This window comes from Mangifera indica, chromosome 18, assembly GCF_011075055.1.
Source record: "Mangifera indica cultivar Alphonso chromosome 18, CATAS_Mindica_2.1, whole genome shotgun sequence".
Classification (NCBI taxonomy): Eukaryota; Viridiplantae; Streptophyta; class Magnoliopsida; order Sapindales; family Anacardiaceae; genus Mangifera; species Mangifera indica.
In genome coordinates, this window is record NC_058154.1 from 3,006,067 (window position 1) to 3,078,155 (window position 72,089).

The following is a 72,089-nucleotide window of genomic DNA, read 5'->3' on the forward strand; positions in this document are numbered from 1 at the left end:
GCGAGGATTGATTGTTCTTCCTGAAAAATCAGTTTGGGATTACAAAATTCGAGATTCAAATGACTTGAATAAAAAAATTTATCTATTAAATTATTAGGCTCGAGATTGAATAAAGGTTATTCAACTCGTGGTCCAATAGGTTTAAAAAATGTAATGTATGTTAATTTATATTAATATTATATTTAGATAGAGTTTGTTAATTTGTTTCAAAATTGAATAAATTTAAAATAGGGCAAAGGACTGTTTCCCACCCATTTTTTACCCCATTCTGAAACCTATACCCGCGACAGATCAAAAACTACTTTTCTCACCTATGATCAAATTGTCATCCATTTTTTCAGTTAGGGATAGGGGTAAAATCGTTATTTTAATTATAAACCTTAAAACTTTAAAATTTCACCATTTCCCCCTTCAGGTTTTAAAAACTAACACCTTAACCCATCCTCAAAGTTTGAAAAGTTTAGATTTCATCCCTAGGGTTTGCTTCCTTCTCTGGCCACCACCGATGTTTGACGCATTACATCGATCAATCATCTCTGACTATAAAGGACAACAAAAGACAACCCTTCGTCGCCTAGATCTAGACGATGAAGCGTCGTCCAGATCTGGAAGAACAGACGAAGGACGATGCTTCTTCGTTGCGTCTAGACGATATAACGAGCGACGAAGGACAACAAAGCGTCGTCCTTAGTCTTCTGGGTGGATCTCTTCGTTGCACGGTGGTGAAGTTGAAGAACAAGGGTGAAACTGTTATTTTTGAAAGTTATGGGGGGCAGCTGCGTTTTGAAAAATATGGAAACCCTAGGTTTGAGAGTGAAAATGTTACTTTTCAAAGTTTAAAAACTTTAGGTAAAGGTGAAATGTTAGTTTCTAAAACTATGGGGGGTGAAAAGTAATAAACTTTATAACTTTTTAATATAAACAGTAAAATTACTATTTTACCCTTCTCTTTAACAGAAAAAATAGATGACAATTTGGTCATAAGTAGAAAAAGTGGTTTTTGATCTATCGTGAGTATAAGTTTGAGAATGGGATAAAAAATGGGTGGAAAATAGTCATTTTCCCTTTAAAATAAGTTTGATTGTTACATTAATAGGTGTAACTAAAAATAAATTTTTTAATTTTTTAAATTGAACCTTTTTTTTATATATATTTTCAATAGAATTATTAGATTTCTCTAATTACATATTTTTTGAAATTGTTTATGTTGCAAAATTCAATTATTTCACAAATTACTATTGTTTTTTTTTTTCGATTTTCGTGGCCTTAAGGGGATTAGATATAAATTACAATGGTAATTTATTGATGTTTGAATTTGTTATTTTTCATTTACTAAGATGTTTTTGTAAGTTTATAAAATTATATGGGTATTTTTATAGTTTTTTTAAGTTAAATAGGTAGGCCCAAATGAATTAGGGCTAATAAAAATTCTAAGACCTGAATGGGTAGACTTGAAGCTTGATTTTAAAAGTTTTTTAGACTCAAATTTAAATAAACTAAACCCAGTTCAACAGACCCAATTAATAAGCCTTGTTGATATAAATCGAGTTAAGACAAAACATCTTTAAACTCAAGTTTGACTAGAATATAGAAAATATAATAGTTCAAGTTCATTGAGTTAAAGTTAAGAGTGACTCGAGTTTGACTTGGTCTTTAAGTTTAAAATTCAAAACTTGACTCAAGTTTATTATTTGAATTCATATATTAAATTTGTGATTCGATTTCACAACTTATTAACAAAATAATATTAGTTTTGAAATTGCTAAACACGACTTGGATTGAGTCATGAGCAAAACTTGAACCAAATCGAGCTATTGCCTAACTTACGAGCCAAATTGAACTAAGTTTTATCTAACTTAAGTTCATTTTGGTTTGAAAAACGAGTTAATTTTCTCAGCTTAAGCTTGACTTGACTTTGACCTATATAAATTTAAACCGAGCAAACTTTTGAAATTGATCCAATTTGAATATTGGGTAACCTTACTATCAAGCTCCTTTTCTTTTTCTTTTTTTTTTTAAGCAAATATTTCAAGTCAAACTATGTTTATACATGTTAAAAAATATAATATAAATAAAAAACGATATGTATTTTAGGTTATATTTAAAATTGTTATAATAAAATATCTATCGGTTTTCAATTTTTTAAAATAATGATAATGTAATATAAAGTATTTGAAAAGTTTCGAAATTTTAAAGATATTTATAATATTTTTTAAGAGCACACTTACTTATAACAATAAAAATATTTTATTATTTCATAGAAAAATTAAATTTTCCATATGCAATTCAACCTCATCAAATCAACACTCAAATAAATTCAAGAAAACATAATTTTTTATGGATTTACACATTTGTACTCGAAAACTATACAATTTTTTTTATATTTTTCCTAGACTTCCGATGCTTTATCAGGGCTTCCATTTTCATTGCTTGGCTGGTCCAATAAGCCATTATCCTTTGCATTTTTTTTAGACCTCAAGAGGCTTTCTCCCCAATCCCAAATATGCAGAACTATGTACGTTCCAATTCCTCCTATCAACCCATAAGCTATTGAATATGTCATCGGCATTAAAATCAATGTCACAAATGCCGGAATGGCTTGCCTCATATCGTCCCACTCGATCTCCACCACAGATCTCATCATCATAACACCAACAAGGATCAACGGTGGCCCCACTGCCCACGGAGGAATTGATGCTAATAACGGCGTAAAGAAAAACGCCAGAAAAAAATACCCTGCTACTGTTAAGGCCGTCAGACCCGTCCTTCCTCCTTCTCTTATCCCTGTTGATGATTCCAGGAAAGTCGTCACCGGAGATGTGCCGAGAAGCGAACCTACCACGATCGATGCGGCGTCTGACATAAAAGCAAAATATTGACCCTCGAAATCACCATTAACGTCTGTGAAACCGGCAAATCTGGCCATTGAATATAAGGTTCCAGTTGTATCGAGGATGTCAACGTATAAAAATGTCACCAGAGCTTCCCAGAAACTGGATTTGCCCAGACCTTTGAAACTGAGAGCTCCGGCGGTGCTCTTGATCACATGAACATCGACAACTTTTTTGAAATATTGAAACGCAGAATTTCCAGTTGGGGTATCAGGAAAGGCCGTCACTGCTGTGTTGCGGAACCAGGAGATCATTGTCACAAATACTGTACCATAAATCATGGCGCCTTTTATATTTTTCACCAAGCAATACGCAATTATAACGAAGCCAACAATGGCAAGCCAGAATGTAGGACTTTCCATTCGATGATTTGTGCACATGATACCCTCAGAAACTGAACCTCCGGGTAACAAACTGATGGTTCCATTTGCAGCTGTTACAACGGGAGCTAAGGCCTTCCTGGAAGATCTTGGACAAGCAGCCAGACTGACTAGAGTTGAAGCATTGTACCCAATGAGGCCGATGCCTTGATTGTTTTGTAACCCGATGAAAGCGAGGAACAAGCCGATTCCGGCGGCGGAGGAGATTCGGACGGGTTTGGGAACGAGTTTAGCGAGTTTGGCTCGGAACCCAACTGCTGATATGAAGAGAAAGATTAAACCTTCAATGAAAATGGCTGTCAAGGCACTTCTGTATGGAACGTTACCGGAGCCATGAAACCCTACGACCGTGTAAGTGAAATAAGCGTTTGTGCCCATTCCAGGAGCTAAAGCTAAAGGCAAATTAGCGAATATTCCCATAATGAAACAACCGATAAGTGAAGAAACTACAGTGGCTACAATGAGGTCTTTGCGGGTTTTTTCAAGGCAGTCGTAGTAGCCTTTGTTAATTGGAGGGAACTTACACGAGTTATCAGGTTGGATGATCCGGTGAGTTGGTCCAGTGCAACTAGAGAGAGGGATATTAGCGTCTGAACAAAGGGGGACACAATCAGAAACGCTACATGTACCACCAGAATCGGTGAGGATGCTAGCGTTAACGGCTAGGATGTACGCCATGGTGAGAAACGTGGCCGTTCCAGCTCGTAACTCGGTAGTGAAAGTGGTGTTCCTCTCAGCGAGTTTGAATCGCTTCCCAACTCGTGTGTTGGCCACGTATGAGTTTAACCTTGTTGAAAGAGAGAGGTCCTCCTGGGGTTCCGGTGGAGTCGCCGCCATAAACAAAAGTGTTGGGTTTGGGAAAGAGGGCACTTCTTCTTCAAGAATAAAAAGAGGATTTCGACCAATGGGTTTTCAAGATACCAAATTGATTAGGGTTAGAACTCCTTAATAAGAGATGACGGATAAGACTGAGACACATTATAAGCGAACAATTCGGAGCATGCAATGGAGGAAAAAGCCAAAAATATAGCTGTCCATTCAAATTATTCAATTTCAGATTAGGAGTCAAAGTGATGGAAAATGTCTACATACTGTTGAAACACTTTTCTTTTTCGTGTATAATTTCAAGGATAGATCCATCCGAGTGGGTTTTTTCTCCTTTCGATATTTCCTTCGGTTTTGTACATGTTATACTTTCGACTTTGAGCAGGCTTTTTTGGCTGTACTGTACTTGGAAGAGTTGTGGGAATAAGGTTTTGCTATTAATCTACGTGTATTTGTAATGCTTCAAAGTACTAAGGAAGGTATACCAATGGCTACTAACAGACTTAGATATTACTGTATGATTTTCAGGCTCTTATTCAGTTAAAAATCTTCTCCAAAGTCTACTCTTACAGATAATTATACTTAATAATCAATAGACATTGACTAAAGAAGAACGGGTAAATAAAAAGTTCAACTTATAAGTTGAGAGATCAAGAGACGAGAAGGACAACAACCTTTTATAAACTTCAAAGCGAGATATTATGACCATGTGCATCAAGAATTCAACAATAACAAGATATTTTTCATTATTAAGGAATCAACTATCTAAGATAAACAATAATTGATAGACACATTTATACTATCTTTCGTTTCGAAAACTACTACGACATTATTATTTTTAACCATTGTATTTACTTAAATGCCACCCCCTCACAATAAATATAAACAATGAATAAAAGGTTGATCAATATTAAAAAACACATAGATAAACACAATCATTTTAGTAGTATATTATCTTATAATATTTTTTGATCAACTCAATAATAACATCTTGAATGTATACCCTTATAGTTGTTTTGGTCAAATCATATAAAAATTACGTCTTTTTTTTTAAGATTTTGTCCTTTTATATTCTTGTATCCAAATCTAAATGTTTCAATGTACTTTCTGGAAAATGCTTTCAATCAATGCCATTTCGGCATTGTGAAGATTAAAGAACACCAAGAGGGAGACGACAGGAAGAAGTTAAAACTTGCAGGCAACAAAAAATTACAATTGGATTAATTACAGTTCCTTAATCTTTATTAAAGGTTTTTGAAGACCAATTTGGGTGCATGAGAAGAATAAAATGCACTAAAAAGTTTGTAAAGTTGACAGAGACATATATGGAATACTGGGTCCAGCCTGCATTAAAATGGCTTCACTTTGAAAGGTCTCCAGGAAATGAGGTTCTGATTGATGTGTTGCTCTATGATGTGTACATTGAACTTGCAGTGGGCTTAATACAACTTATGCCCATAGCTTTATCTGATATGTGGAATATTCCTTGTGGATGAGGTGAATGTGAATTTCACGTCTCTTTTCTTTTAGCTAGCTTTCTTCCAATCAAAAAACCTACAAAATTTGTGAATGATTGATCAATAACCACGGCTCAAAAGTTTAGGTAGTTCAAAGCTACGTATACTACACGTTCTAATGTAGGATTCAAATTTCATATATTATATTTCTTGACAATTATGTGGGATGATTATGTTCTAACTCTCTGATCGTCTAAAAAAAAACTAAAATATTGATATCTCTATTAAGATATATGATAATTATTAAAATTAGAGTGTTTAAAATAATATAAATACAGTATCAGAACCCATAATTTGTCATGGAACTGAGATGGGATGATTCATTGGCCTTCTATCTAGGAATAATGTCAACATCATGAAAAACGTCAAAACTTCAGGTTATTTGATTCAGACTGGTAAATGACAACAGGACCATTAAAGGTACTGTCCCAAAATACATCCGGGGAAGCAAAAATTCCTTAATTTAATGAGACCAGAGTTTTAGAATAACTTCGAACATGCGACCAATCATACTGCGCATCAGAGCTCTGATAATTGTAGAATCAATGGTGGAATTTGGCATCATGAGTGTCTTTTTAAAAAAGAAAGAAAATACTTTAAAGGACCCTTTATAATGGATTACAGAGAGTTGCAACAAATATAGGTTCCCTTCCACAACTTTATCTTCAAATGGGTCTGAAAAGAAAAAGAGTTTTCCAATCCCCTCTCCCTCTTTCTCTTGCTCCTTATTTGACTTTTGTTTTCTTTTGAGATTGAGAGAGTAATTAGGATAATGTAACACATATCTTACATTGGCTAAACAAGAAATGTTAGATATGTATGAGCATCTTACATTGTTTGAAAATAATTAAAGAATATTCTCATAACATGAGAAGAGAAGATTGTTAAGACCCTAAGGGAGATGTTCGGTATGTATATTACATCACTTCATAATGATAAAAAAATTTATCAAAACGCATTTTTAGTTGCAAAACTTAAAACAAAAACAGTGATAGACTGCGTATTCAAAATAAATAATATCTTCACAATATGTCAAACTATTGGACTTTATATGCTATTTAACCAATCTTCTCTTCTGATTCTTAAATATGTTCAAACATAACCAATAGGCCAAAAGACTTATTCTCACCCAAGGTTTAGTATATAGTCAAACTCTTATCTAGTAACTTTTAAAAACTCAAATATCCACTTGTCATCCATTTTTTATTGAAATTCTCAGTTAGAGTTAACGGTATAACATCATTTATTAAAAAAATTAAAATTTTATCTCTTTTTTTACCTTAGTTTTAAAAATTGACAATTGCACCCCTAGCCTTATAATTTTCAAGTTTGAAAAATAATATTCCCCCCTCTAGGGTTTCATAATTTTCAAAATCTTATTCTCCAGCCACCCCCTCTCCAAATTCTCTGAAATTTTTTTCACCCCCTGTACACTTTTTAGTTTATTGTGTTTCTTCTAGTGTCACATCCATTCATCCTGACTGCCTCTCCCCCCAAGATATGAGTGGTTGTCAGCCCAATATTTGTCTCCATTGCGAAAACTATGTTGAAATTGACTAAGAAATCTAGGCACACGATTTAGGGTTTTAGCTCAGATGATTCATGTTCGATTCAATGAATCGACGCTCCCTCCTTCTTCCATTCGACGAATAGGAGGAAGGATATGGTCCCGCCATTGTTGACCAAAGGAGAGGTCGACGACAACAAGAAATCGACTAAAACTAAGTGAATCTATCGTTTGATTTGTCAAAATTGATTGAATATTTCTCTCAATTTTGATCGATTACGACATGGTTTTCATATCAGAGACCACCAGAGAGGGAGAGGCTAACATGATGGCTTAGATCTTGGGGAGAGAGGCGATTGAAGATGGTCAAATGTGACGTCAAAAGAAAGACAATAAACTAGAAAGTGTATGGGGGTGAAAGAAATTTAAGAGAATCCAAGAGGTGGTTAGAAAAGAAAATTTTGAAAATTATGAAATCAAGAGCTAGGGGGGTGGGATTGTCAATTTTGAAAATTTATGTTCACAAAGTTGGTTGATCAGCTGCCTACTCAGACGAATACATAATTACAATTGGTTCCAAAAATTTCCATTACCCTTGCATGGGATTGGCTAGGTCAACTATCCCTCATTTTGTCATTTTCCTTCTGGGTTCTTTACACGTGTCCTTAGAGTTACTTGCTCAGAGTATTTATTATGAAAATAATCTTATATAGAAAGTTTACTATAGTACAAACAAAATCTCACAATGTTTACTTTTCAAAAGACAAAAATTTGGTTTTGACTATCAAAAAAATAATTATTATTCGATATTAATCAAGTTAATAAACAATATTAAAAAATTTTAAATCATAACAATACATCAATCTAAACCTACCTTATGAATTATTCTAATATTATTTTATTTGTTTTAAAGTTGATTTAAGTGGAAAGTTCAGGCATCTGAAAAGGAATATACATTATGTTCTTTCCTAACCTAACCATAATTTTATTAAATTAAATATTATTTAAATATTTATTTAAACAATTCACTAATTGAATTGATTGATTAGAGTGATCTTGACCAAAAACCACGTTTATTCGATATGCTTTTGTGAGATTGATTAATACAGTACAAACCCATTTTAATATTTATAAAAAAAAAAAAAAACTTGCTGCAGCACTACTCAAATCATTGGCACTTTGTGATTTTGTGAGACAATGTGATAAAGGTTTTATTCTGTTTGAGTTTAAAATTAGGCCAAAGGACTTATCCCCACCGAAAGTATTTTCCAATTTCAAGTTTTTACTTCTTAATTATGAAATAGTAAAATTATTATTTTATCTGTAATATTAAAAATAAATTAAAATTTAATCTTTTTTTTCCCTCAAAACCCTAAAAATTAATTATTTCTCTCATAAACAAGTTTTAAAAAATGACATTCCCCTTTAGGGTTTAGTTTTCAAACTTCGACGTTATTATCGGCGGCCTCTCCCTCCTGAAGCTCTTTATCCCTCTAGCGATCCCTCTTGTCTCAGTTAAACATCCAATTGACATTGAATCAAGTCGAAGAGATGAAGAGCTTCGTCAGGAAGATGAAGACAAAAACGAAGATCTCATCTTCGTCTAGGAATCTCCCTGACTTGATTCGATGTCGATCGAACGTCTTATTGAGAGGAGAGAGATCGTCAGAGGGAGAGAAAACTTCAGGAAGGAGACGCTACCAGCAATAGTGCTAGAGTTTGAAAACTAAACCCTAAGGGGGAAATGTCATTTTTAAAACTTGGCTTATAGGGGAAATTGTTAGTTTTTAAGGTTTGGGGAGAGAGAAATAAAATTTTAAGGGGTTAAAGTTCTATTAATTTTAATCGCTCATAAGTGAGTAAATGAGATTTTCAAAGTTAAGGGGTAGAAACTTGAGATTAAAAGATATTTTGGGTGGGAAATAGTCCTTTGGCCTTAAAATTAATTGAATTCGCGTAAAAGAATTGAGATTATTTGTGTAAATAAATTGAGTTTAAACTAATTTAAATATTGAATTTGTGTTAATTTAAAATTAAACTAATTTTAATCTGGATTTAAATTTTAACTCATTTATAACATATATATATATATATATCTTCTATTGGAGATGAAGACATATCTTCGTTAGCCACTTTCTTGAGTCAATGATGACCAATCATGGAATGGGAGGGGAAGAAAATATGACCGTCGTTGTTATCGTTTGTTGGCAATGGTGGCTAAAAAAACTTTAAGAAAAAATATAATAAAATTTTAGTTTTTTAAATATTTTATTAAATAATAATTTTATTTTTAATAATAACAACAAAATTTAATGATATATGAGTATTTAAAATTTTGATAATTACCAAATAAAAAATTAGAATTATACAAAACTTGAGGTGAAAAATAACTATTTAACTAATTAAATATTTATTTAAAGGGAAAAGGACAATTTCCCACCCAAATTTTAGCCTAATTTCAAAAGTATACCCTCGGTAGATAAAAAATCTAAGTGCCCACTCAAAGTTTAATCAATTAGGACACACCCACATACTTTATGTTAGGGTTAAGGGGCAAATTCATTATTTTATCAATAATATTAAAATAATTAAAATTTTATGTAATTTTCCCCCTTTAATTTGAAAAAATAATATTTTTCCTCTGAATTAAGTTTTAAAAAATTCATTTTTTCTCTCTAAAATCCAGTCACTTTCTCCGATGACAACAAAAGAGTTTTTGTCTAGAGGTTGACCTCTGAATGAAGATCGTCGTCCAAATCGGACGAGTGTCGTCCAAATCGGACAAGTGTCGTCCAAATCTAAAGAAACGGAGAGTCGTCTATTCTTGATGATGTTTCGTCGTCTATTCTGGATGGCAAACGTCGTCCTCACTAGACGACGGAGCATCATCCAGAGACGACACTCATCACTCTCCCTCAAGCCACATCGTCATTGGTGGTCGGAGGGAGAGTGAAAAAAAAAATAGGATTTGGGGGGTGAAAGTCACTTTTTAAAGTTTAAGTATGAGGATAAAATATTAATTTTTAAAATTAGAGAAAAAATACGATAAAATTATATAATTTTAATGTAAATAATAAAATGATGATTTTATCCTTATATTTAACAAAAAACTTAATAACTGTTTAGAGATTGATAAGTATTTGAATTTCTAATATCCCATAAATATATTTTTAAAATTAAGTTAAAACTTGGATGAAAAACATTTCTTTTCCCTTATTTAAACAATTCACTTACATGAACGTGGATTGGAGTGATTGGAGTGATACTGACCCAAAATCACGTTTATTTGATGTACTTTTGTGAGGTTGATTAATATAGTACACACCCACTTTAAAATTTAAAATAAAATTAAAAGGCCAAAAAAAGGCCAGCTGCAGGACAAGTCAAATCGTTGGCACTTAGTGATTTGGTGAGACATTGTGATGAAGGATTTGTTCAATTCAGACTGATTGGGTTTGAGTTTAACTTCAGATTAAATTAATTGAATTCGAAAAAATAAAAAGATGTTATTTTTTTATAAATAAATCAAATTTAAATATTTAATTTTTAATTAATTTAAATAATATTTAAAATTAAATGATTTAAGAATTTAAATTTTAACCTATTTATTAATTAAAAAAACCATAATATTGGCATAATCCTGTTAATATTATAATCAAATCTTTGGCATTATGTGATTTTTTGAGATAATGTAATTAAGATTTGATTTAATGTAAATCGTCAAAGTTAAAGTTTGAAGTTTGATCTCGAAATGAATTAGTTGAATTCAAGTCTAAGGATTATGATTATTTTCATATATATATCGAGTTTTGAATTGATTTAAATGTTTAAATTTAAATTAATTTAAATTATATTTAAAATTAAATTATTTTAGAATCAAAATTTTATTTTAAATCATTAATTTTAACATGATCTCAAATTAATTTTTTTAAATCCAAATAATCTGAGTTTTATTTGGATTTCGGCTGGATCAAATCCAGCTGTAGACGTAATTATAATTTATAAGGATTTCACCTAAAACATTTTTCTATATATTGGTTGGCATTTGTTCTGGCTTATTTTGGGCTATGATGCCCTACTGACTGGGCCTCGATGGGCTTCAGTAGCCATAGAGGGCTCAACGTGCAATTCCCATCACAGCAATCAAATTCTAGTTCAGCACCAAGCCCATTTCTCGAACTAAATCATTTTAAATTTTAAAGTAAATCAAGCTAAATTGAAAAAATACGATTTGGTCTAATTTAGATTATAGTTTGAATAATGATAGACCTTCAAGAAAAAGTAACCTTGGGTAGTTTGTGCTTTTCTCTTCCTGGTAACCTAGGGTATTGTCCTTTGGTACGAAAGCTTGTTATTATTTCCCTTTGCCTCTTGCCAGGTTTTGTACAGTCGTTGCTATCTTGATGCTTTTGTAAAGGCAAGATAAACTTAGGTTATTTCTCGTTGTTTCGTGTCTAAAGCCTTGGTTTTCTTGTTTATAATACTCTTACATACAAATAATAATAATAATTCAATTTTAATTATATATTATTTAATAAAATTAATTAGATTTGGTTTGAAAATCACCCAAACAAGGAGATCAACCTTGTCTGAATAGTTGTCATCATCTAGACGAAACCAACTTTGTCTAAACTTTATTTGGATTCCATCAAATCCAAACATCGTCAATCCGATATTGAGCATCGGAGAGAGAGATGACACCATGAGGGAGAGAGATCAACCATCGTTGGTTGAAAATTTGCTGACGAAATTGGAAACCCTAGGTAGGGGGAAAATGTCACTTTTCAAAACTTAATTTTGGGAAAATTGTTAGTTTTTTAAATTATGGGGGTAAAATAATATACACTTTAAATATTATTGTTAAATGATGATTTTACCTTTAACTATAACTGAAAATTTTAACAGATTTTAGTTCATGAGTGAGTATTTGAGTTTTTAAAAGTTAGAGGGTGGAAGTTTGAGATTTCAATATACTTTATGTGGGAATAAGTCTTTTGGCCTTACAAAAAATCAAAGATTATCTAAAAAATAGATTAAATTGAAGATTATTAGGGCAAAATTATGATTGATAAAAAATTTTAAGTATAAATCATTATTATATTTGATTGAATGTGATTAAAAAAATTAAAATATTATTATTTTACTTAAATATCTTAAATATTATCGAGAATAATTATTTTAGAATATTTTTTATATTATATATTATATTAACTAAAAATGAGACATTTTTATTTAAAAAATAATAAAGAAAAATAAAATGATAAAAAATAAGATTATCTGAATAGTTTTTTAATATTTAAAATGAAATTAGTAACCATATTATTACTATAAAAATTAATGAATTTTTTATTATCTGATAAACTGAAAAATGTAACACCAATAATTAAATATAGATTATAACTGAATGACTACACTAGCATAGAAAGGTAACTAGAAGGAGGTGGATTTCTTTACGTTCTATGTACTATATAATATAATATAGTTTAAAAGTAGATTTGATAGTTCGTGTTAACAGATTATGTTTGTATTGTATCAATTATAATTTCGTATCGAAAACCTTCAACTTTAATTTGATCCAAATTAGAATCATATTGATTTTTTTAACAATAACCCAACTTTTTAATATTCAAATTGACCTAACTCAACCCAAATTAATCCAAAATTATATATTATTTTCACTTTTCAAGATATTTTTATTCTTTTAATTTTTTTTACTAAATTATCTCAATATACTATTAATAAAACACATAATATAATTTTTTGTTTTATTGACAAATAGTCTAAAAATTTATATATTAAGAGTTTTAAAATATGCCAATAATCTTACTAATCAAATTAAATTTTTACTACTTAGTATTAAAATGAAATATTTAAATAAAAATAAAAATAATATGAATAATTAAAATTATAAGAATAAGAGCTTTAAAAAATGTTATTTGACTAATAAAATGAAATTCTTACCACTTAATAATAAAAAAAATATTTAAATAAAAATAAACGATAATAATAATTATTATAATTATATAAATTTTTATAAAAATTTAATTATATACAATTTTATAAAAATTTTAATTGTTGTTGATATTGTTTTTTAACATTTCTATAATTTATTTTTAATAAATTCTATTAAATAAATATTTTTCTAAAATATTTAAATTAATTCATATTATATTGAATTATTCTTATATAAATTTTAATATTATTTAATTTAATTTTATGTTTTGTTAAATTAATTTAAAATAAATTTTATATTAAAAAATTCATCGTTAATCTGATATTTTTTATACCATATCGAACTAAGGAAATGGATTGTGTTAAAAATTGCCACCCTCCTGGCCTGCAATAAAATCTCATTATCAATCAAACGACCTGTCGTACTCGTGGTGCCTGCAGATAATGATAAAAACATGTGCGTCTGTGTCGAGCAACTCTCCGTTAAATAAATCCCGTTAAAATAAACCGGGTCCATTCAAGTAGAACGGTTCAAGGCTTCGGTTTGGGAGTTGCAGATAAATATTATTTTCCTGACGTTCCTCATTTTCTTCTCCATCTCTCTTTATCTTTTCACAGTTTCTTCGCTGCTAAGACAACGAACGAACGAACGAACGAAAGCACCGACACGAATCGGCCGACACGAACCGGAACACTGGTACCGAATTGTTCCGATATTTCAGCTCTCATTTGCCGATATTTTTATTTTTCCTACAATGTTGTCGCGTCATGGACTTCAAATCTGTAAGTGTCGAAATCCTTTACCCATTCGGCTGACATGAAATCCTCAGCTCGAAACGGCACCGTTTTATTTGTAGAATCCTATAATCGATCCATTTCCGTTGATTAAATTATCCGTTGTTGAAACATTAATCGTTTTATCTTATTTGGAACCTTTTTTTTTTTGGATGACAGCAATTAGGGGTTATTAAGCCTTGGAAGGATTTCCGTTTATTGATATTTGATTCGGACAAGATTGAGTGCTAGGGTTAGAGTTTTCAATCGGGAAAATTGAAAGATTGGGAATTTGTTGGATTCTAGGGTTTCAGTTGGATATAGTATAACAGGTGTGGGGTTAGGAGGATAATGTGTATATTGTGTGTGATTCAGAAGTGGTCTCGCCGGGTTGCTACAATGCTTCCTTGGTTAGTTATTCCACTTATAGGGCTATGGGCTTTGTCCCAGATTTTGCCACCGGCTTTTCGATTCGAAATCACGTCACCCAGGCTGGCCTGTGTTTTTGTGCTTTTGATTACTCTATTTTGGTATGAGATTTTGATGCCTCAGCTATCAGCTTGGCGAGTGCGTAGAAATGCGCGAATGAGAGAAAGGAAGAGGTTTGAGGCTATTGAACTGCATAAGTTGAGGAAAACTGCTACACGGCGATGTAGGAATTGCTTGACTGCATACAGAGATCAGAACCCAGGTGGTGGTAGATTTATGTGTTCATGTTGTGGCCATATTTCAAAGAGACCAGTCTTGGATTTGCCTTTGCCAGCGGGGGGATTGGGGATATCCAATTCAGGGGTTATTAAGGAGCTTGTTGGAAAACATGGGAAGATTTTGAATGGGAAGGGATGGTCTGAGAATGGATGGATGTGCCGTCAGGATTGGTTAGAAAATGGGAATTGGGTTAGCGGGTCAATTGCAGGGAAGTCTAACTATTGGCAAAAGAATGGGAGTGGAATTTTTGGAGGAGATGAGAACTGTTTGGCAGAAAAGTCTTACTCTGGAGCTGTTATTTTTACCTGCAAGTTGTTAACATCATTTTTTGTGAGCATTAGATGGCTTTTGAGAAAGATTTTTAGAATCAGTTCATCAGGGGAGGATTCCTCATCTGATGGAGATCATAGCAGGATGATGGCTGAGAAGGGTGAAAATGGGTCAAATTACCATAAAAGTAGAGGAGAGAAAGCACGTAGAAAAGCTGAGGAGAAGAGACAGGCTAGGTTAGAGAAGGAGCTTTTGGAAGAGGAAGAGCGAAAACAGAGGGAGGAGGTTGCCAGGTTGGTGGAGGAACGTAGGAGACTCAGGGATGAGAAGATGGAGGCTGAAAAAGAACATGGAAAAACTTCGCCCTCTGTCAAGGAGAAGGATAGTAAGAGAGAAGCAGAAAGAAAGCGCCAGGAAAGAAGAAAAGAGAGAGACAAGGGGTCTAGTAAGAGTAACTCTGATGCAGAAGAACTGGATAAGCGAGCAGGAAAGGAAAATGAACGGAAGCGTGATTTTGATAAGAAGAGTGACAATGATCGCCGTGAACATCAAAAAATTGGTGCTGATATTGTCAAGAGCCATGGCATGGAAACATTAAATGGTGGAAAAACTTCTGCAAGTAATCATACTCAGGGAAATGCTGGGACAAGATACCTGGATCGTATGAAGGGTACATTTTTGTCTTCTTCAAGAGCATTTAGTGGAGGTGGTTTCTTTGGAAACGGTGCTAATAATCCCGTTACCACTGCCAAAGAAAACAAGTCTGTTAGTTCAGATCATTTGCACACTTCTGCCCACAAGAGAGATTTTTATCCGTCTGACCATACTGGGAAGTTAATACATGGAGATGATAAAAGCATCAATCGCCCTGTAAGTTGTCTTGCTACAGATTTTATTTTTCTGCATCATTTTAGTATGACAATGAAACTTTCTCTTCAATGCTAAATTGATAATGATGTCTTTTACCTATTAATTAAATCCATCTGTGCAATTTTTAGTTATAATTTAAGGTTTTGCAATCATTGAGTTAAGAAGCCACATATTATCATACATGTTCAAGTTTTATGGTTCTATGAAGTTATCTCTTTGGCATTATATAGTGTTACAACATTGAGAGATGTTCACTGTAGGTGCTTGCAGAACCACAACCAAGGACTACAACAAAAAAATCATGGCAACAGTTATTTACACGGTCATCATTGGTTCCTGCTACCTCAAATACTAATGTCATTAGTAGACCAAATCCAAAATTGCCAACCGAAGTTCAAAGTCCGCCGTTACCTGCTCAATCATCAGCGATGCAAACATTTGATAATCCAATCAATTTTGGTCTGCCATCACCATTTATACTATCTGCCTATCCAAGTGGGTCCACTAGTACTAGTTTAGGGTTTTCTCCTGCAATTGAACCAATCTTACCTCATGTTGGAGATGGACCTCATGAATTTATGCCTGAAGAGACGGAGCTTTTTGAAGATCCATGTTACGTGCCTGATCCAATATCTTTGCTTGGGCCTGTTTCAGAGTCACTTGATAATTTTCAACTTGACCTGGGGCCTGGCTTTGCAAAAGACATTGGATCTGAAAGGTCTCATACTTTGAAGAATGCATCTTCTGCCTTTGAAGTCAGTAAGCCAGCTCCAATTGAGTCTCCATTGTCACGATTGCGAGTTGCTGATGAAAAGCATAACAATTCTAATTGGTTTCCAAGTACCTCTAAGGTTCAAGATGTGCACACATATCCAGTGGATGATACTAATGCAAACGGGAAGGGAACATGGCAGATGTGGAACAGTTCTCCTCTTGGGCAGGATGGTCTAGGTCTGGTAGGTGGCCCTCCAAGCTGGATTTTGCCCCCAGAACTGAATCGATCAAACAAGGAAGACTTTGTGCATCCTGCTTCTCTAAAGACAGTGGTATCACCATTCACAACAGAGGACCCAGTCCTTTCTGGTACTCAGTCTCCAAAGGTTTTTCTTGGTAGTAGCCAGAATGGTGGGGCATTTAGCCCTGTAACTGGTTCAAATGATCATGATCCATGGTTACAGAATGCTTTCTTTCCTCCATTGTCAGTCAATGACCACTTATCTCTCACAGCGCAGGAAGATAGTACTCAAAATGAAATGATATATGGGAGTCTCAGTGGATCTGCAACTAACCATTCATTTGACCAGTCTCCAGCAAATTGTTGGCCCAAGTGAGTGCATTGAACTTTAAGATTCACTATGTTATTTTGCTATTATACTTTCTTGATTGTGCATTTGAATTGCAAAAATAAATATCACTTGGTGAAGTGTTAATATCAAATGGGACTCTTCACATTGTTAAAACAAATATCGCATAGTGAAATATCATATTTACATACTTTCATTTGAATTGGTGACATTTATTGATGTAACTGATCAACTAGCTAGTAATTTTGAGTAATCTTTTCCCCTGTGATGGTGATTTTTTCTTGTTGTTAGTGTATAGACATTATTAAAAATTCTATTATAAATATATGGAAGTTCTAAGATATAAAACAGACAATTATTTTCTGCTTGTTATTATGGATGCTTAGAAATTTGGCAGTTAAAGTTTGTTTTTCTCTGAATCTCGAGATTCAATGAATCTTGATAATTAGAGGCCGGATTCAAATTTGATGGCAAAGAAACCTTATTGATAGCGTAAATGGTATTATAGGAAGTGTTATTAAAGCTTTTCATTATATATATATGATTGTATAGACCTTTCTGCAATTCAGTGAGTGTCTGTTAGTTATGTGTTATTGACTTGCTATAAAGAGCCAGAAACTAATGTGCTATTAAATATATTGCTTAAATATTTGTTACCAATTTGAAACCATCCATTTACTTTAATCCATAGGTTTAAACAGTTGTTAAAAGTAACAGCTCTATTCTGTAAGTTGTTTGATCAAAATAGATTAGGAATTGGGAATTTTAGTACTGTATTAACGAAAAAGTAAGTTATGATATATTGACCTTTGAATATTTAGGGTGACATTGTCACGTTTCTCTAGCATCTGCCGCATTGCATTAGAACTAAAAGTCTGCAGCTAAACTGTCTTTAAAAGAAGCATCTTTTAGGGAAGAAATTCTGATTTTTCTTTTATTTTGAATTCTGTTATGTCTAACAGTTATGTTTAAGAATCTTTGCTGTGGAGTCTCTACTAGTTTTTTTGTCCTTTTTATAGTTTAACCGAATAATTTGATTTTGATTATCTAAGCAAGCAGCTTAATATGATAACTATTGACTGATTATATGTTGATGCGTCTATATGAGGAAAAAAATGCGGATTCAATTTAAAAACTCATCATTGTAACTGCGAACTGCAGACATTTTGTTTTCAATTCATTGTGGCAGCTTTTAAAGGTCATGGGTGGCAGTTGTATTTTAATTTTTGTTTCCAAGTTAAAATGTCAATCAGTGTTCATTTGCGTGTAATTTTTACAACCAGTAGGATAAATCATCCTAAGAAAATTATTAGCCTGATAGCTTTATTATATCCCTGTTTACAGAGATCTCTTAACCAGTTTTCCTAGTTATTGTGAATCTCCTCTCGGTTATCAATTATTGGTTTTATAAAGTAACTCTTGCGTTCTTGCCATTCATTGGAACTCTTTGTACATCAGTGAATCCGGATTTCTTAGTTCTCTGTCATTTTGAAGACCTCAAGTTTATGGTTTTCTGGAATGTGTTGAACTGTTTTCTTGCTTAAATAGTTTCTGTTCCAGGACATGGAAGTCTTGTTGCACAGTAGATTAATTCTTTGTTGATTGGGCCCTTTTTGGCCTGACATATGTTCCTTGTATTTATGATTTAAGGCCTTTAAAATCTCACCATGGTTATCTGAATCTTGTTTGGCAGGGAGGATTGGACTATGCAGACTTCAGGAGAAACAGTTGGAAAGCCATTGGTCTCAAGGCCCCATTTTGGGGGTATATTTCCCAACACGGGTGTACAGTCACTTTGGTCTTTTGAGTGAGGAAGGAGAGTGCAAAGTTCTTAAATACACCTCCTGTTCACTAGAGGCAAACGACCTCTTTTGTTAGGAGTTTAGAATACTGAACGATATGTATCTTCCTTCTTCTATATTATAAGGGAGATTGACATTTACTTACATGAGTTCGGATACATATACACGTGGCATGCATTGACTTGTGCGTCAGGTGGCACTGGCAGCAACTAGATATATATAGTTCTTGAACTTTATTCTGCTGGGGGGAGGGGGTATCGCCATTTAGAGGAAAATTTGTTCTGTGGAAAATAGAGCTCTGGTTCCTCTTAGTACTTGCTGCTTATCTTCTTTTTAAAATCATCAGTTGAATGAATGTCCAAATACAAATTCAAGGTGCTTCTGTTAAATCATGTAGCTATTATTCTCCTTTCCCTCTGCTAAGGTTTTTGCTAGTGAGTTTTTGGAGGTACCCTCTCCCCAATTTTTACCTTTTCCCAGTAGTGGCTCTGCCTCAACAGTGATTTCATGTGTCATTATGTGCAAGGTAATACTGTTGCAGATTCTTGCAATGCTCGGCAAGGAACTTGCATTCTTAGATTTTTGCCATTACGGATGAGCATATGGTTGAGATAGTTGGGTGGTTTATGGTTTCCCATTGGTGGTTGCTTGGTAGTTTAAAAATTTTGAGATGGATACTAACCTTCTGGTTGTATGTTGTGTTATTCCTTGTCTACGGTGGATATAGTGACATGGATTGGACTTTAAAACAAACTTTAAATGAGCTTAGGGGTGGATTTTCAAATCTATGTTTGGTTTGAATTAACCGAAATTGAGTTGAAGTTCTAATTTGGTAGCTTCACTTTGAGTATGAGTATGGTTTGTTTGCCTCTTTCACGACATTATTCACCCTTTGACATTATTATTTATTCCTCTTGTCAACCTGTTTTAGCTTGTTGATGGTTCTCTAACGATACTGTTTATCTAACTTGATTGAGTAAGTATTATAAATTTGAATCGGGATTGAGTTGGTTTTTATTTAGATTCGGTACAAATATATCCATATGAATACTGTATAAAATAGTTTTTGTTAATAAATTAGATTCCAGTTTACATTCGTAGGAATTGTCTGATTACGCTCGTTGGATCATTTGGTCGATCAATACAAACAGTGTCCCCCAAACCTGACGAGTAGACCACATAATTAGAGGGGGATATTTGAACCAATGCAGCTAAAGTAGCGTCGTGGATTTTCATGAGGAAATAAAATCTGAAATTATACTGTCTTTCGGATCATTATAGTCAAATCATGTATTATATTATATATATAATTTTAAAATAATAAAATAATAAAAATTTTAATTAACATATCATTATTTTAAAAAATATTATAAACATTTTAAAATTTTTTATTATACTTTTAGTATATTATTATTTTTTTAAAAAAATATATATTAATTTATATAGATAATATATATTGTATCGTATGATATTTTAATTATATCGTATTAATTTGATATATTTTATGATATACATAATTTTCTTATTTATATCATATTATATTATAATTTATATATTATGTATTATAAAATACTGATAATTATATTTTTCACTTTCCTGTTGAGTATATGAAGGCGGATTTGATATTTTATTGAGTCATGTTTTACTCGAAATAGATGATTAGAATTTGGTATGACAAATTTGAATTGTGAAGAACAATGTCAGAGAAGACAATCTGAAAAAGAGAGAACCATTAGAAAAATATAGCTCTAGTGAGAAGTGCTATTGAGATTTGAGTTGAAATTTCAACTTAATCGACTTGAGCCCAACCCCCAAAGCAAACTAACTAGCATTCAATCTTAACAATTCTACTACAAAGCCATCAATTATCTATTCAAACTACCATTCAAACTTCTTTTCTGACACCTCAATTACACATTCTTTGTCTTTCGTATATTTTGTTTTAATCTCCTCTTCTTTCAAGCCTTTGATTGATCTTGTTATTTCTAGCTGGTCCTCCTTGTTTCCACACCACTTGGTTATGATTTTTTTTTTCAAGTTGTTTTCTTTGTCATGATTTAGAAAGGAAGTTTGGGAATATATAATCCAACTTGCATTTTAGTCCCAAGACACTCTTGAATGCCTTCTGTTTCTCCATACAAACCTTTTTCCAATTCAATTCTTTTTCATTTGTGATCTTAGTTTGTTCCTTTTCAAGAAGCTTCAACCAAAAACACTGATCAATATTCCCCTTAAACCTAGAATAAAACTACTTGTCCATACATTCATTCTTATTAGCTTATTTATATTAACTAACATGACATATGAAATTGTATGATTTTGAAACAAGTAAAAAAATAAATAATTATATCGCTTAGTTGTATATTGTCATATCACGTAGTTTGGATAAATTAGTAAGAAACTTTCGTATATGTAGCTTTATTATTAAAAACTATGAACCAATCCTCTACTAGTTTCTCCTGTTTTTGCTTTTCCCTACACATCAACACTAGTAACAGACTTGAGATGGAACAATAATAAAAGAGAGTTGAGAATTATCATACTTTTACATAACAAGATGCTTGCAAAATGGCAATCCAATTACATGTCTCAGAGCACCCATACAAGACATAGCATTTAAATATAATTGTCATGAATCCAGAGCTGGGTTTACCTGCTGCAGTGGGAGGGCTTGAGAAGGCTGTACCTCTTGCTGCTCTGGCTGTCGTGCTTGTTGTTCTTCTTGTTGTTTCTGTTGCTGCTGATGCTGCTCTCCTTGCCAAGTCCAAATAATGTCTTTGAGAGCTGGTCTTATCTCTTGTTGCATCATTTTCTGAAACTCAAGTGTATCTCCACTGCTCTTTTTAATCTCCATCAAATGGAAATGGGGAGTGATTTCAAAGATTTCTGCATCGATTCCTAACACTCCTTTCCTGCCTTCCTTGGACCCTTCCATTTTCAGCAAACCTCCATTTATCTTTCTTACTCTCAGCCGAAGACGTTTAGCAATGACTTCCAACTTAGAGATGATGGTTGAGGCTGACTTGTTGGAGGGGAATCTCATTTCCTTTCTTTGCTCTCTCTTCTCGAATAAACTAGACAAGTTAAAGCCTGCAGAAAAGGAAATGATATCGAAAGCGTTCAAGTTGCAAGGTTTTGCTAATTCAGCCTTCAACTCTGCTGTAGTACTGCTGTTTTCATTCAGAGTAAAAGCTGCATCAGTGTCAAGAGGGGTCAATTCTTTCCCTTCTGTTTCATAAACAACAGGTATCTCCAACCCCTTGCAAAACCAAGAATTTTCCATAATTTTGGCCATGGATATCCTTGTACTTGGGTTTGGATCCAAGATTTTTGACAACAGCAAGCGTACTTCCTGGGAAAACCAGGTAGGGAATTTAAACTCTGCCTTACCAATCTTCCTATACAACTCCATCAGATTTGAATCATGAAACGGGAGATAGCCAGCTAGTAGAACATACAAGACAACTCCACATGACCATACATCAGCTTTAGAGCCATCATAACCTTTTCTGTTAATCACTTCCGGAGCAACATAAGCAGGGGTCCCGCAGGTTGTGTGGAGTAACCCATCTTGACGCTTAGTTTCGGCAAGGGCACTCAATCCAAAATCAGAGATCTTAAGATTACCCTGCTCATCCAACAACAGGTTTTCAGGCTTTAGATCTCGATGACAGACACCTCTACTGTGACAGTAATCAACAGCACTAATCAGCTGTTGAAAATATTTCCTTGTAACATCCTCCTTGAGTTTTCCTTTGGCTACCTTGTTGAAAAGCTCACCACCTTTAACATATTCCATTACAAAGTAAATCTTGGTTTTGCTCGCCATGACCTCATAAAGCTCCACCACATTTGGGTGCTTAACCAATCTCATCACAGATATTTCTCGCTTAATCTGATTGATCAATCCAACTTTCAAGACTTTCTCTTTGTCAATTATCTTAATGGCCACACTCATGCCAGTTTTAAGATTTCTCGCATGGTGAACCTTGGCAAAGGTTCCTTGGCCTAGTAATTTTCCTAATTCATACCGTTGCATCACTATGCTTCCTTTATTTTCCATTCCCAGTTGTAATCTCTATTGACAATTAACTCTACTTTACCCAAACGTTACAAAATATCTAAGCAAACTCTAAGACATCAATTGACCCAATAGCATAAAAACCTTAACCATCTTCACACACATCATGCTTTAACATTACCCGTTTTCTCAAAATTCTCCCTATACTGGGCTTCTCAGCCGAGAACTGAAATGGGGTGCAAGTAAAATGTTGAAGTTGAATCTCATCAAGGAAGAACAAGTGCTGCTCAATATCAAATAGAGCTAACACTTGATTAACCTCAACAAAATAATTTTCAACCTTCAAGCACATCTTTCAGCATTCCCACTTACTAGTCTTTGTAATTGTTATAAAAAACTACAGAACAATGAGAAAAAGGAGAAAGATTTATGATCAAACTTCGGTAAATTGTAGAGAAACACACCAGTGAATGATATACATCAAGATTTGGTCCCAAATAACCTGCAAAACCAAGTAAAAATATATACATCAAAATCAAGAATATAATTACAAGCTGTACACAGCTGGAGATCCAGTGATAAAATCTAGCAACAACTAACACAGAATACTTTGTTTGATTTCCTAAACGAATCATAACCAAAAAATCGAAATTTTAAAAAGAGAGAGAGAACGACACGCCATGGAAATCTCAAACCTAACTTGGAAAATCAGTAGGCTGCGTTTGTAAACACAGAAAATTTGACCAGAAAAATCAAGGAAATGAACTAGATCATGAGCAATAACCGAATCTCGGCCCCGTAAAAAGGATCATAAGATTTCAAGCTAAACATAAAACTGTTTCGAAAAACAAAAGATCGGAAACATGAACAGAAAGCAAGACTGCAGAAACTGACATATTTTTTCTCAAATCAGAATGCCTGCATTGCGCAGGTGAAAGAGAGAGGTAAAACGGTACCGTTTCGAAGATCTTCCAAGCAGAAAGTCAGAAGATGAGAAGCAACGGCTAGCCAATTATGAGTTATAGGATAACAGATTTGAAACTCCCGTTTATCATATGCTTCCTTTTTATAGCCTGCCTGCCACTCTTTATTATTTTTCTCATAATTTCAAATTTGTCATTGAATTTCCGAAAATACCCCTATATTTTCTCGAAAAATCTAACAATTTTTTAGCATTGGACGCGTCTGATGAGACTTCCAGCTCAGCACCTAATCACGACAACCCCACAATGATTTTCACGTGTTAAATTAAAGATGTGACTTCATCTAAACAAATAATAAAAAATAAATCTATATGAATATGAATGGGTGACGTGGATTATTTATTTATTTATTTTTTAAAACCAACCAAAACACATTAAATTAGATTGAATGAATAAATTAATAAAATTTGTTTTTATATATAATATTATTTGATATTAAAAAATTAAATAATAATTTTATCTGATAAAAAAATAAAAATTTATTTTTAATTTAAAAATTTATTTTTTAATTATTATATTATTTTATTTAAATATTATAATAAAAATATAATAAACTGATATTTCTATTATAAAAATAATTTTATTAAATTGAATGGTAAATAATATTATAAGGTTTTTATTTAAATAATAATGTAAGGTATAATATTATTTTTTTAATTACCATGTTATTTTGAAAATTATGACAGCTCTTTCTAATATAACATTTGAATCTCGTTGCACCTGGCTCCAATAATTTCACATGTGCAATGTAATCCTGGCATTTCCTTGGTGTCACCGTGTTTGCCAGTTTGGACCCGGGCAATTGCCCATTCAAATTTGGCGTCTTGTTTCCGTGGTGATTTATCCTCGAACCCAATCTTCCAAAGTCACAATGATAATCAAATCGGTTATTTCACTTATTTATAATTTGGTCAATTTAATTAATTTAATTAGATAATTAATTAACTTAATTTATTATTAAATTATAATAAATAAATTTTATTTAAAAATTTATTAAAAATAAATCAATCAAGATACCCATATATATAGAAATTAGAATATATCATTTTTAAAGAATAACAGTTATTCATTTGATTTCAATGAAATAATTAAAATTAAAAAACTCTCAATCTCATGATACAAAAAAAATGTAATTCTGTAAATTATTATCTATAAACGATATTTCAATGGATATGAGATTTTTTTCTTTTTATTTTATTTTTCAATTTATTTTTCTTTACAAATCTTTAAAAATTTATCTAATCTAATAAAAAATAATCAAATTATTAAAAAATAATTAAAATTTAAAAAAATCAAAATTTTGGTCAAATTTGGTTTTGACTAGTTCATCTAGTCAAACCCAAATTTTGATCAGATTTGACAAATTTAAATAAAAAATTATTATTTTTATATTAATTAGATCAAATTTAGAATCGATTCTTAATTCAACGGATTAAATCAACCAATCCGATTTTAAAATCATTGCTCCAACAACCAGTGCTCAATCGATCCCACTTGACTTTTTGGTCATTTGAGGAACGCATAAATATAATTACAATAAAACTATGTGTATCTATTTTTGATACACAATTTATGTATACAGATGAGGTGTCATCATATGATTGGATATTTATTTATCATATAGTGACACATGTTTTAAAATTATCTAACTACATGATGATACATCACTGTATATATGAATTGTGTATCAAAAATAGATACACATAGCATTACTCATATAATAAACATCCATGAGATTTATAGTGTGTGCTTACACTTTATTTCGAATATATAAATAATATAATATTTATAAATATATATTTATTTATATTTTTAAAATGGATATAAATGATATTATTCCTTTATGAGATAATTCAACCTAACGAAAGATTTTTGAGGCGGCAACCGGTGAAGGGTGAAGGGTGGTGGGTGCCTCATTCACACTAACATTAATTGGCAATGAATTTTTCCAGGCTGTGCCTTTGTATTGTAGTGGAAATGTGGTCACAACTGAGAAATATCTAAAGCTTCACTCACAAACATCAATAATGATCTATAAGATTACGTATGGGTTGGGTTAGGGGACAAACGAGTTGGGTCATTTTATGAGTTGCTTAAAGTTCAATTTGATTAATATCGAATTGACTCCGAACTTGTTTTATTTGATTTAATAAGTTCACGGGTTTGTAACTCTATCCAAAGTGTAATATCGATGTATTTTTAAAATTAAAAACTTTGCCCTTCTACTCCTAAAAGAAGGAAAAAATACTATTTTTAACTCAACTTTTAAGTTATTCTCAAACCTACATCTACTAGAGATGGAAAACCCCTATTCTCACTTATAAGCAAACTTCTGTTAATTTTTTCTGTTAAAGTGAGGGATAAAATAATCATTTTACTGTTTATATTAAAAAGTTATAAATTTTATTACTCACAACCCCTCTAGGTTTTAAAACTAACACTTTATCTTTATTTAAAGCTTTTAAACTTTGAAAAGTAACATTTTCACCCCCAAACCTAGGGTTTCCATATTTTTTAAAACTCAGCTGCCCCTATATCTTTCAAAAATAACAGTTTCACCCCCATTCTTCAACTGCATATTCCAATGTCGTCTCCGATCTCCTCCTTCTCCTGGTGCGAAGGCGGTGGTGTGATGAAGAGATCTTAATCTCATTGTTGCATGGTGCGACGAAGAGGTCTCTCTTCGTCGCTCCACCCAGATTACGAAGGATGATGAAGCATCGTCCTTTGTCATCCTTTGTAGTCGAAGATGGAATATCGATAGAATGCGTCAGCCGTTGGTGGTGGCTAGAGAAGGAAGCAAACCCTAGGGGTGAAATCTAAACTTTTTAAACTTTGAGGATGGGTTGAGGTGTTAATTTTTAAAATTTGGAGGGGGCAAATAGTGAAATTTTAAAGTTTTAAAGTTTATAGGTAAAATAATGATTTTATCCCTGTCCCTAACTAAAAATTTGGACGATAGTTTGGTCATAAGTGAGAATAAGAGTTTTTCATCTCCCGTGAGTGTAGGTTCGAGAATAACCTAAAAATTGGGTGGGAAATAGTCATTTTCCCCCTAAAAGAACTTTCAAGTTTTAATATGATTTGTAAATTCGAGTGGGCACAACACAATACAAAAAAATATTGTTAGAGTTGAGTATTTTTTTTTTTTTTTTACCTAAAATTTTGTTTAGTCAACTTGATGTGATTCAAAACTAAGTTAGATGGTATTTGAGTTGATATGAAAATAACCCAAATTGATTTAAAAATTGAGAAAAAGTTATTATAATATAATTTGTGAGGGATAGATTGACGAAAATTTGAAATATAAGTATCAACAATAGCTGAAATTCTTATATATGGTATATAATTATATCTCTATATAGTTATGATTACTTTGATTATTTTTCATTTTAAAAAATTATTTTATTTTTTAGTAGTGAGAATGAGAAATGATTACTAAGATTATTGACATATTTTAAAGGGTCTTAATACATAATTTTTTAGACAATTTGTAATTAAAACAAAATGATATGTTGTGTATTTTGTTAACGGTATGTTGAGGTAAATTAATAAAAAAAATTTAAACACTAAAAATATTTTAGAAATGGAAAGCAATAAATAATTTTAAGGTTGTGTCAAGTCAATCTGAACTATGTTCAAATTGGGTTAGGATTGAAAAATTTTGATACGATTTTAATTCAGATCAGGTTAAAATCGAAAATCTTTGACTTAAAACCCGAATTGACATGATATAAACACAATCACAAGACACAATTTATAAAGTCTACAACTAAAGTCTTACTTTCTAATTGGGTAATTGATAAATATATAAGTTGTAGGTTTAACTATAATTTATTGAATCGAACTCAAGTTAACCATTGCCATCTTCAGCTCGAGGCAGTGAATATTGGACTTGACTCAATTGCAACCCTAGCTTCATTTGGGTAGCTTTCAACTAAATTCCAATGGATATCTAGCATTTACGAACAAATTATATACATATTTTAGGTTGGTAATTTTGTTCAGGGCAAGAGTTGTCTTGACTTAGAAGAAAGAATCTCATTTCTTGCTTGGATATTTCACGGCAAGAGTAAATGTTAAAACTTCTTTTCCCCTTCTCAAGTCATGTTAATTTTTTGAATTTTCAGTCCATTTTTTTTACTATTGTTTTCATGCTTTCCTCATCTTTTGCTTGGTCCTGGTTGGTTCAAGAGTTAGCTGCAGAAAAATGACCACGAAGATTTCTCTCAAGATGGTCAGAAATTTGAAAGATTGTTCATGTGGGGTTATCATTTATGTCAAAGGACCAACAATTTGTTCATATTTATTATGAATGAGATAAGAAATTCGGGCTGTATTTGTTGAGATAAGAGACTCGTCCAATTTTTGGTTGTCGGAGTTTTTCATATTTAATTAAACTATGTATATATAATTTTAATATATCTAATTAAATACACATAAATATGTGTGTGTGTGTATATATATATATATATATATATATATATATATATATATATATATATATATATATATATATATATATATAAAGTGATATTATGTGAGGTTGAAAGAGGCTTCTCATTCAAATTTTAGGTGAGATATTTAATTCTGTTCGGTTTGCTTGGATGGAAGGGAACCTTTTTCTGCACCATCCAGTCAAAGGTTTTAATAACTAGCCGGCCAAAATATTTATGCCCACCCAAGGTTTAGTGCACAGCCAAATTCCACTACGTTAACTTTCAAAAATTTATCAAAAAATCATTATTATTATTATTAGAGATAAAAACATTATTTATCAAAAAATTAACAAACAAATATTTTCTCTTATTTTCATCTCTTAGTTTTAAAAAATAACAGTTTTTCTCAATCTATATTTTGAAAAGTTACAATTTCCCCTCTAAAACCCTAAACTCAAAAATCAACCCATTTTTTAGTGACGAAATCCAATCTTGCCAAGTGCTAGTTGATTGGTGACAGTTCTCCAGTGTTCTATGTCACTCTCGATAGTAGAATAACAAGCGAAATTGATCAAATCTCAGTAAATCTACTCTATGAATCGACTCTAGATTTCATCTTCTGTCAACTTCTCTCTACATTGATTTTCAATTGGCTAGAGACGAAGACACGTCTTCATCTCTTCATCTCAATGAAGACATTGATCAAGAGAGAAATGGCTGACATTGAAGGGGAAGGGAGGCAAGATCTTGGGTAGAGGAGTTGGCTGGAGAAGGTCACTGGAATATACAGAAAGTTGAAAATGAAAGGAGGTTGAAGTTGAGATTTTTTAGAAGATTGGGGGTGACCATGAATAAGAAAAATATGGAGGTTATAAACCCTAGACTTGGGAAAAAAGGTTAATTTTTAAATCTGAAAAATATGTGGTTAGGAAGAATTGTAAATTTTTTAAAATAAGGTGAAAAAAAGAGATAATTTTTTTCTTTAAATAAAATCTCAAAATAACGATTTTACATATGACAGCAATAATAAAATTTAATAAATGGATAGACATTTAAATTTTTAATAGTTAATGGATGCAACTTTTGGTTTACACTAAACCTTGGGTGGAAGTAAGTCTTTTGGTCTAATTGGCCTAGTTTGAGTGAATTATTTAAGGATAATTTTGTCTCTTTATTTTTGTTCATAGGTCAAATCAAAATGATAGTATTTAAGAGTAACTTTGTCTGTTTTATTTTATACGAGGACCAAAATGATAGTTATAAAGTTGTAATAGGTGAGAGATGGCAAGAAAACCTAAGTGCAAATCACACAAATCCTAGTTGTCAATCTCTCCCCTCAAACAACTCCTCCAACATTGATATCATCATTTCGAACTCTTTTTTACGTTGATCTTATTTGATCCAATGGATCACCCTATGTGACTTTCTTTTTCATTTGAACTGCAATTCAAAGTGATTTAATGACTAAATACATTAAACTGTCACCCAAAACTGCTGTTCCTCCAAATCACAATCGAGCTGGTTGAATCCCATTTATTCGATCCCAAGTTATAAAATCATGCTTCCACTTACAGGATATAACAAACTCCACAAATTCCTTCGTCGTCTTCTCTAAAAGACATTTCACAGGGGGAGCAGCGGGCAATAAAATGGTGAGAAGATCACTATTATCTAAAACAGCGAAATGGATACATTACTTTCAAGAAAAATTCAAGACCAAAAACAAACAAATAATTTCATTGATCTAGTTATGACAATGGCAGAGAGCATTTTTCAGACAATGGTTTTGATATTTCTGGGGATAAGTTCAAGTCTAGCATTCAAATTTCAGTAGACAACACTTTACAATTTACACCACAACCACAATTATGCCATAATTATATTGTTGCACAATCATTTCTGCAAGTAAAATAGTTTTACACTATGTAAAATGCGTGCAATTCTGTTCTGGTCATGCTGGATCTACTATAATTATGAATCGGCCAATACCTCCGCTGCTTCCTTAATGCTGCTAGGCTCATCACCAGTAGAAGGCAAACTGCAGGCGTGAAGCACAGTACATACATCGGTTGTTTCCAGAAATTGCTCTGCGTTTGTAAGGATCACTGGCCCATATTCAAAGACCATCTTCTTGCACTGCCATAGTGTTACAAAATATTACAGATATCGATCAGCACACTCAAGGAAATAAATTTGGTCTCCAACCATGTATTAGAATTGAAAATTGCAACTCATTTGATCTATTTCAGCTCATTATCGCATATACTTTGGGGAAGTTATAGTCCGTAGCCCATCCTTTGCAATAATCAAATATATCCATGACAATGAAATCCAAAATAGAGAAGGTTATTCATTATGATCAGCCATTCATTGACATATAGACATGTCAATAAAGTGATTTTGAGGAACTATAATTAAGTCAAACCACAATAATGTAATTCATTGTAAGTTCTACATTTCTTACCTCCTTGACATAGTTCTGAATGGAATCACATCCCTTCAAAAGCAGCTCAAGTATATCAAGCTGAATGAAACATAGAAAAGGGAGCTTAAGTCTCTAGTTTGTCAAAAGTAACACAAAAATTTCAGAGCAAGGAACCGTACATATCAAAAGAAGGACATACAAGAATAGATATATTTTTAATAATCTGCATGACATACTTAAGGTGGCTTATGGACTCTTGTACAGCATTGGCATTAAGAATACCAGCTAACACCTACCTGCCTTCTCCTTTTTGAGGTTTAATATAGATGAGTTTCATCAAACCCACATATAGTACAATTGGTTCCATTTTAATAAAATGGATGGGTATGACACTTGATTGTATCATATTCATCAAACATGCTTTGCATGGGATTGTTCTTTTAATATTTTGGGTCTACTATATTGCAGAGCAATACTGTAAGCATAAGATAAAAACCTCAGAAAACAAATCATAGAGACCAATCCTAAAATAAGTTTACAGCGATATTGTACTTCTGGATACAAAAGACTATAATAGCAACAAGTCAAATTTATTAATTCTCAGAAAAAGAAAAAAAAAAGTGCAATTCTTTTTTTTTTCTTTTAATACCTAAGAATCTTTCCTTTAGTTTTATATACCTATGTAGAATTAATAAATTGGTTTTAAACCCTGTTATTGAAATAGCCTTTCACAAAAAGCTAAATAGTAACAAGCCATATTTACTCGTAATAAGCTAATGAAGGAATCAGAAACCTGTGTGTCAGGATCTTTCAATTTGACCAGTACTTCTGAAACAGCTTGGTGACAAAGCCCACAGCTATCTTCACGTAGTTGTGAAGAGAAGATTGCCATTTGTTGACAGAGGTTGACCGTTTTACAGAACTCTGAAGGTTGCACAGTGGAGACCTCCAAAAAGAAGAGAGGAGCATAATAGTCCACCAAAGTGATACACTGTGCTCCACAGGGAAAAAATAAAGAGAACAATGAATACAAAGCTTTTGCAGAACTCTACAATACAGTCTACAACTCATAATTTAAGATTCAAGTAATTTCTCAGTCCTTCGACCAAAAGAACTTTCCAAATGTTTATATCGTTACCCTTTAAGTATCTTTGATAGAATTGAATGCAAATTATTTAATGATTTAACAAGACACAATTATCTAGATCAGCTGAATGTTACTTTTAAGTAACACTGGTGAATTTGAACTAGATTTTTTAATATTGGGTTAAATAGGTCAACCTGATCTTGGCTTGGACATAATAAAGGCAATCCATATCCATTAATTTAGATGAGGTGGGGAGCTCTGTTTTTGGGTCACAAAAAAATTGACATCCCAACCACAAGGCACATGATGCTGGAAACGACACTATCGTACCAATCATTAACTTCTACAGTGGTAAGTATGGGGCATACAAGGTGCACTATTTGACTACAAAGTGTAAAAAGAACAAAGGTTAAAACCAAAATTGAAACAAAAAGGATTTGAAAAGAGGAGACTGAGATGGGCTGGGGTTGGCACAATTTAATTTATGCCCAGCTGCAACTATTAAATATCAATTGCAACAAAACATCTATCCAACTAAAATTAGATGACTACCTGCTGTTTGAAAGAACCCAAACGAGAGCAGCTCATGTGAAGCATGTCTACGATCTCAGTTTGGGTCTTGTTCTCAACAAGGTAATCAACTGCTTTGGCAACAAATTCCTCACAAAGTGTGCACACATTATCATTTTCCAAAGCTCCCCCCTCTACTTGCCCCTGCTTGCTTATCTGCACAACTGAACATGGCAACAGAATGCCAATCCATTAGAATATTTTCAGCATGACAAGCATACTCTATAGCAATTATTATAGAAACAACTACAACAATAATAGTAATAATAACAACACATAACACATTGTATATATTTCCTCAATGTACATAGGATCCTCAATAGGTCAATACAAACCAAAAGCATCTTAAATAAGAACTTTCTCCCCCAAAACCTGCCCTTCCCATAAGAAGAAATAACATAGAAAGCACATTCCTACCTACAAACTCGGAGTATCCCAGTTCTCTTGCACCAGAAGCCCAGCTAGCACCCAACAGAAAAAGAAATAAGAGCCCAACTCTCCACTCCATGATACCTGAAGTTACAACAATTAAAGAAAATAAAACCTCATAAAACTAAAAAGCTGAAAAAGAAAACCTAAATCTCAAATAATAGATAGTTTTAATAATAAATTGAAGAAAGCATTGTGTAGCAATATATTTCTAAACGTATAATAATCCCTAGTGACAAGCCGTACTATAAACTTTGCTTTTTACAATAAGAAAAGTGAAACTACGCACAAATCCAGAAATTCAAGTTGGCTAGTATCATGTTGGATGAAACTAGTTCTCCAAAACAAAAAATTCATGATTTCTCGAACTGACGTGCACAATTTGAGCATGTCGTAACATTGGTTATGGTAGCTACAGGAGGATTGATTAACCAATTATGATATCCAGTATGGTGAGATAACATAACGAATTTTACAAAGAAATGAGAAGTTAAATTCAAAAAACAATCTGATTATTCCTAATTCAAATATTTTAACTAAAACACGTAATCCTGATTTGTAGGAAATGATAGCTTTCACTTGCGCACACAAGGGAGAATAGGAGAAGAATCTAGTAGACGTTGTGAGTAGTTCTTCTTGCTTTCTTTAAGTAAGAGACTTATCCGCGCTTCTGGGAGATTGCCACGGTAACAACGTATTCTAAATAGACTCACAAGCATGCTAAACTAAGAATCAAATCGATCGAAGGATATAAAGAAGACGAACTCATTAATCATCCGCAGCCACAGGATCTTTATAAATATATATAAATATATGTATGTATTATTTCAAACAGTTTGATTCGAATCGAAGATTAAGGAGGGAAGACGATGATTACCTTTAGAAAGACTGACCAACGCGTCTGAATTGAATCGAATTCGAGCGAGAAGTTGGGAACAGATGAAAGCTTGGTTCCGTTGAAGGTTTGTCGGGGCAGATGAGCAAAGAATGACGGTTGACGCCTTTTAAAAGTAATCTATAGAAAGTAATCTATAGGGTGCTACTTCTCCGCGGTAAGCAACTCTAATCCGCTTCTTGTGGATAATTTTTCGATTACGTGTCCGAATCCTAACGGAGGATCTATCTTTTTGACTCATAGTGTGGTTGACCGTGAGTGGGTGTATCAACTTGTGCTGATGTGGCAGTGTTTGAGTGGCTTACTGAAGTTCGACATTTGTGATGAAGAGTATAAGAGGTAAACCCCGTTTAAAAGGAATATAATAAATTTACAATTTGCTAGGAGAACGGCTCCCTCAGTGGATATTTTAATGGCTAAATACCTATCCCTCCCCAGGTTTGATTAAATATATGTTTACCTCATGTTTGAAAAAATCATTTTCATTTTATACGTTAAATTTTACATTCTATCTTTAAAATTTTATTAAATAAAATTTTTATACCTTTTATATTAATTTTAATTAAAAATAATATAAATGTTGTATAATCATATATTTTATATTAAATTTAAATTTTAAAAATGTTAGAGTTGTAAATAAAAATGTTTAAGAATTTTAAAAATTCAAAAAATTTGGAGGTGTTCTAAAAATTTTAAAATCTAAATTTACCTCTCGATAGTTTGGAAAATACCAATTACATCACAAAAGAATTAAATCAATATGCAATAAAGTATGGTGCAATTTTCACAAACTATTAGCTATAAATATTTTTAAAATATGTGAGGTGAGTATGATCATTTTTTAAAAAAAGATAAGAGGCAGTACTCTTGTAATATAGGGTGTAAAAGGACATTTTCATTCCTAAAATATTGTTTACAATACAATTTAACAAAAGCGTTATTTTAGGAATAAAATGACAATAAATTATATATTTATTATAATATTTAGATAAAATAATATAAATATATTTTAATTGTTAAAATTAATAATTAATTTTAACGAATTGATAGGAAAATATTTTTTAAAATTTATAAGGTGATAATTATTATTTTATCAAATATTCGGTAAGAACTAACATAAAATTTGACTATATTATAATAAGTCAAAAGACTTATTCTCATTGCTCATGGTCGAAATCCCATTAAAAAATTTTTGTAAAATTTAAATATTCATTCATTAATTATTATTATTGATAAATTTTGTTTATAATAAGGCTTTAATTATTAATAAAATCAATAATGTTAAATTCGTTTTAACATATTTAATATTTAAAATATAAAACTCATTTTATTTATAAAAAAAAAGATTAATAATATTTAATATTTGAATTCCTTTTATCTTCTTCGTTTTCCTCCTCAGAAATCAAATATTCAAACAAATTACCTGTTCTATGATTCTATCTGTGGAAAAGAACTATCAGCGGGCTTGGATGGAAAGCAAAGCTCTCCCAATCAAGACAGTTGATCTCCTTCACCCAGTTATCATCAATTTCTCCTTCTCAGTCAGTCTCAGAAAGTTCTGTTTTTTCTTTGATCCTTCTAAAACTGGGTACTAAGAGATTTAAGAGTGGAATTACGATTTCCGTCACATGGGTCCAGAGAAAGAACCACGAATCTTAACTTTGATGGAAACAAAAAAATAGAGTGATTTAAGGCTTGAGTTGGGGAGTGGGTGATGGAGGAAAAGTGGAAAAATTTTGAGTGATTTCCGCCAATCTGATTTTTGTTATTAATTTGGGCGCCTGTATTTTCTGCCTTCATATGTTAGTTTCATGACTGTTTTCTTGCTCATGTGTTTGCATTACAGAGACTCAAGGAGAAAGCGGATTTAAGAAATCCTGATGAATTTTCTTTCGCATCTAGTTTCCATTCAAGTCAATCAGGAAGAGTTTGTGTCTGCTGCGAGATTGAAATTTGCAACCGTAGATGTTGGTTGGGACAAATAGATTGAAGAGAAAAATCGATTGTACGTGCTCATTTGCCATGGAAGGAGATATTCTGACGTTAATTTGCTGGAGTGAAGACACCTTCAGGGTTTTAAATTAATTAGGGGGATATTGAATTTTTTACCCCTCTTTCAAACTGTGTATACATATATATACTATTCATTTCAAACCCCAAACAAAAATATCATAATAGTAATCTTCGTTGACATAACCCATGCAAAAAGAATACCATAATAGTAATTTATTTCTTTTTTCTCAGCCTTCCAACAAGAGAAGAAATCTCTACATCACGAAAAAAAATTTTGAAACAGGACAATTCTTCAACTTTGGAAAATAAAGCAGACACTTTGATTGAACAATAAAATCTGTGAGAGAAATTCAGAGAAAGAAATCACTAGCTATTATAAAGAATTCAATTTGGACACAAGGGAGGAAGAGACGAAAATTGTCAAATTTCTTTAAAAAATTCACATTTGTTACAAAGATTTTCTAGCAAAATCATCTAAATTCAGGTTAGTCTTGATTCAAGCTTTTGTGTTAAGTGTTTTCTTGTTTAACAATTGAAAATCAAATAATATAAAGTAGATTCATATTTATGACTTCATGTGAAACATAATTTTGTTATGATTTTATATTATTATATTGTTTAATATTGTAATTTCATATTGTTGTATTGTTTAATGTTGTTATAATATTGTATTGATGGTTAAAAAAGGGAGTGAGTTGACGAAAATTTAGGTCTGAATAAAAAACAAACAAAGCACAGGTTGGTATTGACTCCAAACCCATTGGTCCCACATAAAATTGCATGTTTTATAATGCCTAGGGTTTAAACACAGGTGTTTTTTCTGTTTTTAGGTTTATTTTAAGTCAAGATGAAAAAAATGTATTTAAGATGTGCTATGGAGGACAATGGATTTCAGGTGATGATAATGTGACGAGATATGTTCATGAGAATGAGAGAGAGATGTGCATTGATATAAGTGTTGATTTTGAAAGATTCATAACGAGAATAAACTATCTTCTAAGACTTGATCGAAGTCAGTGGGTTCTTGAGCTTGTTTGTTAGTGTTGAGAGTGCATATATTAGTAATCAGACGACACAAAAGGACAACCATTTATAAGTGATGGGTTTTTATAATTCAAAAGCAGAATTGAAAACATTATTTTGAACATATGCATTGGAGACACGAATTCAATAGAAAATTGGTTACTTTGACAGAATATGGTATGCGATTAAGTACGTACATCCATAATGTAAATGACGGACACGAGCAACGAGAGAGAAAAATAGAGACTATTAGGTGTTATGATGTATGGACGAGATATACACTTATCTATGAGATCAAATATTGTCACACCATAGACAAACTAGTGCAAAGTCATTGGAAAACATACTTAAATCAATGTTTGTGGTTAATTGCATTTATCGACTGAAGGAAATTATTTCGGATATGATAGATAGATACAAAATTGACAGTTCCTACACGCAAGCGTGACGTGCCAAAACATATGCACTTAATGCATTACGAAGATCTCTCAAAGAGTCTTTCGTGCTTTTGTGTGAGTATTATCACAATTTAATCGCCAACAGTTTGCTTAATCTCCTTATGAGATAACAACCTGTTAATATCCAGGAAGTATTTTTTCTCAATTGAGGCGTCCCCATACAATAAATGTAGTTGTACACCTCCGTCCTTCTCGAATATCAGAGCAGTGACTAACACAACTCAACAGGGCTGAATCATAACTCAAGACTGTTTACTCTGAATTACATTTCTCTCACTAGGTCTTTGTGGTTAATTATACGAAGTAACATCGCATGTATCAAAATGACACCAAACTTTAGCTTCGCCAAATTTAATAAGCGATCAAAACATGTTGTCTGAAAAATTGTTCTCTAAGTAAACGTTAGTTTGTTCTTAATTACAATCATAGTGTCCATCTTTATTCAAAGCGACATGTGCACTCAAAATCCGTATGCCTCCTTGAATTGGTGCTCTCTCTCCCGGTAGTTAATTACAAATGCCTGAAAAATATATTAATTCGTTTATTATATTAATGAAAGATTAATCAAAGATAATTATTAATAAAAAATTAATCAAACAAACTGAATTATCATTATTCTGGTTGACGTCAACTAATTCAATTGACTCTTTTGTTTTTCAAAATTAATAATGACCGTAAAGTTATATTTTAAAATAAATTTTTCTATGACAAATGAACTGTACATGAAAACTGTTAAATTTGATGTCATATTACTTTTTATTTATTTATTTCATTTATCTTCCTAATGGGTTTTAAAAATATTTTTAGATAATTCCTGTACTGCTTGATAATTTTCAATTTTCAACTCAAGGATGGATGAAATTAACTTACATAAATGTCAACTAATTATAACCCTAGTTTTGAATAAATGAAATTAACCTACATAAATGTTATTTCACTTATGCTACTCTAAAAAATTTAAGCTTAATCACCAGCATACTTGATAATTTTCAATCTCTCAACTCAAGGATGGACGAGAGATTGAATAATTTTAAAAAATTTAAACTCAATCACCTATATTTAATAATTTAGAAAAATTTAAAAATTTTAAACTCAATCACCTATACTTAATAATTTTCAATCACTAGCATACTTAATAAAATAATTCTATTCAAACCATACTGCTTTTCCATAATGCACATAGCTGAGAGATGTAACCGTTGGTGGTAGAAAGGGTTGCTGTCAATGCTAGCCTGTTCTTCCATTCCCCAAACATTCCATTATAAAAAAAACAATGAGTTTCACTTCCCAAGCATTCCCTTTTATTAAAAAACAACAAAAAATCTCACTTGTCATCTTACCATTGCGTGGTCGTTGCCAATTTAAGAAGTTTCATCATTGGTCGATGATAAAACTATTCATTTAGTTTTCTTTGCTCTAATGCCTTAAAATTTGTTGGATTCTTCTTGTTCATTCATGAGAAAGCAATCCGGTGATCTCTTATGCTATATGTATAATATACTTTTATGTTATATTATATGGGGATCTCGTCATGGGAAAGCAAGCATATGCTTTTGCCAAAATTATTCGTAAAAACATGCAAAATATGTATGTATTTTGCATAAATTCACGTGAATGAACATGTGGAAGTAAGCAAACATGCATAATATGTATGTATTTTGCATATTCTTTAAGAATATATTCTTTGCAAAAAAATATATTCTTTGCATATTTATATTTTTATACGTCACCAAGATTCTTCACGCCAAGGCCTTCCTTCAGGCTGCATGCTCTTTACATGTGGCAAAGGCTTCAATTATTGAATTATTTTTTCATATATTAGATTCATCAATCAAAATTTTGGGCGATAACATTAAATGAGTTTAAAATTTTTTAGATTTGAATTTAAACTTTGAATGTTTAAATTCAAATATAATTTAATCTAAAAAATTTAAACTAAAAAATTTTTAAATTCATTTGATTTTATTTAACACATATATAAACCTTATTTCAAATATTGATACTAAATATTTGCATATGTTCTCTCTCAACAATACATAAAGAGAATAGTATTGCTTTATTTGGTTTCTTAAGGTTGAAGATAAGAGCAGTTTATGTATTTCAATATATAAAGTGGAAAATATTTAGGATGTGAAAAGTGTGGTATAAATATATAAGTGGACCCAAATAAGGGTAAAAAATTAAATATCCCTTAATTAAAAGTCATCCATTTACAATAGCTAAATCAATAATTTATATTTAAACTAACAAAAAATATTAATAAAATTAAATAATAGATAAATATTTAGAAAATACATTCAGGATATTAACGAGTTAAAATTCATATTCAGTTTGACTCAAACTCGAATATAAGAATCAATGTAAACTTATCTTATTTGATGAAAATGAGACATTTTTTTGACTTAAACTTATTCATTTGATTTTAAATAAAATTTAAGTCCAAACAACTCTGATTGAATCTAACTTTGGAATGATGATTTTTGAGTTGATGAACAATAACTAGATGGAAGACATATTTGATGTGTAGATAAAGCATTGTTCAAGGATAAGAAGTTAGGAGTGTAATCAAACCGCGTCAAAGCAAGAGCAATAATGTTTAACTTGAGCTTGGCTAGATAGTATTAATGCTTCACTTGAATTTACCAAAGTAGTAAGTTCTTAGCTTGAACCCGGACAAGAATAGTTGCCCTGCGCTTGATTGAAAATAAAATTTTTTAAATCCTCATATTTTAACAAATTAATTTAAAAATTATAATTTATATATTTATCAATTATCTCATATTTAAAATTAAAAAAATAAATAAAAAGTATTTAAACAAAATTTGAAACTTTTAAATTTTTTTAATATTTTACTTAAATTGAATTGTAAATTCATGAACTCATCAAAACGATCAACACAAAACTCAAACTGAACTCAATATTAATCGAATCGAGCCACTCACAATTTAGCTTGTTTTACATAGCAACATTCAATACATAAGTAGCACATAAACAAAAATGTAAAAATATGAAAACATATTTTTTAAAAAATATTAAAAAACATTTAAAAAACTTATAAATATTAAAAATAAAAGGTTTTTTTTTTTTAATGAATACTAAATTTTTATATTATAAAAAGTGTAATTGTTATGAAATGATGACTTTCCACCAATTAAAGTGAAAGAAAAATGAGCGATGCATTTATGATTTGGGTGACCCATTTATTTAATGCTTTCGACGGCTTCATTTAATGTCCTTGAGCTAGAGTCAATTTTGTTGACCTAAGAGGACGGTGCAAAATGATATATAAAGCCCCATCCTTTGTAATTTTGAGACATGCACTTCACCTTTTCATTTTCACACAAGTGCGTGATTAATCATCCATCACTCACAACTCTCATGTCCCAATCCATATCTTATCTAATCCTTTATAGAAATTTTAATCAGCCCGACTATAAAACCCAGCATTGATTACACTACTGCCACCAAGAACGCTGCCTCGAGCATCAGGAATTCCATCTTCCAATGTTAAGACTTGCGCAAGAGAACCGCAAGTATCAACCTCCATAAGGGTGGCCAAGAACCCTTCTTCAGTCATCAAATTCACAAATTCTGTCAAAGAAATGTGTTTCACTATTTCTAAAACGCCCTCGAAACATTTTGGAAATGGAAACGTTTTGGAAACGCAGAAGCACACCAGCATTTCCGTGCTTCCTTGTTCAGTACAACATCACACAATCTGAAGCAGAGAATATATAGATCAACAATCTGGACTTAAGTACACAAATATCATCAACATCCCTACAAACAGAAAAAATAAATAAATATAGAAATTATCAGATTGTAAGTCTAATAAACAAGGACATAATGCAAATGACAGCTCCTACTAAACATATGTTAGTGCCTTGTTGAACTGCATTATCTCAAGTTTGAAGTTGGTTTCTTTTTCTTACTTTGCTTTGCCAAAAGCAACGAGAAGCGAGCAAATCCAAACTTCTTCCTCTTTCTGGAGTACTGCTTGTGACTGTTTTCCTTCTCAGCCTTCTGAGATGTGGGCACATCACCGTTTTGTTTACTGAGAATTTGGCCTAATGATAACTTTCTCTTCACAGCATCTCTTTCAGCTATTTCAAACTTATCTGAGACAAGTAGCTTCATGCTCAATATTTGACCTATTGATAAGGTTGGCTTCAAAACAGGGTTTGAACCATCACTGACCAAATTCAGTCCATTTACATCAAAAATACAAGGATCTTTCCGAAGTTGAGATGGGTAAGAATTCTTATACTTGGTCGAGTTGTGTATAGAGTGTTTTTTTTGCCCATGCTTGGATCTCCATCTCTGAAGAGCCTCTTCCACTGCCAGCTTCCCCCTGTTTGCAGCCTCTACTCTGTTAAGGGCTTCTTGCAAGGCCTTCTTACTGGTTTTGACTTCTTCTGTAGCTTCCTCTACCCTCCTTAGCATTTCCCTTTTAGAAAAATTTGCATCATCAACTTGAAGCATGGCGTCTACGACTCTCCTCTTAGATAATTCTTCAGCGTCTTGAACCTTGCAAGTTAGGGAAGAATACTCTTCATAAGAAAGTGTTACTCCCTCACATTTCAGAGGGAGAGCTCCAGATGAGCTCTCACATTTTGATATAGCTTTGATCTCTGCCAAAGCAACAGCTTCTGCTGCTCTAGCTGCTTCCTTCATTTTTCTGGCTGCAACTAACTGGATTTCAGCTGCTTTTATTCTGGTTTTTGTCTGCTCAATCTTAGATATTACTTGCGAAACCTCTGATCTTGCAGCTTCTCCTGCTTTTTTGAATTGTTCAGCCTCAGAACTCAACCTTTGGAGCTCCACTGAAATATCTACAGGATTATCAGAACCACTAGCATCTTTTGTTTGTTGCAGCTTTAGTCTTGTTTGGTTTAACTCTTCCTCAAGAGATGATACCTCCAAAGAATTCAGGTTCAATCTCTCACGGGTTTTCTCTAGTGAAATTCTTTCCTTCTCTAATTTCTTGTTAAGAGAATCAACAGAGGCTCGGACGTCAGCGATATCACTAGTAGTCCTAGAAAGGTTCAACTTAGCCTGTTTCAGCTCCATTAAGACTAAACCTGGAGCTGAAGAGGCGTAAGTGCTGAAACCACCCAGCACATTTTTACGGTTTTCCTTTTCTGCTTTATTCACTACAGGAGTTTCATTCTTATAATCAATCTTTGAAGCAAGTGCCATACTCACCTCAGACGCTTCGTTCTGTAGCTTCAATTTCAATTCTTCCACAATCATTTTGGTTGATTCCAGCTCTTTCAAAACTTCCAGTGTTTCCCTTTCTTTCAAAATCAAGTCCTTCTCAAACTGTGATGCGTGCACTTCCACTTCTGCAATATCAACCTCCTCCACTTCATGCTGCTAATATTAGAAACTTTTTCAGCACAATATAATTCTTTTATAGAATCCCCGTTAATTTTATTGTGAAATAAGACAAATGCAAGATAGGTTTTACAAGAAACATGCAAAAATGAAGCAAAGTCTAAAACAAGCCAAACTTAACAAACAATGAGGCTCTGAAAGTGCTCTTAAAAGCTTCCACATGAAATGTGCCCGTCTCATTGTTTTACAAATTGTTTCGGTTCTTGAGTCTTCCATAAACCAAAAAACTAAAAAAATTGAAGTAATATATGAGAGAATGGAGAGGAGAAAGTGACCTCAGTTTCAGAGAGTTTATGTTGAGAGGGTTTCCAGTAGCCGACACCACCGAATCGACTCACAGCCTCTTTAACGGATTCAAACGGCGCCGATGTGTCGATCTCGGCTCTTATACTACTCTCGTGCTCCATTTTGGAACCGGAATCTAGGGTTTCAGCTCTGTTCTTTAACTTCACCAAACGGCAAGAGGCCATCTTGAGGTGACCGTTGTAAAGTAGGCTAAAAAGGGTCCACTACGCATTGTGCCGTTACTGAAGAACTGCTTCAACTCTGCTTACCTTGTAATCACACACTCTTGAAATTTGCGGCTTTTTAGGATTCCGAATCAGTAGCTGAGGCCAGAGTTTCTGTGAATAAAAACAATTCCTGGCCCATAGGCCGTATTATGGCTAAAATGGGTTGTCTAAATCCTTTAATTACAGATATGGGCCTAAATTATGGCCCATCATTTCAGTGTTTCAGAAGTTGCTGGCCCAATTTCTAGGTCAAAGGAGGACAAGTTTGTGAGAGAAGTTGTTTTCCTGCTTGAAGATGTTTCGTCCAGAGGCTAAACCACGCCTAGATTCAATTCCAACTGAGTCTAGACAAAATTTATGTTGAAATTGATTTAAATCTCTAAGACCAAGCTTAAGATCGGTGCGATATTGATGAGTTGAAATTCAAACTTTATGCAAAAATAATTTAATATTGTATTTAGTTTAAACTTAATTGATCTGGATGATTGAATTGATTCAAATTCGATCCATTTATACTCAATTATGTATTTAAAAAATACGTACACATTTATTGTATTTCAAAAATATCAGAAATCTCCGCAGACATAGTAGACTTATTCCAGCTTTAGATATATATGGTTGTTACATTTAAGTGTGCTCAAAAATCCCACTGATCTTTGTTCTTCTCTTTTTGTATCTTGATAAAGATAAAATAATATCTAATCGTATAACCATATATTATTTAGTATTTAATTAAATATTTAAAATTAGATGCACATAATATTATTTACTCTCCCCTCATATAAAATAACACAAATATAAATGGAAACAAAAGAAACACATAGGAAAAGTAAGATCAAGAAAAATATAAAGCATGATGAGCACGTATTAAATACTGTTCACATCGGCCATGAAATCAAGCTACCCATTTTCCAAGGGATAATATATAGAATAAGAATTTTCATGTGTTGGCCATGAAATTCACTAACAGTTCATGGACAAACAACATATCCATCGTTTGCCTGAGACTTCCGGACCAATTTAGTACTACAGAAGTTTTAAAGTGTTTAAATCAATAAACTATTTTGAATTGTGGTTGAACAGACTAAACTATACTAAACCGTTAGTTTAATCTTATCCAAGTCTAGAAACATTATATATATAAAATAATGTAGATATCTCATTTCAAACAGAAAAAGACATGGATGAGACCCTTGATCGGGTCAAGACTTGATCTGAGTCTGAAAACATTGTAGACACCCGACTTGAGTGCCAATATGAAAGTTGATTCATTACCGGGAAATGACTTAATAGCTAGATGTTGCTATATGAGATCATTCTGGAACTTGCCTCTAAGTACACTACATTTATCAATTAATTGTGGCATGCATGATACTTGTTGTTGGATGAAATGAAGAAGAGAAACGTGGGTTTGATTGAAATTATATAATTTTAAATTGACTTAAACTCATTTAGCATGCTTCTAATTTGCCTTACCTCCCACTTCCGAACTACCTCCTAATCCAAGACTAATTTTTGGTCGTTGTTCGTTAAGAATTTCAGTTCGTAACGACAACCAATCTTCTGCATTATTCAATATGAAATTATTATTTTTTTACCCAAACAAAAACAAATATCAGAAATGCACAATACTCGGCCAAATACATGATCCAATGCCCAAAAGAGCACCATACGTTGCATGGTGTTTGATGTACCCCTGGAGGCCTTTGAAAATCTAGAGGACTAAGTATCTATCGTCTATGTCCAATCATACTCATAACTGTATCAAATATCTAAAATAAATAATATCTTATCGATAGAATAATATAGACAAGGAAAATTGATAAAATGAATCCATAAATTTATAAAAAGAATTGGTTTTGAGAGTCAAACACGAGACTTCCAATACCAAACCTCTCCGCTATTGATGAGCTACTTAAAAGATAGACAAAAGAGAAATTTTACTATAGATGAAAAATATTATCAGCAAGATGAAAAATGAGATTTCTTCGTTTTTGTTATTGGAGTTCTTAAGCTTAGTACGCTTTAATTTTGCAGTACACACACTCATTGTTTACGTTCACCTAAACACAATTTTTGTATACAAACCCTCGCCCAAATATTTTTCTCATGTATTTATTAGTCATATATATGTGTTCACGACAAACCTTACCCATGTTATAAAAGGTCGCTCAAGTTCACAGTCTATTCGACTAGTTCTAATGATAACCGTTGTATTTATTTAAAGAATAATGTTATATGCATAATTTTGTGCATAAAAAATAACGTATCATTGTATGATTAAATAATTAAAAATTAAAGATAAAATAATTTTTAATCATATTATTATTTATATATAAAATTATTTAAATGCATTTTGATCTCAAAATTAAATCACCTGTTGCAGAATTTGGGTCACATTTTTCATACTAAATAATACTGTCGTATATCTTTCTTAAAAGAAGTTTATCCAATCAGATCTCGGCAGCTCAAGGTTTCAGGTGCAACCAACTTGTTCGTTGGTAGAAGCCAACAGATATTTGACCTGTATAACTTCAACCATCTTTCCTTGGAATCAAGTGTGTAGCATCGAGAAGATAATAGAAAACATTATAGCAAGAGTTCAATGAGAATCACATTGTGAAGAAGAAACAAAGCTGTTGATGAAAGAAATAGGACCACTGGTTTTATGTATGTATGTATGTATGTATGTGGTTGGTTCATATCAGCATCAAATGGCATACGTGGCCCTGCAAAGCCATTGTCAGTCCAGTGTGGTTGTGTAGCATTCATTCTTAGCGGAAGATGCATGGGACCATGGAGAGAGAGTTGATTCTAGCCGAACTAAGCGCGAATATTAACTCAAATCTTTAATAACTATGAATTTAATTTTGAATTTATTTGAATTAGTTAAAAATATTATTAAAAATTTTTGATAAAATGAATAATATCACCAAAATAAGATTTAAACCAAATTACAAACTAAAATTTTATTCTTATAAAAAAGATTTAATTTAAATCGAATAACAATATAACCCAATTCAACCAAAGACAGATTCAAGAGAGTCAAAAAAGGTTACTAGACCCTTTATGTTCAAAAAAATATAAATTACCTTTCTTGGGTATAAAAAATAAGTATTTAATATTTATTTAGAGTTGAAAAATTGGTAATTTAATATATTTAAAATCTCGAAATAATCCCAAAAATTGTATACTAACCTTCTTAAAATTTTATCATTTATTAATTAATTTTTTGCAAATGGGAAATAGTCAAAATAGGAAGATACAAAATCTAGGAAGTTTTTGTCATTAAGGCTTTTATCAAGGGATGCGGTCTTATCAGAAATCTTTTTATAAGAGTGAAAAATCAATATAATATCTATGCATTTTCACCTCTCTATATAATATTTTCTGAGACTTCAAAAACTGGCCTAAAGCTATCTCTTCTCTTCAGAACCAAAGTCAAAACAATTACCCTGTCAATAATTCAAGATGTTTAGTAACAGCACAGAGGTTTCACAAAATTATTCTATTCAGATAAAGGAAGATGACAAGTTCTTCTCCAGGCTTCTGTCCAAAGAGACCTCCATGGCTAACCCTTCTTTCAGAGTCTATTATGGAGGCGTTGCTGTTGCAGTTCCATTTTTGTGGGAGTCTCAACCAGGCACACCCAAATGTAACAAATTCGGTGAAAAAGCTCTCCCTCCTCTCACACCTCCTCCTTCTTATTATACTTCTAGCCCAAATATTGAACAAAAACCCATCAAGAAACGCCGCTTCAGATCCCTTAGTCTCTTGCATATCTTCTTCCCCAAGATGAATCATAAGAAAACAACCAATAATGTATCATTTTCATCCTCTTCATGCTCGTCTTCATCAACTTTCTCAATGGTGGTTCCTATAACTAGTCCTCTAAGAAAACATCGCCATGCGAGGAGCAAGTTTTCAAGTAGAGGATCATCGTTTGATTCAAGAATTATAGAAGATGAAGAACCAGCTTTTGGATCACCAACTTCACCCCTAAGCTTTAAGCTTCGAGGATGCTATGGAATTGTGAGGTGATTATAAAGTAGCTCTTTTATCATTAGTACTATCTCTCCAGTTTGCCTATGGATCTGGGAAGCGCCTCTCACCTCTCAGATTTCTCAAAGTCTTTGCCTTTTTTTATGTGTGTGTGCGTGTGCCTAGTTTAAGTAATTTACAGAAGGTCTTACTCTGTTTTCTTTGTTTATCTTCAATGGTTAGTGACCTGAACCAGCTGCAGAAGTATTAAAATCTATCTGTGTGCAACTACGTATGATGTTCGTCTACAGAAATCAATATTACTTTTACGTGTATTCAATATCAAGCAATAAAAGATGATTTTAATGGCGAGCCATGGATATATTTTTAAGTTTCTGAAACAAAAACACCATTTATTTGTGATATTGATAGTAGAACATTTAGTTGAGTACTTAATTTCTTTGAAAGGAACCCATTACAAAACTTTCGGCTATTGGTTTTCTCAATGAAATCGTTTAATTTTAATGTATCCTCTTCCCAAGATTTATATTTACAATAATACTTCATCCAGCTAAAAAATTGGAGGCCTTACATTGGATAATATGAAATTAAAACTACTCATATAATTACACATCAATATATAGATTTGAGTCAAGATGAGCTCGAATAGAGTTTGACTTAAACTCAACCTAGCGATAACATTGCTAGACAAAAGAAAAAGAGTTGTCGAAGATAAAGAAAAAGAAGAATTGTCAGAGAGAAAAAAAAATTCATCGGAAAATATTAATTGGTTAATGAGTTTTCAGTAAATTGTTGAATTCAACCCCATCAAACTTGAGTTTGACTCATTCAAACCAACCATAAAACTGAGATTATTAATGATTGAACTGTATATTATATTATGTATAAAAAATCTAATTTTCTGTATCATATATCATGTATCATATCATAAGATTTTTTTAATAATAATACAAAATTATGATTATTATGTCATTATCTCATAAATTATTGTACACACCTTGTTAAGTCTAAAATTAAAAATGTTAGAAAAATCTGAAATTTTTTAGATACACTCTACCATATCATCACTTCTTTAAAAGGGTTTATTGATATGTTTTGGTAATATCTATAATATTATTCAGTACACTTACTATATTGTACCGGTAATCTATATATCTTAAAATACATATTATTTTTCTTTTATCTAGGGTTGTACCATCTAATACTGCTCATGTAACAGCATAGTAGGATACTAATGTCCAGTATCAATACTATATTTAATGCAAAAACCAAAAACAGGTAGAAGTTTTGTTTGGAATCTTTTATGGCTCCCTGCCTCCCTTGTCCTCATCCACAAAATAAATTCATCTGTGAACATCTCAGTCTCTGTTACATTAATTAATAAAGTAATTAGATAACTGCAAATAAATGAAAATCCAGCAACCCAATTATAGTAATGGGGAAGTGAAAACAGTCAAAATCTCAAAGATTTGTAGCTTCTTCTGGTTTGTGCGTCCCTAAGATGTGCAAAAAGATCTCATCCTTCTGCTTTTATGAATCAAGAAGAAGCATGAGAAGGCAGCTTTAGCAGAAGACAGACATCGGTGGTTCTCATCTGACTTGCCTAGCTGCTTCACGTGCACATGTATTTATTTAAGGGGGGTCACCACTTCAGATTTAAAGCAACTATGTCTAGCAGGAGAAATTACTGATTCAGTCATCCATCCAATAACCATTATTTTATATTAAAGGTGGATTAGTGTAGACTCAATTCGAATTTAAGTTAAAAGAGTTGACTTGTTTTTTAAACTAAATTAACTCAAATTAGAGAAAGTTCAATTAGATCTAACTCATAGGTTAGATAGATGACTCGATTTGATTTGAGTTTAACTTACGACTAATTTGAATTATGTTAAGAAATTGTCAAAATGGTATCATTTTGTTATTATTGGGTAAAATGATATTATTTTATCACTATGTCACGAATCCGAGCCATAAACTTGAGTCATGACTTTGATTTTGAACTTCAGGATTAAACCAAACTTGAGTTGCCATTAAATTTTATTTGACAAACTTTAACCAAACTTGAATTAAACTATTTTTTATTTGAGAAAAACTCAAGCCAAAAGTGTCCAAGTTTGGTATATATCCACCCCTAGACAAGGTATATCACTAGACTTAGGATTTACTTTTGCTTGGTGTGGTCATTTCAGGCTTTGAAAGAATTGTCCTACTCAAATTAGTGTTGCTCGTTTAAAGAAAGAAAAATCCTCCCTGTGGGTTTCAATGTATTTATTTCAATGACTCAACTAATTCTAGACTGATAAAACAGTGAAGTTCCAAGGGGGTGGTTGTGATTGATTGCCCATTCTTGGTCATCAAAACGACATTAAACTACAAAAGCATGCATTAAAGATTTACTGATATTTGATACCACATCTGATCTGCCAACAAGAGCAATGAAACTTGAAAATAACGTGGGATTTTTCATGAAAATGTTAAAGAGTCTTAAGTTTCTGCCAAATTCATGTGCATTGGAGTAATTGAAATATGTAGTGTGCCTTGTATATTCACTGTTGGCGGGACAGTATATGTATCCAAAATTTTGGTATAAGACACACTTTTGAATATATAATTAAATATACAGATGATATATCATCATATGATTAGATGTTAATTTATTATTAATTCAAATATATTATCTGTGTACCTAATTGTGTATTTAAAAGTATATATATATAGTTTTATCAAAGATAAAAATGATTTGTCAATAGCATTGTAAACACTTCGAGCTTCTTACAGGTGTTTTCACTTATGCCCCCAAAATCTTATGTTTATATCCTGTTAAACTTTTATAATTTATATCTTATATGATAAATTTATTAGGCCCTCTTAACTTTTAATATTCGCACATATAACCCAACATCAAACCTTGAATATAAAAGATAATTAAAGAATATATAAATTATAATATTTAATCATACTTTATCAAACTGAGCTTGAATCAATAGTTCATATTTCAAGTTTGAGCTTTTTTTTTCTTTAACAATCTTTCTTCTTTTTATGATTTTTCATTTTCTCTTATGATTCATCACTTTTTATTTTTTCTTATGATTTTTCCTTTTTATAGACAAGTTTTCTATTTCTTCGGGACCCTTTTTCCTCTTTTCTTACACTTTCAAATGATTTTTTTGACGACCTTATCACCAACTCAAGTTAGACTTTTTAGATTTGAGTCGAGCTTAGGTCAATCTTATCTGGACTAAGCTTAGTTTAAATCTATCCTTACTTAAAAACAACATAAGAAAAACTTCAATGTTAACCACAAACCTCGTTTGTTACGTATTTCCAATTGAGAGGAGAATCTGAAATTCAAAACTTTCCTGTAAGGCTGACCTCATTTCTGGATTAAGCAATACACCACGGGCGGGCTGCCATACATTGCCCGGCAGTCTGCAGAAATTGGCTTTTATCTGCAGCCCCTTGCTTTGAATCAGTGCAAAGAATTCATGATTGTGGAGTAAAAGAATAATCATCCATTGACCATTTAGGTTCATCTTTCTTAATTAGAACCAAAAGCCAGAAGCATAATCGGAGCCTTTAAAGTCATTTTTATCTTTATTTTAGTTCCAAATGAAAGTTCAATAAAAATATTAATTGATACTCACTTATCCTAAACTCTAAAAAGGTACGTCTTGCCAACCCTTAATTACTACCCCACTCACTTTGCATTGAGATGAGATTTCTTTCTACAGTTTCTCAGCAGGGTCCATCTCAATTAATTTTATAAAGTTGGTATATCACCATGTGAAGGATACAATAAGAAAAATTGACCGATTAATATTATGTATATTTATAATTAGTATTAATATGTCATTATGTGATTAATTATTATTTCATTTTGGCCAAAGGATTTATTCCCATGCAAAGTTTAGTGTTTTTTCAGTTTTCACCCGTTAACTTTAAAAATCTCAAATGTTCATTCATAGACGATTAAAATTAACGAAACCAGTTAAGTTTCAATGATAAAATCATCATTTACTTATTAATATATTAAACTTAATAAAATATTACACATTTTCTCTTTAGGTTTAAAAAACTAACAATTTTTCTCATAATTAAATTTTAAAAAATTACATTTTCCCCCTTAGGGTTTCAATCTTGTCCTTTTTTCTCCGATGACGGGACTCCGACCGAGATTGCCTTCATCCCTTCTTCTCCCTTGGTCATTGACGATGAAGGTTGACAATGAATAAAGCTGATGCATGACGTGAAGTTGATGAAGTGAAGAAGCCAACGAAAAGACTCTTTGTCTTTGTAAGCAAACGAGGATGAATCTTCTTCGTCTTTGTAGGTGGACGAAGACAAAAAGTCTCTTTGTCGAATAAAAATCATCCAATGAAAACACATGACATTGCCTGAAGACCACGACAAAGAGGTTAGGAAGGAGAATGCCAATGATCAAGAAGTCGTTGTTCATTGGAGAGAGGGAGATCGAAACCTTAAGGGGGGAATTTGTCACTTTTCAAACCTTGGGTGGGTGGGGAGAAATTGTTAGCTTTTAAACTAAGAGGGGAAATGTGATAATTTTTTTTTTAAGTTTTGTTAAATGATGATTTTACCCCTCACAGTAACTCTAAAAATTAACAAATGGATAAATGTTTGAGATTTTTAAAGTTAAAGGGTGTCGTCAATTTGGGAAAACACTAAACTTTGGGTGGGAATAAGTCTTTTGGCCCTCCATTTTTAATTTAAAATCACTCAATCACATAATAATCATCATTATTGATAGAGTAGTATTATATACACAAATAATAACATATAATCATATGTTGAATAGTTTAAAATTAGAGATAAAGTAACATTCAATTACAGGGTGATATATAATTATTTGTGTATAAAATTATATATATTATTTATACATATAGTTTTATTATTATTGATATTTAAATTGATACTCATTATAAATGTATATAATTTTATTGAAAAAACCATGTGTTGCATTTTAAAGGAACAATCAAACAAAAGAACAGAAGACACGTTAATAACTATAGATGCTCATAACATCAGCAAACTGACATTTCATCAATTAAGAATTCAGATATCAGAGTTTCTACTAAAGTAGGATGCACATCTTTGTGCCTTCATTATAACTTAAGAAAAGATTAAAAGGCAGTTTATATTCAGAGTACTATATTTTTATAGGAATTGGAAAACAGCTTCAGAAAGGAAACTATTTCATTAACATTGTAGCAGAATTGCTTGATATCCCATCAGTGCTTTAATGCTCTCTGAAAACAGTTTCAAGAAGGAAACTTTTTTATGAAGAGTTTTGTACACCATCAGAGCTTTTGAGTATTGAAATTCAAACAGTTTTACTAAAGTGACTTACCTCTTTTTCATTTAAGAAATGACAAAAATCACATCTCTTCATTTTTTGCGATTGATCTCATACATCAGATCATTAACTCTATAAAGTCTTGCTTGTTTAGAAGTCTTTCTTTTAATAATCTGAACCGAGCTTCTATTAATAAGCTCGTTTAAGTATTTTTCTGTAACATGCTCAAATAGAAGGTTGTTGTTGCATTGGACAAAGTTTTCATTCATCGAGAGGTGAGGTAATCTCCCAAATGTAATTTCTTAACCTTCTTAAGAAAAACCAAAGTATATATAAAAGATATGACTTTAGGTGGTGAGGGCGATCGTAATAACTTTTAGAAAAAAACTTTATTGGGAATCACTACTTAGTTTTTACCTTAAATTATCAAATATATTTCTCTATTCAAAATCAATCTTGTTTTTTCTTGAAAGAAGCCCACCTACCACAAGAATTGCTAGGGGTAGACCTCTACAATTTTCCAATGATTTGTTCAGACACGTCCTTCAAGTTTGGAGGATAACAACTATTAGAATCAAATGTCTTTCTACGAAATAGTTCTCATCCCTTTTTTGAAGACAAGGTTTCAAGTATGTGAACATGAATTATTGAGAATGGTATGAATTCAGACACATGCTTTATTTCATGTCATTAACATTACTCTACTATTTCTGTTGTTATCAATAAAGCATGCTCTACATATATCCAAACATCAATTTTCCACACACCATTGAACACAATCATGCAACACTTATCCTTTAAGTGTTCCCTCAATATCATGATCATACTCCTTTCTTCCATTATGTTTTTCTCCAATAGAGTTGATCCAATTGAACAATAAAGTTCTTGTATAATTGTCTTTAGCATATCTTTCTTCAATTATTCTTTCTCTACGGTGATCCAAGCTTGGCAATCAAAATGCTTCTTCACTACATTATCGTTATAAATTTTCCCAACAAGAGTGGTCTTGTCAAGTCCTCTTTCACCACCACCATAATCACTAACCGAATATTGGATATTCTGTTCACTAGCAAATCAATCAGTTTTTCTTTAGTAGGTTCAATACCCACAACCTCAACATCTTCAATAAAAAAATAACCAACCCTAGAGTCATGAGAATAACATGTCTCCCTCCATTGTCAGACCCTTTGATCAATACACATGAAATTGTAGAATTATCTCCTACGTTGTATTTTGACAAATGATGATTTGATATCTTGCATTTTAATGGCAATTCCATGATGGTGATTTGCTTTATAAATGTAACCAATGAGACCTCTGCCATGAGCCATGTTCATTGTTTACTCATCGATGACATCCTTTATCATTAAAGCTTCTTCCCTCAATTGTTCCACCAATGTTTTGACACTTCTAGTGCTCCCCGCTCCTTCTTCTTCTTCTTGTGCAGCTCTTTTATCAGCATCCTTGAGTAAAGATCTGATGCTTTCAAGTTCAAGTTTGATGTCTTCAACTCCTTTTTTCACACTTCCCAGTAAACTGATCTCTTAGACAAGCAAGGGACTCAACATTTGTATTACAGAGATCACTTCAACCTCTGCCATATCTCACCTTTTGTTACTCACTGCATTCGGCAAATAGAAAAGAATGAAATTTGCACTAGCCAATTTGGCCCATCTCACAAAATCCCAGCATGAATTTTACAATTATATATGCATGAAGAAATCAATATACAAATTTCATTGTAGACGTTTTGGGGTCAAAAACACTTCATTTTGACTCTAAAGAAATGGCAGATAAATGAAAAGAAACCAATTCAATACTTACATTTACCAAAGTTTGAAAGGATCCCAGTTGTGTCTATGTTTCTCCAGGCAAGAGGGGATAATATTTTATTGCTTTGTGATATTATAATATCTAATATGCACCCAAAGCCTACCGCAAACTCCTTTCTGCTTGCATATACATAAAATTAAATTGCATTAGCAAGTTGAAGAACTAGAGGGAAATAGTGATGGTGATGGAGATGAAGTAGAGTTGGTTTTCTAAGTGATCAGAGACAGGCATTAATTAATGTATTATTTGCTTTATTAATTCCACATTTAGTATCAGAACCTTATAGTTTGATGACAAAGTGTTTTAAATTTTGGAAATTGTGAATGAAAGATCTTCTTGTTGATAGGGATCTGTAGGGTGTTATTGTGAATGAGAGGCCACCAATCACAACAATTACAACGGGTAATGGAGGAATATGAGATGACAACTTCAACGAAATTTGTAGCAGAGCTATAAACATCTAATGGTAACGTGCTTTTAGAATGAGACAAGATGGATAGAAAATTCAAGGGTTTGATTTGCAGCTGCTTGAAAGACTGAATTCCAACTGACCTGATGGACCAGGATACAATCAAGGGCTTACAATTGAAGTTAGAATCCTTATATCTAGGGACGGACTTGGGCCTGACAGACCCAGACCCATCAATTATTCCTAACCCAAACCAATAGAGTCCAAAAGTAAAAAAATATATATATTTTTTCAAAATCACTTCCCATTTTAATAATTATTTCCAACCCAAACCAATATAGCCCACTTCCCATCTCAATAATTATTCCAAACTCAAACCAACATAGCCCAAAAGTAACCTTTTTTTTTTTTTTTTTTTCCCTAAATATGAAATATAACCCAAAAGTAAAAATCACTTTATTCTACATTTTTTCATTTTTGACTTTTCAATTCAATCTTTTAGGGGAAGTTTGGTTCCAGGTTTTTAAGATTATCTTGGTAATCTATCTTTTATTCTTTTATTTGGTTTGTCAGTAATAAAATATTACAGTAATCTTCTATTACCAATTCTGACGTGACAAGTAATATAAGTGGTAATCTGGTTATTACTTTCACCTTAGGTATTTAAAGATTACCAAGGTAATTTTAATTTTATTATAATTATATTATAATTTATTAATTTTTTGAGACAAAATAAATTTATTTTTAATTAATATGATAAATAATATAAAAAATAAATAATTATATTCAAGGACATTTAAGTAAAATAATTTATTAGTAATCTTTTATTACCTTTAACCAAACACAATAATTATTTATACCTACCAAATTTTATCAAACATAGTAATAATTTATACCTAATAATCTTCTAAGTAATCTATTTTTAAGATAATATTTTTATTTTGGTAATAAAATATTACCCAAACCAAACGCCCATTTAGTCTTATCATCTAGGATTTTGATCTCATAAGTATTTATATCATGTTGATTGAGTTGTTATTGTTGCAAGTTATAATATTTTATTTTTTATTTAATAAATTAATTGGTTTATTTTAGATTTCGAAAATGAATGATATGTGGATTTTTTTCCTAATAAATTATATATGTAAAGAAAGATTTTTGTTTGCAATTGTTTGCTACTACAATATTTGAGTGATATTTCTGGTATTTATGGGATGAATGATAAGATTCTAATTTGAATGTTATTTAAGCGTAACTAGTAGCTGGTTAGTGTTTACATTCCTTTATAAAATTCTTCAATTAAATGTTTTTAAATTTTATGTCAAACATTCTATAGTTTGTAAACGATGAATCTATATTAATTGTAAATGACTTGATGTACTTGTCACTACATATTATGTAGGATCAGTACTATAATTATATAATTTACTATATGTTCAAGAATTCAATAAAACTATGTATATCCATTTTTGATATATAATTTGTATACACAGATGAGATATTATCATGTGATTGAATGTTTCTTTATCATATGATGACATATATTTAAAAATCACTTAATTACATAATGACACATCACTGTGTATATGAATTGTATACTAAAAATAGATACACATAGCTTTGCTCTTGAGAATTAGGAAATATATTATGAAATAGACTTTGGCTGTAAAATAAAAAGTACCACATAGATCCAATAACAAGTTTTTACCACTTTTCATTTCTTAGAATGAGATGAAAAAATATCAATTCTATAAGATGCAGATGAAGCTTAATTTTGTTGAGTAATTCCAATATAATAAAAATTGATTAATTTTAAGTGTATTGGTAAGAATAAAGCAAAATTGTCTTCAAAACAAAAATACTATTTGGATTTTTTTTTTAAGTTCAAAAAACTATTATTAAACCCAAAAAGTTTGGCCAATTTTCAAAAGTCCTCTTAAAAGTAGGTGCAGGTAAATTGTATAGTTAATAGACTATTAATATTTCTACTAATAAGATATTTGTTATAGTTCACTACTTCACCTCTGTTAAAATTATGATTAAATTATAAATTTATGTAAAATATTTTTTTGGATATTTATTTGGTAATTTTTTATTTACAATTATATGGTTTTTTTTTCCTCTCTTCTTAATAGGTTTTTTCATGTAAAAAGTTTTTTTGCTATTATATTTTTCTCCTATATTATTTTTTCTACTCAATGTTTGGTATTTTTTTATTTTTAAGGTTTGACTTGTTAATTGACATATGATGGAAGAGCCATGGAGGCTTCCGCTTATCAAAAGTCCTTGTTTCCCCACTGCTTATATCGAAGTAAGTCTTTGGTGAATTTTCATTGTAAGAATTTATATAATCTTTGTATGCATCAAAGGTTGAGTTTCAATACCCTGATAAATCAATCGCTAATTGTGGATGTTCAACTTACTGATGAACAAGCCACGTTGTTGAATCAACGAATGAAGCACATTGGAGAGGCAGGTTTTTCAACCCTAGTGACTGGAAATATTGCCGAAAGAAATCCTGGTTGCTCGATGGGATTGAGATTTTGTGAACAATATTTACAAGGAAAAAAATCGGGTTAACTTTCAGTCCATAGACATGAGGATACCTGAAATTTTGGAATTAATTCATAGCGATGTCTTTGGGTCTACACCAATTGGTACTACTGGATTTATTTTTTGTGAATAAAGTCTAAAGCATTTGACAAATTTCATGTGCTAGAAAATCAATTGAATAAGAAGATCAAGATCTTGTGAACAAATAATGAGAGAGAATTTTGTTGTGGTAAATTTGAACAATTTTGTGCGACACTTACGAATGCAAGGCCAATAAAACTATAAACACAAACAAATTGTACAAATTAAGATGACAGCTTGTGATATAATTGTTTACTTTTTCTTGTACTTCAAAATTAGGGAGAAGGACTATTTCCCACCCAACTTTTGATGCATTCTCAAATTGGCACCCACGGCAGATGAAAATCCAGTTTTCCCACCCGTGAGCTGTTAAAATGGATGATTTTTGTTTGCATAAGGGTAAAATGTCTATTTTACCCTTGTTAGATGAAATGACAAAAATACCCCTCAATTTAATTTCTCAAAATTAATGTGAGAGTTTTACCATTCACCCCCCTTAGGTTTTAGAAACTAACATTTTCACCCCACGGCAGATGACAAAATACCCCTCAACTTTAAAAACTAACATTTTCACCCCAAACCTAGGGTTTCCATATTTTTCAAAATACAGCTGCCCCCCATAACTTTCAAAACCAGCATTTCACCCCCATTCTCCAACTTCAACTCCGGACGTCTTCTCCGGCGTCGTCACCGGCCTCCTCCTTCCCCTGGTGCGACGGCGGTGGTGCGACGAAGAGATCTTCCTCTCCTCATCGCACGGTGCGACGAAGAGACGAAGATCCCTTCGTCGCACGATGCAACGAAGAGACGGAGATGGGGGGCATCGATCTGGAAGAACAGACGGAGATGGGAGATCTGGAAGAACAGACGGAGACGGAGATGGGGGGCGTCGATCTGGAAGAACAAACGAAGAGACGGAGATGGAGATCTAGAAGAACAGACGAAGCGTCGTCGTCGTCGAAGCGTCCCTCGTCGAAGCGTCGTCGTTTGTAGTCGTCGTTAGCGTCGTCCTTCGTCGTCCTTTGTAGTCGGAGATGGGAGATCGGTCGAATGCGTCGACCGTCGATGGTGGCCGGAGAAGGAAGCAAACCCCAAGGGTGCAATCTAAACTTTTCAAACTTTGAGGATGGGTTAGTTATTAGTTTTTAAAACCTGGAGGGGGGAAACGGTAAAATTTAAAAATTTTAATGTTTTAAATAGCAAATGACGATTTTGCCCCTATCCCTAACTGAAAATTTGGACGGCAGTTTGGTCACGGGTGAGAAAACTGGATTTTCATCTGTCGTTGGTAGCAAGTTGAGAACGCATCAAAAGTTGGGTGGGAAATAGTCCTTCTCCCTCAAAATTATCTAATCATATGTTACCATGTTAGATTCTATAGCAAAAGGCAACACTATGCAAGCCTTAGCTGAATGGGTTGTTCAACGTCTGAATTAGCCACTTTTGGAGAACTCGATATGTTTGTTAAATACAACATAGTTACTGTCTGAGTTTCGGGTAGAAGCTACAACAATGGAATGTTAATTGAGGAATCTCTCACCAATATCAATAGTTAAAGACAGGACGCCATTTAAAGCCTTGTATGGGAGAAAACTTAATCTGTCCCATATTTGTGTGATAGGTACCTAGGTCAATATTTCTCCAGTAGCTGTTCCTCATTTCTTCACTGATCACCCAACAACCAATATCAAGTTTCCTTGTTTCCACATACTCAAACACAACCCAAAATGGAAATGCACTAAATATGTGTGTGAATGAAACGGAACCAGTCACTAGTAATATTCATTCAAATTCAAGAAGATTACAGAAGTTATCATATTACATGTGATTCCTATACTTCACCCAAGAGATTACAACTCAAAAGCAAAACCAAGAACAAACAGCAATTACACAGCAAAGTACTGAGTGCACTATTCACTTCAGGCTTTCGAGAGGCCTGCACTTTCCCTAAATTCCTACTGTCTTGCAATCCTCTTTTTTTTTTTGGTCCTGCAGCTACCTTTTCTACTTTTTCCTCTGTTGCCAACTGCTCTGCCGCCAAGCCTCTGCCAAGTTTCCTTGTTTCTCCAAATTGACCTTGCAATAAAATAATTGTTTACTATTCTGCTTGCTTCAATCCTCTGTTGCCACCTGTTTTAACTCTTGTTCCTTCCTTTCTCTTGCGTGTAGTGTACACGTGGGTTCTAACATTTCCCCTCTCATCGAAACACACCTTGTCCTCAAGGTGGAAATGAGAGAATAAGTGGGTTAATTTTAATTTTTGCTTAAATAGGTTAAAAAGCTGAGTTTGGATTGGGGTAAAAATTGGGCTCATATTTGGTGTGGGCCAATTGGGTTTCGGGTCTGGTCTTGGGTTTGGATTTTTATTAGGTATGATTAATTGAGTATGGTGGTTTGAATTTATTGGTGTAAGGGTTTTTGGGTTGGAATAGATAATGTATAGGTTGAGTTGAGTTGGGGTTGGATTGATTTTTTGAGAATTGGGTTGTAATGGATGTGGATTTAATTGTAATGGGTTTGGGTTGTGGGCTCTTAGGTTATTCCAATTTGGTTTTGGATTGGGCCTAGTAGTTAGACTTGATTTTGAGTTGAGTAAAAAATGTTTTGGGCTGAAATCAATTAGTGTGGGTGTGATTGGGTATTGGGCTAGGTTTAATAATAGTGGATTTTGGTTTAATGAGTTGGGTTTGAGCTGGGTAAATGGGTTATTAGGTCGGGTAGGGTTATAAACCCTTCTTCCTTCTCATTTTCTTTCTTCATAGATGCCTCTTTCTCCAGCTGTAGCTTCTTCTGTCTCTTTTTTCTTCACAGATTCTGAACACCTAGTAATTGGTTGCATCTCTATGGATTTCTCATTTTCTTCCCCTTTTTGCTTTTCGTTCGCAACTGTTATTGTCTGCTCTATCCTCATCTTCAATGGAAGTTGATTCCCATATGAACCAATGGATTCCGACAACTGAAACTCGTCTGAATCTGCCATTTTTTCTTTCTAATAGCTTATTTCCATCGATGGGTTTTCATATGACATCGGACTTCCTTTCATAATACCGAAATCACCAAAGTCAGTTTTTTTCCTTTCTAAATCTTTGTCGAATGCGATTAGGATGCCTTCATCATCTTGATTATCCTCTTCTACCACGAGAACAACCCATGATTTGCATTTACAGTCATGCTTCAGCTCTTCCTTATCATCACAGCGAGGACAAATTTTGTTCGTCATCAATTCTTGAAGTTCCCATTGAGTCAATCGTCGAACTATCCACCAACGCCCACTATCTTTTATCAAAGTCGACTTTCTTCATCCCTAGAATCGGTGCTCTGATACCAATTGATAGGTATCTGGGTCAATATTTCTCTAATAGTTGCTCCTCTTTTCTTCACTGATCACCTAACAACCAATATCAAGTTTCCCTGTTTCCACAAACTCAAACACAACCCAAAATAGAAATGCACTAAATATGCGTATGAATGAAACAGAACCAGTCACTAGTAATATTCATTCAAATTCAGGAGGATTACAGAAGTTATCATATTACATGTGATTCCCATACTTCACCCAAGAGATTACAACTCAAAAGCAAAACCAAGAACAAACAGTAATTACACAGCACAGTACTAAGTGTACTATTCGTTTTAGGCTTTCGAGAGGCCTACACTCTCCTTACATTCCTACTGTCTTGCAATCCTTCTTTTTTTTTGGTCCTGCAGCTGCCTTTTCTACTTTTTCCTCTGTTGCCAACTGCTTTGCCGCCAAGCCTCTGCCAAGTTTCCTTGTTTCTCCAAATTGACCTTGCAATAAAATAATTGTTGACTGTTCTACTTACTTCAATCCCCTGTTGCCACTTGTTTTAACTCTTGTTCCTTCCTTTCTCTTGCGTGTAGTATACACATGGGTTCTAACATTGTGTTTTTGGATGTGATGTGTATGTGCATGTGCCCAAAGAGAAGATAAGTAAGTTTGACAACAGATTTGAAAGGTACAAGTTTGTGGGGTTTAAACATAGCATCAAGTGCTACAAGCTGTGGAATCCTGTGAGCAGAATCATCATTGACAACAAAGATGTTGCATTTAAAGAGACACAATAGATGATGGCTCAATGGATGGTTTTACTAGTGACCTAATGAAGAGAATGTGATGCCACCAAATATGAGAAGGCATCAATGTCTTACTTTTTTAGTTTCTTTCAGTGAATACGGTTGGTGATGAACCAAACAGCACAAATGAAGCAAGAGCCATAGGATGTTGTTCTGTGGAAGCTTACGATGAATGAGTAGATGCATTCATTGGATAGAATTAAGACATGGAATCTATGTAAATTGTCTAAAGATCAAAAGGTTGTCGGAAACGCATAAGCGTTTAAACAGAAGCTGCATTCATATGGAAGAAGAAATACAAGGTAAAGGTATACTCGAAAATTATGGATGTTGATTATGGTGAAATTTTTTCATATGTAGCCAAACCAACATCAATCCGATTCGTTCTCTTTTTGGTAGTTGTATATGATCTCAAGGTTTAGTAACTGGATATAAAGAAAGTTTTCTTACATGATGATTTGGAAGAAGAAATTTATATGAGACAACTTGAGTGTATAGATTGAATCAGTCTCTCTATGGACTTAAACAATCACTAAGAATGTCGTATAAAAAATTTGATACCCATATTCTTCAACATGGCTTCAACAAGCAAATTAATCAAATCTGTCAAAGGTTTGTTGGCTACACAATTTCATATGAAGGATCTTTGAAGCTGTAAATTTTATTTTGGGCATGCAAATTATTACAAATCATCAAAACCAAAGACTCTAGTTAAAAGTAAAAGAAGTACATTGAAGAGGTGTTGAAGAAATTCAACATGGCTGATTGTAGGCCCATGAAGACTTATATGGCCTTCGGAGCAAAATTATCTTTATATCAATGCCCATAATCTAAAGAAGACATCGAAAAGATGACACATGCACCATATGTCAATGCTATAAGAGACACTGTTTTATGGCATTGATATAAGCTATATGTGGTTTGCAGATTGAGTTTAGAGCTTGGTTCAACTTTCAAGCTTGATGTGTTGAAGATAGGGCGTGACAATCTATATATGGGCTATTTATTTAGCCAAAAATGAAGATCCATATTTCACGCACTAAACACAACGACATACCATACAACGTCATCAGACAAATAGTAGAATGTGATGGTGTTAGAGAAGGTCAACACAATAGTGAGCAAGGCAAAATTCCTGACAAAAGTGGTAAGCTTGGCAAAGTTTAAATGGTGTGATATTGAGGTTGGTTTTTGTTGTGCGAAATACTTATCAAGTGAGAGATTGTTAGAATTGGCAATCACTTTGTCTGTAAGATAATGTGGACGCACTAATGGATTTTTTGCATTTATATCGAAAGGTTGAGGCCTTATTCTCCATTAAGTAAGGGCCTATAAGGCAACACCCTCAGACTTGTAAGTGGTTTTAACTTAATCTGTGAGGAACCACCTTAAAATTTCTTTTAGGAGTAAAAATCCTAATATGGTTTCTTTTATAAATAAGAATTTTAGTAGAATTGGTCCTAAAGATAAAAATCTTAATATGCAAATACATCATTTTCTTGTATAAAGGATACAATAATTCATTCATTGTAACGAGAGAGATGAGAAAATATTGAAATAATATTGACTCTGATCAACATTTTCCTTGTTATAGGTAAACTAAGATAAATTATCAATACTTTCTCTTTAAATTGGGATAATCTTTCAATGTTTGCCTTTAAAATAAAACAATTGAATAATTGTAGACAAATTCATACAAATACTATAAGGAATGTGCATGGGAGACTCATAAAAATAAAACAAATGAATCTACTGTAGATGAAGATAAATGAAAAGAAATCGATGCAATACTTCCACTTACCAAATTTTGGAAGGATGGCAATTGCCATGTTGAACACATATTTACAATCAAAATGAAACTATCACCAAAAATTATGCAAGAGTAGCAATATCTTACAAATATTTATTTCGAAAACCCAAGAAAAAACTAAAGTTAGAAGTTTGACAAATATTCATTGTGAATGGAGAAGATTATAAAGTTTTAGGGTGAAAGAGAGACTAGTTGTTCTTCCTTTGTGCTTTAAATCTTAACTAAAAAACTACACACTTTTTTAACACATTTTATTCATTTACACACCCTAATCATAAAAAACTAAACATATGTAATATGCCTCTTATTTGACTGGCGTAACACAAATTAACTTGCTCTATTGTAGAACACACCTGCCTATATATCGTATCGATATTACTGTTGGTCACTCCAAGATTGCTTAACACAAACCACGTTTGCCCTATTTAACTAAGTGAAACATGTGAACAAGATCTTAGCCACTGCATATACTTAAAGATAATGAGAAGTCTAACCACTGATTTGAATAACCTGTTTGTGACTTTATGTCCCTGTTCATTGTTATACAACAATAGCATCAGTTAATCTAGAGAAAGCCAAATCAATTATATTCATATATTCAAGTTTAAAATCCATTCTAATTGCATCATCCTAGTTTCTCTTAGGTACAACTGCTTAAAATTTCAAGAAGGACAAACCAAATGTTAGTTGCAATTTTTCAGTGGTTGGAAACATATTTTACTTGAGAAGAGCCCATTAATTTATATAATAGAGAAAGTAGTAGGTCATGGACCCATGGAGAAAGCAAGGATTTTTTATAAAATTTTAAAGATTTGTAGACTTCATGTAGAGTTTCAAATAACTTTCAAAACAAAACAATTCTATATTCAATATTTTCACACATACAGTCATAATATATCATAGCTAATCATCACATCTCATCTGTCAATTAATAAATTAATAATATAAAAAGAATTTACTTAATTATAGGATACTAACCTATTGATCTAGTAATTGGGCTACTTGTTACTTGGACTTTATCTTCAAGAAGTTTCTAAAAATCTTCAGTCGAAAGAAAAGATGGATATTTACTTAGGTAATAAAAATGTCATCTCTCACTTGTGTTATAAATGGCACATATTTGTGGAATGCGATTAGTAAGCTTCTCCCAGTTATCATTTTTTATCATGCAATAAACCTCCTTCAACATCATAACAAATACAAGTCTCTTTAGGTTTTTGAGATACTCAATTCCAAATGGAATCTCCTTCAACAATGGGCATGGTTCAATCCACATCTATGTAAAACTAGGCATTGCACCTTTCTCTATCATCATCTATTTTAGTTCTTCCAAGTTCTTGAGATACCACACTTGGAGCTTTGGGAACCGACCTTCTAATAAATGTAATTCTTTATCACACTCACTCACAGAGAGAAAAAACACCAATAAATTAGGCAAAGGTTTAAGTACTCTCATGGAATCATTGGTTCATCCAACCAAATCCAATTGTAATCTCATTGAATTTTCAAGTTTAGAAATCCAAACTGGTAGCTTCTTGATTCTTATAAACAAGTCAAATCACTGAAGACATTGAAGAGGAAATGCCATGGATTTTAGATCAACAATCTCTTCTACATTCTCAACATTGATACACTCAAGCGTTCAAAGTTTTTCATATTCTTGACGATAGTAAACAAATCCTTTAAATCTCTATATGTAACCAGAATGGCCAACTTTCTCAACTACTTTAGCATCCTAAGCTCATTAAGAGCTTCATAATTTACTTGCACTACAAGAAGTGATTGCAACTCTACCAAAGCCTCATACCTATTTTATATTCTCACTATTGCATGATAAGAACCTTTAATGTGCAATCGTTGAAATATTAGACAAAAAGAAATTTTCAAATTCATAATCTTTAAGTTAAAAAGCAAACCTATGGACTTGGGAAGTTCTTTCACATTTGTACTTTTCAAACTTAAGTAGTGCAAATGAAAAAGCTTTCCCACCCCATTAGGAAGAGAATCTATGGGGGCATTTTCAAAATCAAGCATCTTTAAAAGCCTGAGATCAATAAAAAGCATAGTCATGAACACTTAATGTAATTTTCCTACGTTAAAAAGATAAATAAAATGGATCTTTGAGTTTTTTATGCTTTCTAAAAGACCATCTATGCTTTTATGTATTGAAATGCATCGAGTTTGATTAGAGTGTCTCAAATCACTTTCATTTAAGAAATCACAAAAATCACAATCCTTCATTTTTTTGCGAATGATCTCATACATTAGATTATGAACTTTATGACGTTTAGCTTATCCAGATTCTTTTCTCTTTGAAACCTAAACCAAACTTCTATCATTAAGCTCTTTCAAGTATTCTTCTGCAACATGCTCAAATGGAAGATGGTTGTTGCATTGGACAAAGCCTTTAGCTATCCAAAGGCGAATTAATCTCCAAATGTAATTTTGTAGCCTTTTGGAAACACACCAAGGTATAATAGACATGACTTAAGATGGTGGGGGAGATCACAATAACCTTCAGAAAAAACTTTATTGCAATATTTAAAATGGGAATCACTACTTAGTTTTGATCCTAAATTATTAAGTATATTTTTCCATTCAGAAACAATCTTTTTTTTTTTTTTGAAAGAAGCATGCCTACGATAATAATTGCTAGGGGTAGAACCCCCACATTTTTTAATGATTTATTTCAATAATTTCATCAAGTTTGTAGGAAAATAACCATTAAAGCCAAATATCTTTCGACAAAAAAAGTTCCTATTCTTTCTTTGAAGACAAAGGTTCAAGCATGTCAATATAAACGATTGAGAATGAAAAAAATGCAGCCACTAATTTATTTCATGTTATCAACAGTAATCTACTATTTTTGTTGTTATCAAGTAAAGCATGTTTTACATCTCTCCAAAATTCAATTTTCTACACGTCATCGAACACAATCATGTAACACTTATCCTTTAAATGTTCCCTTAATATCATGAGTAAGTCTCTTTCCTCCATTTTGCCTGCTCATTAGAGTAGACCCTATTGAGAAATAAAATTCTTGTATAATTGTCTTTAATAAATCTTTCGTCAAGTATTCTTTTCCAACTGTGATCCAAGACTGATAATTAAAATGTTTTTTCACTGCATCATCATTATAAATTTTCCCGATAAGAGTGGTCTTGCCACATCTTTTTTCACCTACCATCACAATCATTAACCAAATATTGGATATTCTTTTTCACTAACAAATCAATCAATTTTTCTTTAGTAGATTCAATACCCATAACCTCAGTGTCTTCTATGAAAGAAGACACAACTATAGAGTCATGAGGGATGACATTTCTCCATCCATTGTCTGACCCTTGATCAAGTTGCCTATAGTTGTAGAATTCTCATTTTCATTATAATTGGCCAAGTGATAATTTGATATCTTTTATCTCAGTGGCAATTCCATGATGAAGTTTCAACATCTTTATGAAATAGCAAGCCTTATGAATGTAACCAATGAGACCCCTACCATGAGAAATTTTTGTTGCCTTCATTGTGTACTCATCAATGACATCTTCAATCTGGAAAGCTTTTTCCCTCACTTGTTTCACCCAAGTTTTGACACCTTTCTTGCTTCTTGCTTCTTGCTTCTTGCTTCTTCCTCTTGTGCAACTTTTTTGTCAACATCCTTGAGTAAAGATGTGATACTCTCCAATTCACACTTAATTTCTTTAACTCCCTGTTTCACACTTCCTAGCAAAACATTTATATATAAACAAAATATTCCTAGAAAAATATTTTTTTTCCTTGATGAAAACATTTGTCTATAAACAAAACAAAATACTTATATAACTTACAAAAATTTATATATAAACAAAATGAATTATTTATATAACTTTTGAAAACATTTATATATACAAAAATGAAATATTCATATAACTTGTGAATTTATATATAAACAAAACGAATTATTTATATAGCTTATGAAAACATTTATATACACACAAAACAAAATATTTATATAACTTTCGAAAGTATTTATATATAAATAAAACAAAATATTTATATAAGTTACAAAAACTTGCTCGCAAACTAAATAAAGTCTTGTATGATCTTAAACAAGCTCCTAGAGCCTATTTTGAAAAGCTCAAATCTACCTTGTTGTGCTAGGGCTTTCTTCCTTCTGTGGCTGACACCAATCTATTCATCTATAATTTTGGTCAAGTTATTTTTTATGCATTGGTTTATGTGGATGATATTCTATTAATTGATAATAACATTGCTCTTATTAAAACACTTATTTCCCACCTAAATAGTCAGTCTGCATTGAAAGACTTAGGCCCCTTACATTTTTTCCTTCGTCTTGAAGTCACCAGAATTACTAATGGTCTACATTTGTGTCAAACCAAGTATGCTAGGGATATTTTCATTAAAGCCAACATGCAAGAGTTCAAACCTTGTTTCACTTTGTTTACTATTGACTAAAAATTATTCCTAGAAGACAGTGAAATATTTGATCAACCCTCTCTGTTTAGAAGTCTTATAGGAGCATGATAATAACTTACACTAACAAGACTTGATATCTCCTACTCTATCAATAAACTTAGCCGATTTCTTCAAAGTCCTATACAACTATAGTGGAAAGCCAGTATATGTGTGCTAAGGTACATTAAGGGTACACTGAACCATGGTATGTCATTTCATAAAAATTTCAAGCTTCAATTAGAGTGTTACTTAGACTCTAATTAGGCCAATAATATTCAAGATAGGAGATTTATAACTAGCTATTGTCTATTCTTTGGCACCAATTTGATTCAATGGTGTTCTAAGAAGAAAAAAGTTATTGTTTTATCATCCACCGAAGTTGAATATAGAACACTAACACACATAACCATAAAAGTTGCCTAGATTAAAACATTGTTCATTGAACTTGGACTTGAGTTTTTCCAACCTCTTGTTATTTGGTGTGATAATCAAAGTGCAAATGCATTATCATCTAACCCTATTTTTCATGCTAGGACCAAACATATTAAGATAGATACTCACTATATTTGGACCAGGTGACTGCAAAGAATGTGGTAATTCAATATGTGCCTACAAAACACTAGAAGGTTGACATCTTCACTAAGACATTGTCTGCTCATAGGTTTGAATATCTTAAAAATATCCTAAACATATGAGGTAATGATCAGTGGCTAATGTCCAATTGTTGAATAGTTTGAAGTGCATTACATGTGGTCTATACATTGTGTGGCTATTTTGTCATCATGTGGTTGTTTGGTGTTTGTCTGACTGAAATTCATGATACTCATGGCTAGTTGGTTTTTGCTCACTATTTCTCCACTATGTTGTGTAATTACTTTTGATCTTCCTACAAGTGGCCTTTTTCTTCTGTTGATCTTACTCTTCTACTCCTCAACTTTTTGTTTTTTTAAATGTTTGTGCTTGCCTATATCTAGTTAGTGAATGTGTAAAGTGGCCAATAACAATGATGAGATCTCTGATTGGATAATTGCATAAATGATTTACATGATTGTCTTGGTAAATATATGGTTGATACAATAGTGACTGAACTCAGTAAAAGTTGTTAGGATGGTGTTTACATTCATTAGAGATTAGTGTGTTGTGTTGGTTTTTTTTTTTTTTTTTTGTTCATCTTGCTAATGGAATTTGCATGTATAACTATTATTGAGGTAATATCCTCTTTGGTTTGAACAATATCATTTGGCTTGCTGAGAACTTTGAAATCATGGTTTGCCACCTTCACTATTCTTTCTCTCCTTCAGTCTTACTACCTATTCTTGCCATTTCCTTAATGAATACACTAATTTTATCTATGATCTTACACGCAGGTATTCCCTTGGAGTTGTGTTACTGATTTGTTGGATTTGCCAGTATTTACTACTCACTAATTTGAATTTGCCTCACAAATGTTCTTATTTTTTTCGGTTATTAATTTGGTTGATATACTAATGTTCACTACTCACTAACTTGTTTTACTATTCTATCATTATATCTACTATTGATAGCCAATCTCTTATCCAATCTCGGGTAACAGGTATGATTCTACTGTTCTCTTGTTGTTATTGTTTGTTCTAGTAAAAGAAAAAAAAAGGAGAGGAAAGAAAGGAAAGTAAAAACAAAATACAAAAAAGGAAAAGAAAATAAAATAAAAAGAAAGGAAGAATAAAAAGAGCAATAAAACTATGTATACCCATTCTTGGTACATAATTTATGTACACATATGAGGTGTTATTATGTAATTGGGTGTTTCTTTATCATATAATGACACATATTTTAAAATCACTTAATTACATGATGACATATCACTATGTACATTAATTGTGTATCAAAAATGGGTACACATAGCATCACTCTAAAAAGAGAAGAGAGAAAAAAAAAGAGAGAGATAAAAACAGGAGAAAAAAATAAAGAGAAAGTATCTATAGTCGTGTATGTGCACCAAAATTTATTGAATTACTATTGAGCTCTAACTTATATTTGTTAATGAAAAAATAGAAAAATTGAAATCTAAGAAAAGTTATTGAGACCTAGAGAAGGTCATGTTTACGGGGGAATGTTAATATATGTAAATGAGAGTATGATAATTTTCGAACTATATAACACTTAGTTGAGAGTTGAAAAGTGCCAAGACCTGGAGAAGGTCAAGTTTATGGGGGAATGTTAATACACATGGATGAGAATGACAGTTTTCAAACTGTATAGCACTGCCTTGTCGATTGGAAATAATGATGTCCTTAGTTGTGTTAGGCAACAGTTAAGGGACTGATTGTTTCTTTGCCACCTAACGATATAAGTAGCCCATATTAGCTGCGTTTCATACGAATTATTCAATTTTAATATAAATAGTTTATCTTTCCCTAATCCTAAAGCCTTCTATTTTCTCTCTTTCCTCTCGATCGTCTTCTGTAATTTAGGGTTTTGTTTTCTTGTTCCAACCTTGATTTTCAGTCTAAAATCGTCTTTTCACAAACCCAGGTCTTCGAATATTATATATTGATCTTATCTTCAATTTACTTAAACAATTATGTTGTTGGCATGCTGAAAACATCATCTACATTGAAATATTGTTTTATTAACAATCAAAACGACGCTATCATTCAACAGACGCCAAGCAATAGCAAAAATTATTCATGAAAATATGGACTATAAGGATTTTCGTTGAAGATATAAACTGGAAAAGAAGCTTCCTAGAAATAAAGAAAAAGAATTTGAATGTTTGCCTGATGCAGATTTTCAGTTTTCCCTACATATCACAAATAGTTTTGATCTGCGAATGGTTTTAGAATGATTTCGCATCAAATTCTCGAAATTTAGTTGCGAGTGACTTAATAATATTGATTCATCTGATATAATAGTTATGCGGTCCTCAATAAAGAAGTCTTGATTACAAGATTCGACAAACTTAAATCAAAGTTAAGCCTAAATATTTAATGATTATCCTAATTTTAAGATTGAACACTAAATTTGAATCTTTTTAGTCCTTTTATTAGTTTGTTGTGCTGCAATAAGTGTCAATAATTTTTTTTCTATTTAATTTTTCATATGGTTTATTCAGATAATTTTATAGAATAATGTTTGATATATTGAATTATAGGGATTGATTAATACATAATTAATTATATAAATAATATATTATTTTATAATTAAATAATTTTAAATTAATAATAAAATAACATCTACCAATTCACAACATTGCTTCCACGATTCAAAGTATGCACGTAGAAGTCTTGTTTCTGGCACTAGCCCAACGCTACAAAAGCATATTATTTTTAAGACAGCAAAACTATGTATTTTATCTTAAATTTTTTTTCTGCTTCACAACTCTAATTGGTGTTGTTACTGATTTTCTATTTTCGTTGCACAAATTGAATAACTTATAAAAAATAAAGGGTTAAAGGACTTATTTCCACCTAGAGATCTTTTTTATTTTTTTCCAAGTTTTTGTTTTTTTATTTCTTAAAAATTTAAATATTTATTCGTTGATCAAATTTTATTGATAAAAATAAAAATATTATTTAACTAAAAATATTTAAAAAAATAAAATCGTATTACATCCCCTTTTAATTCTCGTTTTAGTTTAAAAATTTAATAATTTTTTTAATTTAAAATTTAAATATTGAGTATTTTCTTTAAGGGTTTTTTTTTTCTCTCTAACAATAATCTCTTCTTTGATCATCAATGTTTTCTCTCCCTCTCAATTGTTGTCTTATTATTTTTGTCTCTAATAAATGTGAGATAAATTCATTTTCATTTAAGTAACAAAAATAATGAATTTTTATTTCTTAAATATAAATGATGAATCGTTTCCATCTCAAATGAAATCAATAAGACAACAAACAAAAGGGTAACGAGAAAAGAAAAAGCCCAGATAAAAACAATTTTTTCATATCTACGCTAGATTGACCACTGGTGCATGTCAAATCAATTCTACCAGCCGGTCAAGTCGGGTTTTAAAACATTGGTTTTAGTTTCCAAAGAAGGGGTGTGACACTCCACATTTTTCTTTTATCCCCTGTGTCAAGAGTAAACTCTGTACTGTACCACTCCAACTCGCAAGGAGGCTCTGATTTACCAAATACTGAAACAAGTTATATGATGTTATGGACGGAAGTTGTCCCTGAGAACAACCAAATTACCCAACATATGTGATGCACTTTCAATATCACCAAGTTGGAAAGTCAGATTATGTCGTAAGCCCAAATCATAAAATCTAACTTTTATTGGAAGATTTGTTTACCCAATTCACAAAATTAAAACTTAATTAATATTCATCCGCTGAAATTTTTTCAAATTTGTTCTTTCACTTTCACGTGTAATTGTGGAATTACTTGCAAGAGATAACCCTCCCTGACCTCATAAGAATGAAAATTTCAATGCATCTTTGATGTACTTTTTCCAAAGAAATCCGTGACATCAAGCGTAAAAATTTTTTATCACTTTAAC

General features: G+C 32.1%; 6 protein-coding genes across 8 annotated transcripts; 2 read left to right on the forward strand and 4 right to left on the reverse strand.

Moving 5' to 3' along the window:
• Window positions 1–2,280: 2,280 nt before the first annotated feature.
• On the reverse strand, window positions 2,281–4,257 carry LOC123201834 (adenine/guanine permease AZG1-like). Its single transcript, XM_044617396.1, has one exon. It carries the CDS (start codon window positions 4,106–4,108, stop codon window positions 2,390–2,392), a length of 1,719 nt encoding a protein of 572 aa, XP_044473331.1. The 5' UTR covers window positions 4,109–4,257; the 3' UTR covers window positions 2,281–2,389.
• Window positions 4,258–13,662: 9,405 nt separating this feature from the next.
• LOC123201911 (stress response protein nst1-like) lies at window positions 13,663–18,944 on the forward strand. Its single transcript, XM_044617505.1, has 4 exons — window positions 13,663–13,855; window positions 14,027–15,694; window positions 15,955–17,021; window positions 18,692–18,944. The coding sequence occupies exons 2-4, from the start codon at window positions 14,198–14,200 to the stop codon at window positions 18,807–18,809; spliced, it is 2,682 nt and encodes an 893-aa protein (XP_044473440.1). The 5' UTR covers window positions 13,663–13,855; window positions 14,027–14,197; the 3' UTR covers window positions 18,810–18,944.
• A 2,362-nt stretch (window positions 18,945–21,306) lies between these two features.
• LOC123201468 (CBL-interacting protein kinase 2-like) lies at window positions 21,307–23,884 on the reverse strand. The gene is made up of 2 exons (XM_044616985.1): window positions 23,778–23,884; window positions 21,307–23,323 (listed from the first exon to the last, which is right to left on the reverse strand). The coding sequence occupies exon 2, from the start codon at window positions 22,861–22,863 to the stop codon at window positions 21,430–21,432; it is 1,434 nt and encodes a 477-aa protein (XP_044472920.1). The 5' UTR covers window positions 22,864–23,323; window positions 23,778–23,884; the 3' UTR covers window positions 21,307–21,429.
• Window positions 23,885–29,952: 6,068 nt separating this feature from the next.
• Window positions 29,953–33,773, reverse strand: LOC123201469 (prosaposin-like). Of its 3 annotated transcripts, none has more exons than XM_044616986.1 (6): window positions 33,632–33,773; window positions 32,743–32,838; window positions 32,308–32,489; window positions 31,462–31,659; window positions 30,708–30,767; window positions 29,953–30,379 (listed from the first exon to the last, which is right to left on the reverse strand). In XM_044616986.1, exons 2-6 carry the CDS (start codon window positions 32,831–32,833, stop codon window positions 30,215–30,217), a joined length of 696 nt encoding a protein of 231 aa, XP_044472921.1. In that variant the 5' UTR covers window positions 32,834–32,838; window positions 33,632–33,773; the 3' UTR covers window positions 29,953–30,214. The 3 variants fall into 3 exon arrangements, with proteins under 3 accessions (XP_044472921.1, XP_044472922.1, XP_044472923.1); XM_044616987.1 differs by having other exon boundaries at window positions 32,743–32,834; window positions 33,629–33,731; XM_044616988.1 differs by lacking the exon at window positions 30,708–30,767.
• Window positions 33,774–40,857: 7,084 nt separating this feature from the next.
• LOC123201550 (WEB family protein At2g38370-like) lies at window positions 40,858–43,150 on the reverse strand. Its single transcript, XM_044617108.1, has 2 exons — window positions 42,816–43,150; window positions 40,858–42,516 (listed from the first exon to the last, which is right to left on the reverse strand). The coding sequence occupies exons 1-2, from the start codon at window positions 43,008–43,010 to the stop codon at window positions 41,041–41,043; spliced, it is 1,671 nt and encodes a 556-aa protein (XP_044473043.1). The 5' UTR covers window positions 43,011–43,150; the 3' UTR covers window positions 40,858–41,040.
• A 3,373-nt stretch (window positions 43,151–46,523) lies between these two features.
• Window positions 46,524–47,093, forward strand: LOC123202258. Its single transcript, XM_044618084.1, has one exon. It carries the CDS (start codon window positions 46,524–46,526, stop codon window positions 47,091–47,093), a length of 570 nt encoding a protein of 189 aa, XP_044474019.1.
• Window positions 47,094–72,089: the final 24,996 nt, after the last annotated feature.

Coding starts and splice junctions, on each gene's coding strand:
- LOC123201834 (XM_044617396.1), bottom strand. CDS start 4,108: ATGGCGGCGACTCCACCGGAACCCCAGGAGGACCTCTCTCTTTCAACA.
- LOC123201911 (XM_044617505.1), top strand. CDS start 14,198: ATGTGTATATTGTGTGTGATTCAGAAGTGGTCTCGCCGGGTTGCTACA. Junction 15,695..15,954: donor ATAAAAGCATCAATCGCCCT/GTAAGTTGTCTT, acceptor TGTTCACTGTAG/GTGCTTGCAGAACCACAACC. Junction 17,022..18,691: donor CCAGCAAATTGTTGGCCCAA/GTGAGTGCATTG, acceptor CTTGTTTGGCAG/GGAGGATTGGACTATGCAGA.
- LOC123201468 (XM_044616985.1), bottom strand. CDS start 22,863: ATGGAAAATAAAGGAAGCATAGTGATGCAACGGTATGAATTAGGAAAA.
- LOC123201469 (XM_044616986.1), bottom strand. CDS start 32,833: ATGGAGTGGAGAGTTGGGCTCTTATTTCTTTTTCTGTTGGGTGCTAGC. Junction 31,660..32,307: donor TGGGTTCTTTCAAACAGCAG/GTAGTCATCTAA, acceptor TGTGGAGCACAG/TGTATCACTTTGGTGGACTA. Junction 30,768..31,461: donor TGAAAGATCCTGACACACAG/GTTTCTGATTCC, acceptor TGTTTCATTCAG/CTTGATATACTTGAGCTGCT.
- LOC123201550 (XM_044617108.1), bottom strand. CDS start 43,010: ATGGCCTCTTGCCGTTTGGTGAAGTTAAAGAACAGAGCTGAAACCCTA. Junction 42,517..42,815: donor ATAAACTCTCTGAAACTGAG/GTCACTTTCTCC, acceptor TAATATTAGCAG/CATGAAGTGGAGGAGGTTGA.
- LOC123202258 (XM_044618084.1), top strand. CDS start 46,524: ATGTTTAGTAACAGCACAGAGGTTTCACAAAATTATTCTATTCAGATA.